Raw genomic sequence first — 72,089 nt, forward strand, 5'->3', positions numbered from 1 at the left:
GTATTTCCCCTTTTTAAAATTATTTTATATCATTGATTATTAGAAAACCAAATATGCATTAAAAATAAATTATAAGTAAATCATCTATATTTTTAATTGATATTTATCTTTTTTTAATCTAATTCAAATTCAAATAAAAATTGACTTGAATAATATTTTTTAAAATAACATTAATATTAAATTAAATTATGATTGAATCACTAAATGTATAATCTCCGTGCCTATCAAAAAAGATAACTAAAACATGACCTTGTAATTTTGCATTTAATGGAGTACTTAAAATCACATGTAAAATATAATAATAATAAATTTAAAATAATAATAATAATAATCATACTAAATAATATAAAAAATATTTCTATAAATTATAAAATGTTAATTTAATATTTGTACAAGACACAAGAGATTAAACTAGTTGAATTATAAACAATAACGTAGCAAGTTATTCACGGGTCTTAGGGATAAATATTCAAATTTTAATTCTACATCTTTTATGTCCGAACCGACCTTGCTTTTTGTGAGCATAGGGATGGAAGAGTCAAACCCGTCCCCATCCCGTCCCATTGTCATCCCTAAGAGAAAGTGAGAGTCTAACTTTTTTTTTTTTAGAAGGGATAAAGTTGTATCATTTCATTCATAGCATGTGAAACAATACAAAATGGATGTAATAAAAAACATGAGAGCTAACATAAAATCTTGATACTCTTGCTAAGTTATGAGCTATAAGATTAGTTTGCCTCTTTACAAAACTCACCCTTGAATTTGAGGTTGGTGGAATAAGATCATTACATTTATTTATAATTACATGAAAATAAGTTGAACCTTTGGTGCACTTTGAGAAGCAATATGTGGCTACCTTGCAATCTGTTTCATAAATGATTCTTGTAAAACCAAGGCTTTGAGTCCAGAGAATAGGTCCTTGCCTTGATGAAATTTCCTTCACTGTCTCTCAAACACATGCCCAAGCCAAAAGTTTTAGTATCTTCAAAGAAAGCTACATCTAAATTACATTTTATAAAGCCTTGTTGTGGGGGATTCCATGTGACATTCTTCATGCTCATGTTGATCTCAGGAGATTGTTTGGATGAGAGTTTGATATTTTTTCCATTCACATTAGTGCTGCCATGCCATGTTAAAAACAATTGCTAGAGATGTTGCTTTTTTCTCCCAAAGCTTTGTGTTATGAGACTTCCATATGGAACACAACATTACACCAATTTTCATTCTTAAGACCAACAACAAATTAAACAGAAACTCACGAAAATTGTCAACATCATTCCTAGAGCTCTCAATGATGTGTCACAAATTCGCAGCTAGCCATATATGTCTTGCATGCTGATAGGCTAAGAACAAATGCTAATCATTCTCAACGTTTGATTCACAACACACACATTGCAAAGGACAAAGGACATGCTTGGTTGAAGGTTTGCACAAGTTGGGAGACACCCTCAAAGAAGCCTCCAAAGAAAATGCTTGATGTTTTGCGGGGCTTATAACTTCCAAATTATCATCCAATCTCTTTCCAATTTCAAGTGTGATTGATCAAGCATATTTTCCATGATATTATGGTAAGAGCTATGAGCAATAGTCTCCATTTGTTGAGAATTTCTAGAATTGTTGATCATTGTCCTCAACATTTACTAGTGGTATTCTACGAATTTGTTGGGCATTAGAAACATTATAATTCCAAGCACACAAGTCATGATCAATGAGGTCACCAACATGTAAATCAAAATCCCCATTATCAGGGGTGGAGCCAATAATTTATTTTAAGGGGGGTCAACTTTAAAAAAATCATGACTTAGAAAAGAACAACTAAATTTTCACATGGATGATATATATAAGAAATTTAATATATTTTTTATGAGAAAAAGAAATATATAATTGTATTGAGTATAAGAGATACTAACCAACAAGTGTGATAAGTACACAGACAACAATTGATCAATAGAAAAAAGTAGGAGAAAGTAGAAAAATAATAGCAACATCTTTCTCAAGAAAAAAGTAGCAAAAAATAACATCATTTATCTTCAAAAAAAGAGATTAAACTTGTCAAATACAAGACCAACAATAAGTCATTTATCTCCTTATCATCAAAATATGAACTTTCAATAATGTCCATAAAAACTTAACCAACATGCAAAGAATTTGAAAAACGTCAGGATAATATATAACTAAAGTTAATATTATAAAAGATATAAAAAGATTGAACATAAACTTTCATTTTTGAAGTTGTGCTTGTCTTTTTTTTCATAGATCAGAAATAATCAATTATCATATTCGTGATAAACTTTTCAACAATCTCCTTTTCAAAGTAAACAATCATGTAATCAGTGAAAAATTCATCTTCCATCTTGTTGTGTAACATTGTTTTTATAATTTTCATAACTGAAAAAGCACATTCTATGGTTGTTGTTGTCTTGTTGACATTGGAAGAGTCAAAATAAGTCATAGTAGTCTGTCCACTAAAGGATAACAAATTGATTTCCCAGCCTCAACTAATTTTTGACATAATTCACCAACAATGGACAAACTTTGGAAGTTGACGTCTTTTGGCACATCAAATTCATAATGTCGTAATTTATATTCCAATTGAATCTTTCAACTAATAATTTATGACATTATTGAATATGTCTACACGATAATGATGCTCAATTGTCAAAGAATCCTTTTGACAACGAGACCAAATTATGTCAGAAAAAGAAGCACTCATATCAACAATTTGAATATCTTCTTTATTGCAAAAAGATGTGACTTTTTCTAAAAGTGCACCCAACCAAAATCTATTAGCTCTTGAATTAAAGATTTTGTGCTAAAAACCAAACAAATAGCATTCAAAATGTCTTGAGATTTTTGCTACAAAGCTTGGTAAAGTTTATCAGTAAATCCCATGGTTTCTTTCATCGCATGTAGAGTAAAAACAAAATCAAATGAAATCAATTCTTTCGAGGCATAGTAGCATCACCTTATTGAGCAAAAGTAGATCCTTTAACAGCTAAATCTTCAAGAACTGAAATAGTTATACATGCGTAAAAGACTACAAATTGAATAGAAATAAGAACTTCATCTACTATCTCTAGGTCTCTATAGTGTGCCAATTTGATTAGCTCTCCTTCTAGTCTCAATATCCACATTTGCAACCAAATGAGCAATTTTAGTTACATAAGAAACTTGTAACTCATCATTGCGTTTACAAGAACACATAACATTTACAATCATATTCAAGTTTTGAAAAAAAAAATGTACATCAACTACTTTAGCAGAAGCAACAAGAGCAAGTTGTAATTGATGAGCAAAACAATGTGTATAATATAAATAAGGACATTCTTGAAGAATCAAAGCTTGCAAACCATTCCATTCTCCACACATATTACTAGCTCCATCATATCCTTGACCTCATATATTTTGAATGTTGAGATTATGATGAGACAATATTGAACATATCCCATGCTTAAGAATGGATGATGTAGTATCTTGCATATGTATCATATCCAAAAAATGCTCCTTAACATATCCATTCTTATCAACAAATCTAAGAACTAGAGTTGTTTGTTCTCTTTTAGATTCATCATGGGCTTCATCAACAATGAAACAAAATTTTGCATTACCAATCTCTTCTTGAATTTCATCTTGCACCTTTCTAGCAAAGACATATAGAATATCTTTTTGGATAGTGAGTGAAATGTATCTTACATTTTGAGGGACGTTTTCCGAGATAATTTCATCTATTTCCTTATTATAAGAAGCTAAGAGCTTTATCATTTCAAGAAAGTTACCACGGTTTCCAGATCCCACACTTTCATCATGTCCCCTAAAAGTGCAAGCTTGAAATGTCAACCATTTAACATCTATAGAGGCTTTAAGATGCAACTGATTACTTAAAATTTGTTGTGAACTTTTGTTTAGATAACACATTATCACTATGGTAAGATTGCTTTTTAAAATCTTCACAACATCTAAGAGCAACATTATGAGGTGAATTAGGATTATTTCCCACATGAGATAAAAATGCACAATCTTTTCCACTATTCACCTTTTTCCAATTTCTAAATCCTTTCAAAGTAAATAGACTTGATTTTTTAGAAAATAGATAACATGGAAAGCAAAAGGTAGCATATTCTTCTGGTGAATACTCTAATCAAGGAAAAGTTCTAAATCAACTAGCTTAAAATTGACAAGGATGATCTTTTTGACAAAAAGTTGATACACGTCCATCAAAAAATGATATGGTCCAAACTTTATATACACTCTACGAATTTCATCTTGTTAATTAGCATGATAATTTCAAATTGGTGGGCATTTTCTAGAATCATGTATCAAAGTATCAATATTAATTATTTTTTCTTTTGCAATCCTCAATCTAGCTGTAGGTGGTTGGACAAGTTGTTCAATCGTTGACACTCTGGATTGTTCTTCTTCAATAGTACTTTGAGCATTAGTATCTAAATTGGAAGCAAATGCATTAGACACCGGTTGTGGCTCTTCATTATCTCTTATAAAATGAGTACAAAGTTTTCTTCTTAAACATCTTTCAACCTAAAAATACATAGAAATTAACCATGACAGATTTCAATTAAATTTAATACAATTAGATGAGCAATTTCATTATTTGAAAGAATTACAAAAAAAAAATCTGACAAAAATAAAATTAATAAAATTATTGTTGAAAAAGAAAAAAAAAGTGTAGTGAAGGCAAAAAAAACGCTATCATGTTATGCACAAAGGGATTGAAAGCATTAAAAAAATTGTGATAAAAATTATTCGATGTTTTAAACTACTCATTGTTAAAATGCCAATAATAAGTTAAGGCACAAGAGACAACAATATAACAGATGCATAGTAGTCGAGGGGGAGCAAAATCATCTCAATTGAAAAAAGGAAACTAGAATAATGTCTACCCAATAGTTAAATACAAAGAAAAATTGCAACTTGACATTTGAGTATTTGACAAATAAAAGCACACACAATACAAATAATAATAAATAAATGATAAATGGGAGAAAAGAGAAGTTGGAGACAAACAAAGTGTGGTAAAGGCAACAAGTGGTCCTGTTCCTTGAGTTGAATGATTGCAAGTAATAAGAAGAACTAGCATTGGGTGGCACCTTGTCCATGCTACGGTGCAACAATATTGGTAGAGACAATAAAAATGAGAGAAGAAAGAAGAGGAAAATACTGGATGTTGACCAAAACAAAAAAAACATAAGTTAAAAAATTAGGGGGAGGGGGCATATTATATTTATGCATAGTACTGTAAAAGAAATCCAAAACGTGGGGGTGGCCATGAGCCCCTTAGGCCACCCCACTCCCTCTGCCCCCTGCCCATCATGATAGTTAGATGACACCCAAGAATTCTCACCATACTTTAGCCAAGGTTGGGTCCAAGCAATAATAGAATTATCATCTCCAATCCTCCATTGCAACCCCTCTTCCACCACTACCCATGAAGCATGGATACTACGCCATATAAAGCTTGGATTGTGCCCAAGTTGAGCCTCCAAGAAATCCACCGTTGGGAAATATTTGACTTTGAAAACTTTAGCTACTATTATATCTTGGTTGGTCATATTCTCTAGCCTTGCTTCCCTAGCACGACAAGGTTAAAAGCATGCAGTTGTCTAAACCACATACCTTCATGTTCCTTTTTCATTATCATCTTGTCCCAACTAAGCCAATTGATTCCTTCTCTTTGTGGATTAGAGTCCCACCAAAAAGAATTCATCATCTGCTACAATTCATCTTCAAGAGTGGAAGGAAACAAATAGACACTCATGTAATAAGTGGGTATAGATTGAGCAACAGATTTTACAAGAATTTATATACTTGCTTTTGAGAGTTGTTTTGTTGTCCAATGGCTAACGTGATTCTAGATTTTGTCCTTTATAAAATAGAAGACCATTTTTTTCTTTTTTCCAATGATTGATGGAAGCCCCAAGTATTTGGTGGAGCCAATTGTTTGCATGACCCCAAGGAAGGAAGGAATATTGTCTCTCTGTTGTTGATGAGTGTTGAAGTTGAAGAAATTTTCAGATTTTTGAAAATTAATAATTTGACCTGAAACTTCTCCATATTTGTCAATAATCTCCTTTAGGATGATGATTTTCTTATCATCTGTCCTGCAAAACAAGAAACAGTTGTTGACAAATAAAAGATGTAAGACTAGAGGAGCCCCTTTCCACACCTTCACACCCATGAATCTCCACCATTCACCTCCTTATATGAGAAGAGTTGAAAGTCCCTATTTTCACAAAATGAAAAGGTAGGGGGCAGTGAGTCCCTCTGTCTACGATCTCTGTGTAGAAAAATTTCCCCAACATGATTACTGTTAATCACAACTGAGGATTGAACAGATTGAAGGCATAGTTTCATCTAAGAAACCCATTTGCTTCAAGACACTAAAAAGATAAGTCCACTTAATTCGGTCAAAAGCTTTACTAATGCCAATTTTAAGGGTAATCTCTCTAACCTTACCCTTGAATTTACATCTCATATGGTTGATTACTTCAGAGACTAAGAGAACGTTGTCAAGAATAGAACGATTTTCAACAAAAGTTTATTGTTATTGGGAAATGCATTTGGTAAGGATGTGTTTAAGCCCATTGGCTAGGACCTTGAAAATGATTTTATAGATAACATTGCAAAGGAATAAGAGCCCAAAGTTTTTCATAGTAGTGGGATTAATTTTTTTGGGGATAAGGACAATGGATGTTTTGCCAGGAGATTTTCATTTTCCAGCCAAGAAACCCCAGAGTGAAACAGTTCAGGGCCACAAAGGTGGCAATTTTTTTAAGAAAGCAAGGTTAAGACCATCTAGTCCTTGTGGATTTGTCAGAATCCATTGGGAAGAGAGCAGATTTGAATTCCTTCATGGTAAAAAGAGGTAGCAAGAAGTCATTGTCATAGTGGGAAACACAAGGGGACATTTTATTAATAACCGAAAAGAAATTATTATAATTATTCTGAGGTTGAAACAAATCATTAAAATAAGAAATAACAACATCACAAATTCCCTTATGATCATGAACTGCTGTGCCATCACCACGAGACAATGAAGAAATGGAATTTATTTTTTTCCTTGCATTTGCTGAAGCATGGAAGAATTTTGAGTTGGTGTCCTCATCCTTCATCCAGAAAATTTTAGCTCGTTGTCTCCAATAGGAATCTTCTTGGGCAATCAAAAGACCGAGCTTGTTAGAGTTCTTGATATTGATTAGTATCATCAACAATATGGCCTTGATGTATTTGATCAAGGTCTCTACGGCAAGCTTCGATTTGATCCGTGAAATTGCGTCTACCCCAAGCATTCATTTCGGCAGTACAATTTATTTTGGATAAGCAATCTCCTAAGAGTGCTTTGTCCCATATTGTTCGAACAACATCATTAAGATCAGGCTCCAATAACCAAGTATTTTTGAATCTGACAAGTCTATGAAAAAAATGTGTTTCGAACTGCATCAAGCAGTAAATCATTGAAATCACCAAAGATACAACAAGGAAGGGTAGTATCTGCTGCCAGAGAATGAAAAAGACTTTAGGACTCTCTTCTTTTATTTCTATCAGATTAGGTGTAGAAACCAGTTAATCTCCAGGGTGGGTGGTCAGGATGAAGAACCTAGACATTAATGAAATTGGAAGAGAAGTTAAGAATATGGAAATTAAAAGGCTTTCTCCTGAGAAGTGCCAAGCCACCACTTCTGTCATTAACATCAACTGAAAAGCAAGAATCATAGCGAAGATGAGATTTTATTTCTTCCGTACGTCTAGTATGAACAAGTGTTTAACACAAAAAGATCACATCAACGTGATATGACTGGACAATATCCCGTAGGATAGCAACTACACTCGGGTAGCCCAAACCCCAGCAGTTTCAGCTGAGGAGAGTCATTGTCCCTAGCGAGCCTTGTTGCCAAGACTCACCATTAAAAAAGGAGCATCAGAATTAGGGTTAGTGTCCAAGAGAGTAGGGTTGTGCATGGTCTCATCAATGGGTCGCCATGTTTTTTTTTTGGAGTGTTTGGAGGAGAAGAAATGATAGAACATGGCATAATAAAGTTTATTTAGATATTTCAGCTTTGCATTTGGCTGATTCATATTTTCAGAATTGATCTCGGGCTAATGAGATTCTTTTTAACATTGATACTGATCCTGATGTGAATGACATTGTTTGTTGGACTCCTCCTCAGGCTGACTCCTACAAATGCAATGTGGATGCTGTTTTTTTTTTTTTTCAAGACACAATTTGCACAGGCTTTATACTATGTATTAGAGATGATCGTGGTGCTGTTATTATAGGTAGAACATTTAGTTGTAACACTTGTATGAGTGTGCTCGAAGGTGAGGCCTCTTAATTCAGAGAATCCCTATATCTTTAAGAACATTATATATATTTTCAATATTTTTAAGCCATATTATTGCAAACTGCTAGGATCAAGACTCAATTCAAATACTTGATATAATAACTTCTCAAGGATATAGATGATCGTTATTATGGTATTCAATTCAGAGAGGCTTTCCGATACATAGATCCCATTAAAGGACAAGTGTAAACAATACTTGCATCTTTAGAGCAAAGACTATGATAAAAACATTATACTAGAATTGGCTCCATGAATCATATATGTGGACTCTACCATAAAAAATAAAATAAAAATTTAATTTTTTATGCTTGAAAAAATTTAATTTATGATATTAGTAAAATAATTTAAAATAACTTTGTAATAAAAATATATTTAGATAAACTTTACGCGTGTGGTGCTTCTCCCTTTTTAGATGTGATTTAAAAACATGTTTAATAATGAAAAGTTATTATCGATATAACAGAAGAAAAAGAAAAGTAAACTTGCAAGAAAAATTATACTCTTGAAAGGGGAAACAAAGTCAATAACCATAGATGATTAAAAGAAAAGAAGAAAAAACTGGCCTCGTCTAAACAAGAACATCATCATTTTGTACAGTCATGTCGTCAACTTATAGACTACCTCACCATTTTATAATCTTTACACCATAAAAAGGCTTGTATAGTACTTTATCTCCTCTGCAGCAGGGGGCATCAGGTGCATTAAAACAACTGATGAGAGCCTCATCTCGCTTAGCTTAAACTCTTTGTATAAACTTAAAAGCTACAAAATGTACAGTTCTGCAATACAACCGACAACTTTATTTCCAATTGGCTACAACCCATCTTGAGAGATAGGCAAACATAACCTCTTGATCTGGGAGACAAAGAAAGAAGCTCACACTAGCCTCAGTTAGCTGTACAAGATTATTTTTCTAAGCCACCTAAGCAGGTTGAGGAGGAGCCTGAGCAGCTATTCTCCTTTCTGCAACAAATTACATGTGCATATTAGAAGCAGGAGAATGGCTTGGTCTTCAAGTGTGTATGTCGTGTTGTGCACATGCACGGATGCTGAAATATAAGATCGTGTGAGAATGCAAATGAAGAGATGATATATAGAAGGAGTAAGTACCTCCAGCAGCAACAAGTTTTTCTACACGCGTGACGATGTGTTTTCCATAGGTGTACTTTTTCAATGCATTCAAATGAACCTTAATTCGGGAAAGAATCAGCTCACGTTGTTGATCATCACAAGTTTCCAGCACCTTTTGTACAACGTAATTTGCAAATTGATCTTTCATCATCGCCTGCATATAAAAGGAATCTGATTTATCATTTTGTGACAAGCCAAGATCTATTTTACAGGTTGTGGTTCTGGGAGTTAACTAAAGCATTCGCCACACTGACAAATAACAATTCTATTAAACTAAATTCAAGACAGGATATGCCAAACTTTTTCTGTTCAATCATGTAAAGAGGGATAAAAGAAGTCCTACAGATTTTGTAAGTTGAGTTCATGCAATTGCATTGGAAATCATGAAGAAGACCATTACTGATCATTTATGATGGTATTCTAATTTGCTCCAATAAAGAAAGGGAAAGGCATATATTAGGAAGAGAAAGTTTAACAAACCTGAAGAGGCTCATTTTCATCGGTGGTCCCAAGCATCTCACTCACTAGTAATTGGCGCTCAGAAGGACCTCCAAAGGTCAAACATTTCTCTACAACATTGGAGGCAAACTTCTGTTGACTCATTTGAACTATCTTGCCTGCTAATTCCTTTATTATACAAGAACGCTCATGAGGCTTCCCATGTTCCAGCACATGCTGTTATCAAGGAGAGAAGAAACCAAAAGCAAGAGATCAACCCACATGTATAGCAAACAGTATAACATTTAGGGGGTAAAGGAATATTAAGGAAGTAGTGAGTAGGGTCCAGAAGCCTGTATCACACGTGAGAGAACCAACCTAGGATGGCATGTTAAAAGCATAAAGCAAATAGTCCGGGAAGCTATAATAACACATTTTTAAAAATAATTATAAATAGTAGCAAGCATTACATGTGTTGCAAAGACATCCGCAATAAATTCGGTTGAAAATCATAAACAAGAAAATTAAGTTTCTAGTTGAAAGGTATCATGATATCATTTATTGATAAGGACAACACTATGTAAAGATTAGAAGCCAGCCAAAGGAAAAGACATTCATATTGTATAGTCAATTAACAGATTTGCAGTAAAAAAGGCTTCAATATAAAGGAGAGTAATTTCAAAACACATTGTAACTTGAGAATTGTGGGTGCACATCCAGAATTGTGGGTGCACGATTATCAAAACTATTTCTAAAGAAAAGCTTGATAGAAGGCTTGGAGCCAAGAGTGCACATCCAGAAAATCATGCTCAAGTAAACCAAACAAACGTGAGAATAATAAAAACATGCTTCAACAGTTCCACTACAATGGGAATAAAGAAAGAAGCCCAAACAATCTAGTCAGAAAAAATTGTAAACCTGAACAACGTAGTTGCCATACTGATCCTGAGCTAACATGCTAACTGCACCTAAAATTTCATCCATAACTTTCTGCTGTGTTGTAGGGTCTTTGCAATGTTCCAGCACTCTCTGTCATGTAGAAGGTATTCTTATATGACAAACAATCTTAGTTATACATGATAAGTGTAACATAAGCAGTGAAGGGAAATTACCTGTATCACCCGGCAACCATACGGATGTGTTGATAGGGTCACAACTTGATCAAAAAATGTTGAGACAATAAAGTGGATAGCATCTTCAGGGACACATTCAATACACTTCTGAATGACATGATTACCATTCTGATCGCGTACACAGCGCATGACATTACCATCAAGCTCTTGAACCATCTCTATCTTCTGATCCAGATCAACAACTTCAATGGCCTAAAGTGGGATACATAATTCAAAGAACAAAAGAAAAATGATAAGAAATCAGAAAATTATAGAGTCAAACATATACATATCAACTAATGCAACCATATATTGTCCATACCTTCTGGATGACACGGCAACCATACATTTGAAGGCTAAGTGTCAGAACATGACCAAGAAGTTTGTTGGCTAATTCTCTTCTCTGGGATGCAAGTCCATGCTCAAAAAACTGCAATATACCATTACGGCATTACCAACTATTGCTGATGCAAGATTCATGAAAGAAAATAATAAATTGAAAGAGTAATAATTACCTTTTGAACCACATAATTACCAAAGACATCAGTCATCAAAGCAAGGGAATGTGGCATGATTTCCTGATAAACCATGTTTTTTTCTTCTGTAGTAGCTGTTTCAAGCTTTTGTTGAATAAATCGACTCCCATATTGATCCGCACTACCAATGATAATAAAATAATCAAATTTAATTCTTCAGGGTGACAGCATAAAATGACCAATAGCAAAAAATATACCTGAATTCAACAACATGACCCGCAATTTCAGAGAGCTCAAAACACTTTGTTTTATTGGTTTTAAACTCTTCCAACAGAGAAGAAGCAAAACTTTCATCAATGTTCCCAGTATCTGCATGCCAAGGTCCCATGACCCCGGCCAAATTCCTCATTCCAGAAGCAAAACGCATATTCAGTTCATTGTGCCTAACAGGACTTGCAGATCCAACTGGGGAAGTGGATACAACAGAGTTTGCCATTGGACTTCCTGGGTAAGACATCCCGACACCATATGCAGGATTTCCATAATAACCATGAGGAGTGGAGCTGCCTGATTTACCACCCAGCGGTACATTGTATTGGGATTTTTGAGGCGAGAGGATAGACCCAAGATAAGCTTTCTGAAGCTCAAGTAAATTCATGTATGAATTGCCTAAGTAGTTCCTGTCCACAGAGGGGTCATTGAGAGCAGCAAGTTGTGCCGCAGCAAACTCAGACGTCCTCAGGTACTGAAGATACATTGGATCGACAAAAGGAGCCTGAAGAGCACTGCCTGGAATTTGATTTCCCATCCTACCAAGATTATGCACATCAGATGGAGCAGCAGCTCCAGAAGCCAAACCACCTCCAAGAATTCTCAAGTCCATTCCAGGGGATGCCATTGCTGATGCTGCAGCAACATTTTCAAACAAGGGTGGCAGATTACCAGTGCCAAGTTGGTTAGTCATCAAGGATGCCAATGCTGGATTTCCAGCATAGCCACTCAGACCATAGTTACCAAATGAGGAATTTGTACTATCTAAAGGCTGGTACTGGGGTGGCATACTTCCTCCTCTACTAAAATGGGAGGTAGGTGATCCTTTGAAATATGAGTTATTGGAAGGAACAGTAGACTTTTGTAGCTCAACCTGCCTATCCAAGGATGGATTGTTGAGATCTGACCCACTCCTGCTGCTTGCTCTTGAATTTTGCAGGTGTGCTGATTCAGATTTCTTTAAATAGGCATGTTGCTTCCCATGTTCTTGACCACCTTGCCTACCAAAAAGATATCTCTGGTGATTATCAACATCTGATTCAACCTGTGATGGCAAATGGTTTTCACCATCAAGCACATCATCAGCTGACAAGTTCATTACTGACAATGCAGCCACAAGATCCGCTGACTCATTAATGCCAGATGAAACACCATTAAATGCATCTTGACTGGCAATAGCTCTCTTGTCAGAAGCAATGGCTCTGCCACCACCAATTGGCGTGATGCAGGGACTGGGAGCCCTAGCAACAAGTTGTGGATCAGGAGTAGTGCTTCTCGACAAGGAAGATCCAACTGCAGCAGCATAGGAATATGAAGCTGGTGGGCCAACATTTTGGGCCGCAGATGATCCTGACCTGAGCACATCAGCGGGTGTGGACTCACGGTGTACATGAGCCAACTCTGCATCAGCAGAACTACTGATATCATTTTCATCAAATGCATTACGACTGGATGGACGAGAAGGAAGGCGTGCAATAGAGGTATTATGCCCCAAATCATCCTGCACAATTGCTCGTTGTAAATGATGGGCAGAAGGAAAATGATAGGAAAATAAATAAACCTAAGAAAAAATATCAAAGCAAATATATGCAAAATTCAGTACAGAAATGTTAAGAATTAATAGTGGCAAGAAAAATATATGTTGCTACAAGAAAACTTTTAAAATGCAAAGGCAAACAAATAATAATCTGGATATACCATATATTCAGAGATATATCAAAATCAACATTTACTCCGCTTCAAGACTGAGGTATATAAAATTCTTCAAAACTACTGAGTGTAAAGCCAATTCAATCTACACGTGTTCATGTTTGATGGAAATTGAGTGAGAAAATGTAACTGGTGTAGAAGCATGAACTCCTGGAATGAATTTCTTTGACAAACCATGAACCAAAACTGTAAGTAAGAGAAAAGAAGGGACGCTTAGAGAAAATTTAGCGAAGAAGTGCTTCTGCAAAATGCAAATTCTGTTTTTTTAAGATATAAAATGAAAGGCACACTGTATTCTGACTACAACTTCAAATATATAGTGAGCTGTGTAGAAGAGACTGTTGTAACTGAATTACTTCGGTTGAACAGATTCTGTAATAATTCATCTATAACGGAAACAGAAAGTAGTTACATAATATGTTAGCTGAAATCACAGACTGATGGCCATGAATCCTTTGCAGTGGAAAAATTCACTGCAGCAGATACAGTGAAAAATGTAACCGTCTCTTCTATTAAAATGCTATATTTATAATATTTTATAGGATAAATTAAATATTTTAATGACTATGATGTTATCCAGTGATTAATTAACTGGAGAATGGGGAGTATCTCAACCCAAAAGTCCAGACTGACACATGCTACAGTTGACAAGATAGTACTACAGAATACAGTAAAGGATACACTATGTATGCACTACATTATGAATATAGTATACAAATGTACTGTATGTATACTCTAATATTAGTATATTACAAAACTAAACAAAATGTGGTTTGAAATGCTATAATGTGCCTGAAAGATTTTATGGTGAATGCAACAAATCAACTAGATGTAGCTAAACAATCAGTACAAATATTTAGAGCCAATATGAAACTAGAAGGATAGCTTCTACAGGACAATCATAAAGAAATAAAGGATTGTCAGAATAATAAAAAATTCTGATGAATTCACAAAATGCTATGCTGCCATCTTCCATCACAATAAGCACCATAAATAACGAAGAAGAAGCCAAAAGTCAAGGCACAGATGCATGCCATCATTTAGCATAATCAAAACCTCCCTCAAGATGAATTACAATCATTAATCAAAACTTAGGAACAATACCACACATCCGAACATAAAAATCAATACTTTTAGCATAAAATAAAACAACCAAAGATCATACACAACCTCACAACATATGCATCAATTAGTCATATATCGCAGATGAAATGAAAATACAAAATGCTATAACACACAATCCAGGAAAAATATAAACAGTTGCAGCATTGAGTCAATTAGCCAATCAATGGCAGAAGAAGCAAGCAACCTGAAAAATTTCGGCAAAACTCTTCTGTTTGCTTAGCCCTAGTCCAGGCAAACCAATCAGTCCATCACCACCCCACTCGGCCGAACCTCTTGTTTTTTCATTATCTACCTCACTCTCTTGTTTCCTCATGTTAAAACCTGGCGGGGTAGGAAAAAGCAATCTTCCACCATTATCATCAGTTCTGTTCACTTTCCTCCTATCTCCAATTCCACCCAGAGCTGAAGCTCCACCTTTAAGTCTTTGTTGAAACCTCCAATCCTCCTTTGACAGCAAAGGAGGTGGCAGCCTAGGGTTCAAATTCACATTGGAGTAGTAGTATGAAAGATACGCTGGATCAGACCTAAGCTCTTCCTCAGAAGTAATCCCATTCACATCCTTAGTCCCTTGAAATTCCGAAAAGGCGACAGGAGCACCAGTGGCAGGAGCACCAGCAGCACCACCAAACAACCCTCCAACAGCACTCAAAGAACCCTCCACAGTTGGAGGCGCTGATCCACTCCTATAAATATTAAGCTCTCGTTCACGATCATCAGCCTCTTGTCTGCGTTGCTCACGAAGCAACATCCCGATCTCCTTCTCCAATTCATCACCAAAAGAACCCTCGTTACTCCCAAGCATAGGTCTTCTTCCCAATTCAGACAACATTTTGCAAAATCTCAATTTGATCACCACCCACCAATCATCAACCACATATAGCAAAAACTGATCACTACCCACCACCAGAAATCAAACCCTAACCCAGAAAACAACCCAAAGACTCAAACTTTTCCCATCCCAGAGCGTAAACCGCCACACCCCAAATTAGCAACTTCACAAATTCTAACTAGCAGTTACTGCAAAAAAAAAAAAAAAAAAAGCTTTCCTCGTAAAAACTGCACCGAAGGCACTTCTGAAGCTGAAACAAAAATCAGCCAAAGAATCAAACAAAAAACAAGATTGTAAAATTCACTCTAAGTTCCCTAGAATTGGTTGCCATAATTATAGACAAGAAATTCCTACCCACAGAATAATATATACACCAGAATAAAATTAAGGTCGGAAAGAACAGGAATGAAGAAGAAACAGTGAGTGAGAAATGGTGCACTGAGATCAAAAAGAAAAATAGTAAGATAGAGAGATTAATCCGGCGGCGATTGATTCTTACAAGAACCCTTAGGGTTTTGTTCCATTTAGAGGAAGATTATATACAGATGGTAGGAAACAAAGCCAAATTAAATTTATTTGGTTCCTATTTCTATTTTTTTGTTTTTTTTTAAGTTAGCAAAGTTTCCATTTTACTATTTACGAATTTCGGAAATATCTAGAATAATTTATGTATTTCCTAAACATTAGGAGTAATTGACCAAATGATAACCGACTGATGCCAAAGAAAGAAGAAAAAATGAACTTTTTTTTTCTCTCGTGTTCCAAAACAAGAAGCTGTCACCGACTGACACGTCGGTGTATTAGATTCGTTGGAAGAGTAAAATAGGCCAAAAGTACAGTAAATTCCGCACCAGTTACCCCTCTTTCTCCAGTTCAGTTAAGCTCTTCTCTTCTGCTGTGTTATTATCAGTATGGTGATTTTTAATTTTCACATTTTATTATTTTGTAACTTTTGTTACTTTCCTCTTTTTTACTATATGGCTACATATTTTACTTGTAACACTAGGCATACCAAATTTGTACCTTTTCTTTCTTAGTACGTTACATGGAATGGAACTAGGTTAGTAATTGTTCGTCCAATTATCGTTAGTTTGTTAGAGGCTTTTATTATTCAGTTTTATTTTCCAACAACACTCAATTGATGTATAAATGCCGTGTCTGTAACTGAGAGTACATAAAAAAACAGAAGTTACTAAGAGTAGCTAGCCTTTACTTTATTTACTTAATTTGATTTGATGTTATTTTTTAGTTTTACGTATGTTATTACACACTGATTGATTTAGAGTTTTTGTATTTTCTTGTTTTTGAATTTGAAAAAAAGAAATTTTTTAGAATTAAATTAAGAATGAAATTTTAGAGATGAAAAAAAGTAAAATAATTTGTTTGGTAAATTTATTTGGAGAATATATATATATATATATATATATATATATATATATATATATATATATATATATATATGTTTTAAAAATATATAAAAATAGAAAATTCAATTGATTGTATTTTAACATTTTTTATAATTTTAAGAAACCAAAGAAAATAAATTAGATGTATTATTTTTTGAAATAGTAAGAATAAACCTAAACTCATTCATATTAAAAATTTGTTGTAAATAAATTGTTTAAAAATAAATACAAGATAATAATTTTTTTTGTCTTTTGATTTTTAAATCAAATGTTTTCAAACAATTATCGAACGGGACTACAATCCCCAAAGTGAAAGTCCTCTTTTCATTAAGTTTCTCTCTTAGTGTTCAACTCTTTGTTTCTGTTCACAGGCAATGCCATGTTAGCATCAATGGTGTTACTGTTTGAAAAGTCAATTGGAGAGATTTGCCATGACAACGTGATTCACAAACAAAAGACATTTTACTTAAAAATGTAAATCAACTAATCAGAGTTCACATTGTTACATAATTTACAATCATTTTTATGCACGAATCAATCTTGAATGCAACGAAATAAAAGAAGAATAGTAACAAACACATTTACAAACTTGGTGTGTGACAAAACACGGAGAGATAGACAAAAGGTTGTCAAATACATAAAATCCATCTCTAAAAGCTTGTGTTGCAAAAGGATCTCTTAGGTAGCTTAACATTTGAGAAGGGGAATGGTAAGCATAAAGCTAGACATCAATTTTTACAGAAATGGTAAATGCTTAATAGATTTTTACACAGACCAGGAACATGTAGAGATTATTCAACACTAAAGGGAATGAAGATTAGGGTTAGAATTTTTGAAGTGCCAACATGTTTGACAAGAATACCAGAGCTGTTAACAAATAGAACAAATTCTTCACTATTGTACTGAAACTTTGTGTGAAGGTTAACTAATTCTGAAGTCACATGATTGGAGAAGCCATAGAATTGGGTTACCAAGCAAGATCAACAACTGTTGATGGAGTAGCCATTAAAAGGCTTGCAGATTGGTTGAATCGAGGCTTGCCAGTTGCTGCTGAGAACTAGGTTGGTTGCTTTGATCAACAAAGGGAAGATTATTGATGAACCTACTATGATAGCAGTCCCAAGCAATGTGACAATTTATAATTTTTCGATAAACCTGCAATACGCCACAAATTTGTTATGCAACCGTAAAAGGAGAAACTGATTACAGTTAGGGAATCCAAGATTTTCTTGATCCATAGCAGAAATTCTGATGTTGATACTTGATTCTTTACACCTTTCAATTTAGTTTTTCAACTGATTAACTTTTGCTTTGGTGTGAGAAATAAATAACTTTTCAGGCTTGGTCCAAACTAGATGAGAGAACTCACATAATGATCCTTTTGTGGCAAAGGACTTTTATGTTGAAAGGGAAAGGAAGATTCATCAAACGTGATATTCCTAGAAATTGAGTAATTTACCATTTGGTGTCAGGCAGAGGAAACCTTTGTCCTGTAAGCTATAAACCAAGGAATGTACATTTTTGTGATTTAAATTCTAGCTTGTGGGAGTTGTGTGTAACTCTGTAAGGGTAACAAGGAATGCAAGCTATAAACCAAGGAAAGTACATTTTTGTCATCTAAATTCTAGCTTGTGGGAGGTGTGTAACTGTGTAAGGGTAACAAGTACAGCCAAAGCATTTGAGACTGGAAAAGTCAAGTTTTTTGGTGAAACAAAACTTCAAGCGGAAATTTAAGATGCTACAAGTATATATAGAAGTTGATTGATTATGAAGGTTGCTGAATCAAATGCTTTAGCTCTATCAATTTTTTAAAGGCAAGTGAGCATTGGCTAGAAGGGAAAGACTTTCTGTTACGTGCCTATGTTTCCTTTTAGCATATCCATTTTTTTGGTGAGCATATCAGCAAGATAGCCTATGAATTATGCCATTGGAAGTGAGATAAGACCTAAGGAGAGATATTCTGTAGCATTATCAGTTTGAAGTGCTTTAACTTGGCACCAATTGGAGTTCAAACATGGTGTTAAATTGCAAAAAAGGCAGTAAGTAAAGGCTCATGACTTGTGTAATAAATAAATAAAACCAAGTGAATCTTGAATATGTGTCAATAAACACAATGTAATCTGGCCCAGGAGAAGGATGACATGGGGGATGGCCCCTCAAAATTGATGTGATTTTAATTTTTACATTATATTCTAAGATTACTGGGCATGCCAGATTTGTACCTCTTCCTTTTATGTTATAGATTTCCCAAGATTTATATACCTCTCTTTGATTTTTTTTCTCTCTATTTTGGTATTGATGTGCAATATATAGTTCAATTTCTATTTAAAATTCACAAATTCAAGGCTAGCATGAGGAATCAATTCATTGACTTGCAAGGATCTACTTTAGTTAAATAGTAGGTAGTGACTATTAACTGCAACCTGCTGACCATTTACTAACGTAGTTAAATGGTCATAAATGAGGTCATGTGGAAAGAAGGAAAAAAAATGTCATGCATCAATTTGGAACACAATATAGAACCATATTTGAATTGGATATTAATCTTCTGAGCTATATTTTTAACAAAAATTAATAAATTAATATTTATCGATAATAAAAAACATCTACCATTAATCATCTTTTGTTCTGGTTTAGCAGTACGGAAGCAGTGTGTAATTAATTACACCCTGCTAACATATGCACGTTACTGTGTTAGCATATGAAATTGGAGAAGGGGAAGCTTTCTTTTACAATATCTAAACAAAACAATGAAAAATAACAAAAAAGATAAACTCGACGAATTACAATCTCCTTTACTTTATAAATTAAATTTATGCAATTATATATGTGATACAAATAATTTTCAATTTTAAATTTATAACTTTTCATATTTTCACGTGTATATGTTTTTAAGATAATCATATTCAAAACATTATTAGACCCTAAATATAAATTATTTTTCAGGAGATATTCAATCTTTAGTTTACAACTTTATGGAGAGCCAATCTCCTCTAATAGATCAAATACAGTTAATTCTACCTATTATATAATTAATTATACAGTACACAATCATATAAAATTTGTCATTTTATCAAATATATAAGAATTGAAACTGTGATAAATTTAAATTAATTTCATAAAAAAACATTTTTGTATAACACTAATAATAGAGTGCTAACAACATATTTCTTGTAAGTTATAACACACTCTAACTTTATTATTGGATTAACATTTATTATTGGTTTAACATTTCAATTGCATGTAATCAAAATTCAAAATAAAAAATATAAACAACACTTGGATATATCCATACGTGGGATAGTAGAGCACACCACACATTTTTTTTAAGGTTTATCATGTCATAAAATAAAACTAGAAATAGAAACAACATCCCTAAGCATAATCAACTTAACAATAGGTGAGACTTAAAGTAATTTTTAAGAAAAATATTTTACTTTAAATGAGATAATTACGTAGTTATTTTTTGTCAACATTTGTGTATTTTTGGTCAAAAATATGAGATTCTTTTGCTTTATAAAAACTAACAAGAATAATTTTTTTTTTCATAGACTCAAAGCTTTAATTTGTTTTATCTTTATACCGTCCTTCAAGGAAGAAATAACATCTCTAAAAAATAGCTTTCAATATGTAGGATGGAGAAGTTTGAGTGTATAAATAAGATAGTCATAACCATGAACTGAGCCACTAGCCGTTAAATTAACTCAGAAGCTCCTGATATTAGAAAAGTCGTAAGAAAACAATGTTGTTGCTATTCTAGATTTTGTCGATCGTTCTATACTGTTCAAAAATACAATTCTTCCACTATATATCAGCATTGATTTTCCGAAGCAAAAGCTAATTCAATACTCATAAGGTTCCTATCAAAAGTATTGGGCACCATTCGTTTGCCGTCACATGGTGACTTAACTAACATTCATGCATAAGACTTCAAACAACTTACAGCGTGTTTGGTTAGGCATTATCAAGGAGTAGAAGCGCGAAAGGCTGAAGCAGAAAGAAGCAGTAGCTTCTGCGTATATATTTGATGTGAAATTGTGAATTACCACGTGTTACGTGTAAGGCAGAAGCAAGTCAAAGACATTTGTCAAAGTTAATTATATAAGAGAGAAAGGTTTTCTAGATATTCAAAATGATTCAAGCATGGTCATTGTTGCACCAAATTGTATTCACTGAACAAATTCACAAAAGTAAACATCACGCATTCAAAAACTAACTTCAAGTTCATTCCTATACAAGTCCAATTCTTATGCATTGTTCAAATCTGAAAGCACAAAGGTTAGGTCGATGTAATAAATACTCCGCAGAGCTTGACCCGTGCTAGTTAAATCCTTTTTGTTAAGAAAATGGAATTTGATAATTTTCATTGATATAAAACAGTATGATTCTCTCTACCATCTTTTTATGATTATTGAGGACAAAATATCAAAGCAGAATCACAAATAAAAAAAGAGAAAATATATAAGGATTTGGATTAATTACAATTTAAATTCAAATCATATCTAATTTCTATGATTAATGGATTCTAATACCCCCTCTCAAGTTGGTGCATCAATGTCACACATTCCCAACTTGTTAAGAGAATTACTAAGGTGCATGAATGTTACACATTTCCAACTTGTTAAGAGAATTATTAATGGCCTTTAAATCTCCATTGAAGAAGTGACCAATCTTGATTTGCTGCTAATGATAATAACACTTTCACTATATTGAGCTTTGCAACTGGTGCAAAGGTTTCTTGGTAATCAACCCCAAAGGATTGAGTCTAATCCCTTGCAATTGGTGCAAATGTTTCTTGGTAATCAATCCCAAAGGATTGAGTGTAACCTCAACGCTTATAACCTCTTATCTTGTTCTCTGCATTTAGGGCCCATTCAGTATAATTTGTACCATCAAGACGCTCAAGTGTAAGGATTGGAAACAAGTCTTGCATATGTGGAACAAAATCTGATTTATTTGACCTATCCTCCATTTTCATACTAAGAAGCTAATCTCCAATTCCTAAAAAAGAAAAGTATTTAGAGTTGGCTCTGATATCATGTTAAAAAAATGGTATCAGAATAATTACATTAATTATACTTAAATAGAGGATATTTTGTTTCCACTAAATCAAAGATAATATCCCTATAAATTGTAATTAATACTAGAATCAAAATATTAATTCTAATTTTCAACACTCCCCTTCAAGTTGAAGCTTACTAAGCAATCAACTTGTTATAAGAAAATTTATTCCCATTAATAAAAAAAAATAACAGAAATGGAGTTCCACAAAAAAACATTTGAAGGACAACTCAGGGATGTTGACGAAGTTGGGAAATATTGCTTGAAAAGGAGAGAGCTGGAAAACACATCAACCTCAGAAGGTTCAAAGCAAGTTTCGACTTTCTTAAAACCAAGAGTTGAAAGCTTCAGAACCAATGGTGGAGACTCAACAGGGGGATAGAGAAAAAAGAATAGCAAAAATGGAATCGGAGGAAGACAAGCATCATGGTGGTAGTGGGTGCACCTAGATTGCACCAGAGAGAAGTAGATCTGACAAAACGTGAAAAGATTAAAAAAGATGGCTAGAGAAGGTGGTGGCACGTGACAGCTTCAATGGCGTCGGAGAAAGATGGGTTTGACTGGCGATGAAGAGACGAGTCTGATGGTACTAGCAGTGACAGCTTCTGCACAACGAAATATGGTTCATCGGATAAGAACACTTACTGAAAAAAGTTGCTGAAAAACAGAAACAGTTCACCGGAAGAAAGGTAACGAGTTGAATGGTCCACCAGAAACTGAAAAAAGAATAAGAATGATAGAAGAAAGACAACGAGCAAAAGGGCTTACCAAGGATAGGCAGTCCCCAATAAATAAATACATGATTCTCTTTATCATCTTTCCATGATTATTGAAGACAAAATATTAAAATAGAATCACAAATAAAATATATATATATATATATATATATATATATATATATATATATATATATAAGAATTTGAATTAATTATAATTTAAATTCAAATCATATCTAGGCGTACGATTAATGGATTCTAACACTTTCCACGGTATCTATACCAAAAGTTGGCTACTATTTGTAGCAAAAAAAAAAAAAGTTGGCGACTATTTTCCATTTATTTTTACATGTTTGTATTCACAAATAGAATTTCGTTATATATCAGCTTGTTCATCCAGACTAAGTTGTCATCAGGATAAAGATCCAATATACGTCCACCGATCCTAATTGCAATCTCAGATAATTAGTAAACTGTTAGGTCATCGGGCTTGAGAATGGGCAAGGGAAAGGAGAAGAAGAGCAAAATAAAGGTAAGTTGACTGTTCTCTGTGTATATTTCATTGCGTTGATGGCTATTTATAGCTGAATTACATGCCTAGAAACTTCTGCTACCCTAGGCTAGATACACTACGTGCGCTATTAGTAGGGAACATATAACAGGATGGTTGATATTTTGGTATAACAGAATTATATTCTGTTACTAACAGCTAGGATAATGGAGTGGTGGAACGCGTTGTTGCTTCTGCTGGACAGGAACTAAGCATAATCCTCGAGGTAGGCCGGCCTCTTGGTGCTACGCTTGGGTCTACTCTCTTGTTGGTTGCAGTCATGATTAACATAAACAGTTCATTTGAAAGACCAAGTGTGGAAATTCTAACTGTCCAAGTGGCAATCGTTTGATTAGGGGTGTTCGTAAACTCATAGTCCAAATAGTTTGATTTCGTGGATATATCCTAACCATTTCATGGAAGTAATGAGATTTTTTTTTTTGTGGAAGCCCCCGCCTATATAAATCGGGTAAAATTCAATTATCATGATTTAGTAGAAAAACACTATGGGAATGTTGCAGGTGTTGGAGTTTTGCGTGACCAATAAAGAAAGATTCTTATGACGTTTTCCATCCATTTGGGTTGTTGTTCAACCATGCAGACAAAATTTTTGGCAGTTAGGCATTGAAAATCTCGGACTGTGAGTTTAGATTTATCCAAATTAAATTTGATTCATTCTCTTATATAAAGTTTCTTAATGAAGGGTGCATGTCATCATAGTCAAGTTATTGCTTCTCCGATTAATCACTTTAGACAAATATGCTCAGAAGATAGTTAGGTCTAATGGTGTGACACATTAAGAGAAGCTAATCAAGTAGCAATTTTTCTTGCTAAGTATAGTAAATATAGAGAGACATTCTTTTAGAATTTTTTATTTTCGTTGACTTTATTCATCGAGATTTATTATTAGGAGATACCTCCCTGATTGTATTCCGCTGTGCATTTTGACTATACTCAATCCATCCTCTCACCAAAAAAGTTTGTTCATTAAAAATGTACTCCCATATTTTAAATTAAAGAGTGAGATTTTTATATTTCTCACCCTATCAATTAGACATTACAATATTTTATCTCTTATTCTTTAGATGTGAATTTCACGCAATTGGAAAAAAAAAAAAAAAACTTTCTCAACCATATAAAATTATCCTTGTTTATCTATATTTGTATGTATGCCCTTCTTAACCATGTATCTCTGTGAACTATAATATTTTATATCAATTTGGAAAATGAATTTCAATAATTTCCTTTTAAAAACTTGTCAAAAATTTAAAAACCTTATAAACCATCTATTATAAATTAAAATAAAATTTATATATTTAAAAATATTTATTTATTATAAATTTTAATTATATAAAAAATAAATATTTATTGACAAAACATATTTGTTCTAGACTATCATATATGTAGTTCAAAGTAACTCAAGCCACTAGAATAAATCGATCCGATAACTCATTATAAGTCTACACATGCAAAATCCCGGTATATCATTTCTATACGTAATTGTGAGAATCTCTCATAACTACTACTACTAGCACACTACAAGAAAAATGACATATACCTACGCATAAAAACTGTCACTATAAATAAAAAATCCGTAAGTAAATGTATGATAGACTTTGTCCTACGGACGTTTTCTCTGTCAACTTTGAGGGGGGGGTATAGTGACGGCTAATTGTCTGTCACTATAGGTTTTACCTACTATGTATAATGTGTAGGTAAAAGTCATTAACTTCTACTTACATTTCCTAACTGTAGGTAAAAAGTTTTTAATATGTATCTATCATTTTCAATTGTAGGTAAAAGTCATTAACTTCTACTTACATTTCCTAACTGTAGGTAAAAGTCTTTAATATGAACATCACTGGAGACCGTAAGAACCTTCTTTCCCATTAACCGATGCCACAAAACTGCACTGTTTAGAAACAAGGCCATAACCTAGGATTAGATATGTTCAAACATGATGTAATAATCACTAGAAATTTTCAAGTAATCTTCAAGGAAAAAAAACATCATAACCCATCCTTTAGAAATTAAAAAAGAACAAAAACTGATGGAAGGAATGGACAACCAATTTTACCCACCAAAAGCTGTTTAGAAATCTGTTAGAAACATGATTGCCACCACTGTTGTATGCCCCTCCAGCTTCTCCTACCCATGCAGAAGACCAAGGACCATATATTTTAATGGTTTCTGAAAGATTGCCGAAAATTGATTCCACCCTGCTCAAGCGCTCAGGATCTAGAATCTTCCTTTCAAGATGCTCATCACTATCTGAAAGAGAAATCAACTTAGAAACACTGATCAGGAATGACAGACAATAGTATTTTTCAAGCAAGTGAACAAAGTATATCACCCTTGGTACAAGATAAGCTGATAAGGTTAAATATTGAAATGAATATATTATATATCAGTTGCCAGTGCATATCTTTCAATGCAAGGAAAAAGTAAGCACTTATGAGAAAAACAAATTAAACAGAAATGATCAGTATTATAAAATTACCACTCATTCCCACAAAATATATTATGCGTGCAATTGTACATATCTAATAAGATAAACCCTTGTCTGACCTTAGGGAATCATGAACATTTAAAATTTGTACATTGACCTGAATCAATCAACATAATTACTTACAAAGATATGTTATAACTCAGTAACTCACCGTAGAGCGTTCAACGTTATAGGGAAAAAGAATCTGCTGCCAAACGATGCCACGAAACATTTATGCAGTTATCTTCAACGACACAAAAACAAATATATGAGGCACCAGCTAGGCAAGCAAACAGGCCGATGCCGAAACCGTGCAAGTGCTAATAGATCTATTGATTTTGCAAAGACATTAGCAGTGGGATCTAAGAAAGCTCTTCCGCATTGAACTTGGTGTAAGCTTCCTGTTTTTAAGGTCAGAAGAATAAATATAAGTGTAGTAGTTTAACCTTCATATAGTATAAAACCATTTACACTGTCAAGCAATTAAAGATCACATTGAAATGACTTAAAGTAATTATTACAAAGTTAACAATAATTTTTTATTGGATGACAATGATGATGTCTATACTCTATACATTCTAATTAAATTCTATAAATAATTAGTGTCAACAAATTTGGTTGGAGATGTATTAAAAAATTATGGATATGTTAATGTTTTCAGCATTTCTTGTTGGGCGTGGGAATTTTCCAAAATAAATATCTATTATCCGGCACTTGAATTCTATAGAGAAGTAAAAGGGAAGATATATATGTTCAGCTTAATGGTGTGATTAAAGCAAATCCAGCTAGCAGTAGCTCAATAAAATTAAGTAGACTTATATCTGGTAAAAGTAAAATATAATCGTGACAATTAACCAAAGGGATAAAAATGGGTTTATACTTTTATGTAAAGTAGTATATTATTTCTACATGACTATTAATAAGGTACCTTAAGAATGTCAAAAACCTTCTCCGCTGTGTATTTCTGTTCAAGAGTAGCACCTTTCTGTTGAACTTTATCTGGGTGAATACATAAATTTGCTTTTCTATACACTTTTTTAACTGCAGAAGAGGTAATCATATCTGTCAGAGACACTGGCTGCCAACCACATTCTGGCCAAAGAACCTGCATATAAACTCAATGGTAAGACAGAGTCATGGAATAAAACAAATTGTTGTAAGATGGGATAAAAGGTAAAAGCTTAATTTATTAACTATCATATTATTTTACCACCAAAAGGAAATAAAAGACACGAGAAAAGTCCATCATCTTCCTGTTAAATAAGATCCTGGAGATGGCTGAGGAGAGTTTTGGCAGAGCCTTCACTTAACCAAAGGCATATATACTACACAAATAGTGAAATAGCCCAATCAATGGTACCTTTAATTTCAAATAGTTATTTATATATATCGTGTGTCTGAGTTTAATTTCAAATAGACTAAGTTTCTATCCTCCTTACCAAAAGAAACTTACATAATGTTTGGTAAACAGGCTAGAATGAAAAAGAACACAAGTTCTGCTATGTTAGTTCATTTTTAAAAATACAAAAGAATTGAAAATGAGGTTAGAAAATAAGTACAATTTTGTTCCACCAATGGAATACTTTGAGCAATTCTATTTTATCTGCAATTCTGCAAGCCAAATGCTACTTTATAGGCAAATCTTAACCTTTATGTATGAACTTTCAGTCAACAACTCAAAATATTCCATTTGGACCACCATGTTGTCATGTTGGTTTACGCAAAATTACAAACAATTTAAACACACAAAAAAAGGCAGAACATTTGATATGACAAGAGTTAACAATAGCAGAATGTATTAAGAATTGAACTAGCAGTTAGAGAAATAAAGTTATTAGTTACTTTTGTTTGTTTGCTCAAGTTAGCTAGTCAGTTGCCAAATTGGCCACTGATGACTGATATATAAACAATGTATCTCTCTCGATATATATTTCCATCAATTTAAGCTCAGAATCCCAAATTCAGGCACTCTCAGAATCCTACATATCAAAAGAAGAAGCAATGTCCGTTAATAACCTTCCTTCTTGGGTCTCCAGAATTTTTCCAAGCAGGTACAAATGCATTTGGAGTAGCAAATGAACCTTCTTGAAGTTGTTCTCTACCTCAATATGCGAAAACTGTTGCACCAATAGCTGTGAGATTCGTGAAGCTTTTTAAGAGTTGAAAATATCTACACCCATTTTCCTTTTACCTAATTAATTAATATCATAGAAATCACACAATCTTAATATATATGGATACTTATTTTTCATTGAAAGTCTTTTAATAAGTTTACACTGAAGAATTAATGCATAAAATCCGTACGTACTCTAGAGTTAAAAAACAGAGAAAAATAGAAATTAATAAAAAAATATTATAATCAAATTGAAGTAAAAGAATACATTAGTCCTCTAACAACTTGTGAATATAAAAAGGAGCACTTATAAAAGGAGCACTTATAAAAGATATTGAAAATATATTTATGTACTGAAATGAATATAAAATCAGTTCATATAATAATAAAGAAAATAACTGAAGAAAAATAATATACAACATATGTTCATCCTATAAGCTAATAGAAATAAGAAATTTAAAAGACTTGCCATGTTTTAAAACCAACTTAACACATTTCAGAATGTCCTAATTCTTTTTTCTCACCATATAATAATATTTTACGTTAAAATGAAACATTTTAAAGTTCGCTAAATAATAGTAATAGACATGATTATACTTTGATTTCATGGTTGTTCTCTTTCAATTTTTTTCAAGATAATTAAGTTCACATATTTCTCAAATTCAGTAAATTTAGTTTTGTCGACAATTTTTGTTACTTGAAAATTTTATGTCCTTATTTTCTACACAAAATAAACATATTTAAACATCTTAATTATAGTATTATACTAAGATTTATCTCTCCAAACCCTTATTACTTGTCTTTATAAAATCCTTTAAAATTTATCATTTTTTTGTTTACTTTTTTGCCAATAACTTTTAGAAGTATTCTAAGGTTCACATTAAGAATGTTGGGACAAGTATGCAACGAAGGAAGCCAACACATAATCCAATTCAATTTAATGTGAAAGGTGATAGGTATTGTGGCAGGTGCATAAAGACAGTCTTTGACTTGCTCTAAACTTCGTAGGAGGAATCTAAAAGGTTTTCGAAAACAACAAAAATATAAAATAGAGTAAAAGAAACCTTTGTGCCAGGAACATCAGCTTCTTGGTAAGATTATAAAGTCCAGGAACATCAGCTTCTTGGTAAGCCTTTGTGCCCTTCAAATCATTGTTTGCAGAAGCATATGTGGCTTGCTCATTCTCAGCCAGCTGAGCTTCTGGAGAAACATCTTGAGTAATTTCTGTGCTATTAAGATCTTCAGAACTTGAACCATCATCTTTACCCCCATTAGGAACCTGACTTTCTCCATGAACTGGAATGGAATCTTTATCAGAAGAACTTTGCAAAGAGCTGGAGCTCCAAGATTTTGAATTAGCATCCACAAGTTTCTTTGACAGCTTCTCAAGGTCAGCATCAATAGCAAAACTAAAGAATATATTGTTGTGCACATACCTATCACATAAATTACAGCAATGAGCGAAAAGGCATTCCAAGTACAAAGGAAAACTCGTGGGTAAAGAGGCAATATCAAAGATACCAACAAAGTATATGAACATGCTTTTCACTAGTAATATTTCTGGGCCAATGAATGATTGTATTCAGTTCCTCTAGACATGCCAGTTCCTCTAGACATGCCACTTCCTCTAGACATTACTTTTCAACATTTTAAAATAATATACTAGTAAAATGCAGGAATAACTATTTAGAATTTCAAGAAAAAAGTTTCAGGTTTAAAAGACACTAACATGTGAAAGCATTCAGGGTCAGTCAGGTTTATCGGAGGAATGCAACCACTGATCACTCCAATAGCACCATTAATAGCTGCATCAACAAAGTCTGATGTCACTTTATAAAGTGCCCTATCCCGCAAAATCCTACAACAATAAATAAATCACACAAGAAACAAAGATAATCAATAATAATAAGTTATTGCTGACCAACCAAACTAAAGAACAGGCCTAGTTCCAAATCCATTTATACGAATGAGAGAAAATAAAGGCACCTCCTGAGGAGATGTACGAGGAAATTCTCTACAAGACTGCAGCTCTTCATTCCAGTCTCTTTGCATGCCGATTGGCTCATTGCCATAAAGAAGAGTCAAAGCATTCTCAGCCCTGGCTGCATCATGTCTGTAGTCTGCTAACACATGAAACCAAATTAAGAATACATCAAGCCATTAAACCATAAACAAGTACGAGAAATCAGATACTTGAAATGTATCTGCAATAAGTCAATAATCACGAACTATAATCAATATACAACTTTATACAATTTCGGCAATGAAACGCGATCGTATTCCTCGATGAGGTTTTGTGAGATCCTCGTCGGAGGTGATGGAGACAAGAGCGTCGAGGTCTTCAGAAGGTAATTGGCAGCGGAGGTGCCTCACAGAGGCACCGCAGAGCTCCTCTAGCTTCAGCAATAGCTCTGTAGTGAACGACACACACGCGATTAGGGTTTATGATTATAAAACGAAAAACACAAAACACAAACGAGATCGTCGGTTAAACTACGAGAAATTGAAAATTCAGTTAGTGAGCGAGTGAGTGTGCGAGAGAGAGAACTGACCGGAGAATGGAATGGAGCGATCGACGGCGAGGACGCAGGTATGGCCGCCGAGGTAACGGAGCTTGCCATCGGGGTAACGAAGGAGAATTTTGCCGCCGTAGCTACAGAGGAATTTGAGAGTGGATTTCGGAGGTTTGGAAGCGGTTCGGGTTGAAGAGAGTGAAGGTGCCTTGAAGTTTGGACTTGCGCCTTCAAGCCTATGAGTGGTGGCATTTGTCCCCTAGTTTTTCTTAATTTGTTTAATTAAAAAATAGATCTTGAAAATTAATCCTTTTTTTAGCCTGAACATTAATCCTTAGTCAAATATATAAATATAAATTTCACTAAAATATTTTAAAATTATAATATTGTTAATTTACTTTAAAACAGATGTCAGCATAGACCATGGTGCACAACTTTTAATTAGCATTAGATTAGATTCAGGATAATTTTTTTGGGATAATTTTCAAGCCTCCACAATCCCCCACAATATTTTATAGGTATAAGTTTTTTTTATAAGGTTTTACCTTATACTAAAAACTGTAAGTATAAGTCTTTAAATTTAACTACATTGAATAATGGTAGGTAATAAAGTATTTTTAAATTTTACCTACACTAATTTATGTGTGTAGGTAAAGGTGTTTGTAGGTATAAGATAATTTTCTTTTAAATTTTTGTTTTTGTTTAAATGGTGTGTATCTTTTATTAAATGTAATCTAATTTGAATTAAATAGAATTATTATAAATAGAATTGTTGTACGGGCAAGAAACTTTTATTTTATATTTTGAATATTTCGTATTAAATAATTTAGAAATCTATATATTTTCTCACTATTTTATTTTTATCTTCATTTTTTTAAAAGCTTCTCTCTTTCTATTTTTTAAATCAAACAAATACTAATATTGCCACATCATTTAAATGTCTTTCACGATTTTTTTTGCCTATACCGTGCTTTTGTCTACATCAAATAATAATTGGTACAAATGGTTGAGTTTTACCTACATTAGTCAGTTGTAGGTAAAAGTATTTTTGAGATTTACCTATACTAATTCATGTCTATAGGAAAAGAGCGTTTGTAAGCATAGATTATTTTTCTTGTAGTGACACCAATGGACTGTAGGTACAAGTTTCATAGGATTTTACCAACATCAAGTAATTGTAGGTATAAATTTTTTGAAATTTTACCAACACTAAGCATTTGTAAGTAGAAGTTATTTTGACTTTTACCTACACCAAATAATAATAAGTACATATTTTTGAATTTTACCTATGACAAACAACTGTAGGTATACGTATTTTTTGACTTTTACTTACACTAATTTATGTATGTAGGCAAAAACCTCCGTAGGCATATGTCATTTTTCTTGTAGTGGCAAATATCACCCCCTTCATTCAAAAAACATCTTATGATGCGTATTCTTAAACTTGCGAAGAACAATATTATAATAAGTATACTACAAAATGCTCATTATTGTTGTTATGCCCATTCATAAGATATAGGTGAGCTGAAAAAGGGCGAAGTCACCATCATCCATCAAATGAAAGCGGTGAAAATGGCGGTTTTGTGCAATCCATATTCCATGGTTTCGTTCAACTGATTAGTCGTGCCTACATTTGACTTTTCTTATTCTCCAAAATAATTCATTTACGTCAGAACGCGACATTATTAAACGATCTAGAATGAAAGGTTACGGTGACATGGTCAACCGGCCGTATTCAACACGTGTATGTAAAATCCAAATCAAAACAAAAAGATATATGGAAGTGTTAACAAGGTTAAATTGTTTCGGTACGTGTCATATCTTTGAACAAAATAAGTATATATTGATAATTTGAAACTAGAATTTGTCTCTCATAATTTTAAGAATTATTTTTAGCTAGACTTTCAATATATCTTACACTTTAGTGTTATAATATTTATTTGACATTCAGTAAATATATAAAGACATATAGGATAATTAAATTAACAAATAAGAGTAAATCACTATTATAGTGTCTGAAAGAGTATAACATAACATATTAATCACTGAAACTATTTTTTGAAAATAATTCTTATAAATTACAATCCGTTAATCACATTAATTAGTCTAAATGTTTTTATAAAAAAATATGTGATTTAAGTTATAATAATATTAATATATATTTATTGTTTAAGAACAAAATATAATAAACAGATTAGTTAGCAATATTTTATATGAAACAATTTAAATTTTTATAATATATATATATATATATATATATATATATATATATATATATATATGTGTGTGTGTGTATGTGACACATTACACTATCATATAGTATGGGAAAGGAAGAGTATAAGGTGTAAGAGACTGATTGGTAGGGGACATAAATGAAATGAAAAAAAAAAAAGTGAAGTAGTAAGAAGAAGGAAGAAATTAGAAAAAAGAAAAAGAAAAGGGAGCGTGGAAGTGGGGAACAAGGAAAATGGAATTTTGAGTGGGGCCTAAATGGTCAAGAACAGAACACAGTTGTGAAACGGAAAAAGTGTAGACACCACATGAGATGAGATGAGAATGGCGATGAAGGATTGAAGAACCATACCACACACACAACCTAATCTTATTTATCATCGCCGGTGACGCCAACACAACAGTAACAGCAGCATTTCCTATAAACATTTTTAAACGAAAATTCACGTTCAAATCAAAATCGGCGTTCTCTTCTTCTCTGGCGGTCAACGGTCAACACTCGTATGGCTTCCTCCTCTTGCCCTTGCTTGGGGGATCGTTTGGTCACGCCCTCGTCACACATCACCCCTTACGCCCTCAATCCAATTAATTAATTAATTACTCAGTCAATGTCAAATTCAAAACTCAAAACCATTCTTTTTTTTCTTAATCTTCCTCCTCAAGTCACCAATAATAACAACGCCCCCCATCTTTTCTATTTTTAGTAAACTATTCTTCTCTCTAATTCTGATAAATATTTGACTTATACTCAATTCTATTTTAATTTTAAAATACATTTTGTTTTCTTGATATATGTTTTTTAAAAAAATACGTTTTGAGTCTTTTTTTGTAATTTTTGTAATTGTTTGACTTTGCTCTATCAAATTCCAATTACAGTAATTGTGTCTCTCACATTTTCTCTCATCTATAATTAGGTTCTTTCATCATATATAGTTTCATCTAATATTGAAAAATTAGCCAAAGTGATAAATTAAACATGATGCAAGTATAATATATCAGTTAAAAATGCAATTTTTTTTAATTGCAATGACTTAAAAGATTATGTCATTGTATTGACTTAATTGTCACGTTGATGATGCTTGTGAATAAAATTATTATTTGTATGGTAACAATAAATAATAAAAAGAATATTGTATCTTTATTGCGAAAAAATCAATAGCTTATTTTTATTCTGAAAAAATCAATATCTAAAATTGGTGTTTAGAAAAAAGTGAGTGTGATCTTATTTACTTTCCAATTCGAACAAGAAATAATGAAAATGAAATAATAAATGAAAAATTAACAAGTGAGAAGTTGCCATGTATGTTCGATTAGGTTTTTAACGCGTGGGGAAACAAACACGCAAACGTTCCTCATTTCCTTGGCAGTTCACATTCACACACGCTCTCTCTCTCTCTTCACTCCCTTTTAAATTCACGCTCCCCCCTCTTACCCTTCTCACACACACTCTCTCCCTTGTTTCTCTCTCTTCGGTCAGAAACATGAATTTGGAAACGCAACCAGGAACGGCGTCGTATTGGTGCTACAGCTGCACCCGTTTCGTGCACCTCTCTGTCCAAAGCACCATCGCCTGCCCCCACTGTCAAAGCGGTTTCGTCGAAGAGATCCGTGCCGGCGCCGGAGCCGAAGCCTCGCCACGCCATCGACTAAGTCCTTTCCCCGATGATCCTCTTTTGCTCCGGCGACAGGGCTTCCGCCGCCGTAGGAGAGAAGCTTCCGGCAACCGCTCCCCGTTCAACCCCGTTATCGTCCTCCGCGGCCCCGGCGACGACTCCGCCGCCGCCGACCACGACGGCGTCAGCACGTTCGAGCTCTTCTACGACGACGGCGACGGCACCGGCCTCCGCCCTCTTCCTCCCACCATGTCGGAGTTGCTCCTCGGCTCTGGCTTTGACAGACTTCTCGAACAGTTCGCGCAGATCGAGATGAACGGATTCGGGCGGCCGGAGAATCCGCCGGCGTCAAAGGCGGCGATCGAGTCCATGCCGACGGTCGAGATCGGAGAAACGCACGTGGAAACCGAAGCGCACTGCGCCGTGTGCAAAGAAGCGTTTGAGCTGCACGCGGAGGCGCGTGAGTTACCGTGCAAGCACATCTACCACTCCGATTGCATCCTCCCGTGGCTCTCGATGCGGAATTCGTGCCCGGTGTGCCGCCACGAGCTTCCTTCCGATTTGGAAACTAGGGTTCCCAGCCAGATCGACGAGGAGACGATAGGGTTAACGATTTGGAGGCTTCCCGGCGGCGGATTCGCCGTGGGGAGATTCTCCGGCGGCCGGAGAACAGGCGAGAGTCATTTCCCGGTGGTGTACACGGAGATGGACGGTGGACTGAACACGAACGGTGGTGCTCCTAGGAGAATTTCTCGTTCTGTTAGAAGCAATAGGGTTAGGGAAAGTCGAGGGTTTGGTAGAGTTATTAGCAATTTCTTTTCATTCTTTGGAAGAATTGGTTCTAGAAACTCTTCTTCTGGACATGGGTCTGTAAGTAGAAGCCGTAGTCACGTGAGTTCAATCTTCAATAGAAGCTCGCGGAGACATAGCAGGACTTGGGTTATGGATGATTAATTGGTGAATGGTGATGGCAATTTTGCAAAGAATAGTAATACTTTCTTTTTTTTCAGCTTTGGGTTATGAGATTCATTTCATACTGTAAATAGCATGTAACTAGCAACTATAGAAGCAAGTTTTTTAGTTTTCCCTCTCTGGGAATCTTTAATATGGTTTGATTCAACATCAATGGAAGGAAGAGTGCTATTTTTTAGCTTTGTGGATCAAACATTGTGCGTTGGCACCAGTAACTGTAGCAGTGGACCGGGCATGCATTGGGAAACAAGAATGATGCTTTGTTCCCCGTGAACTGAATTATTTGATTTGTTTATATTATATCTTTCATGTTAGTCTTATTCTTTTATTGGTGAGTATCCTTTCGGGATTATGTTTTTTGAGATGCCTCTTTCAACTTGCAGCACCATAATGTTTTGACCAATATGCTTGATAATGATGATAAGTATAAGTCACTTTTTCCTGTGTGATCCACCTTTGAACTGATTGGGAATGGGAATAGGATGCTGCATACTGCATAGGAAATGCAATTTGAATGAACAGCAGCTGCTAAATTATTGCTGTGGCTTGGTAATCATAATTCATCTGAACTCTGATTCACAAATTGATTTGTGCCATTGTGCAGGACTTTTATTCTATTATTGAGCTAGTTGTTGGTTAATGGTTGCATGATGAATTCCCAAGTTTCATGAGTTCCTTTTTCACCTTTTCTCATATATTCTTTTACTCTCACCTCATCTATTCTTTCTCTTTTGGTTGTGATGGTTGTGCTCAATTCATGTAGCTCTGAATTTACCTTGACGGTGCCGTGGATTCCATAAAGGTTTTCCTTTATTTGATTTATGTGCGTTGTTTTATCAATTGTACCAAAATGTCTAGTTTGGTACTCTGATTAATAGTGCTAGAAGATTCTCATTCGATCCAACACTTTGTCTGACTCCGAAAACTTTCTAGCTCTTTCCAAATAGGTATTGCAATTTTGAATTTTGGCCGGTCCTGTTTGAGTTTGAAGTTTTCGCTACCCGTTAGTTTGCCAATAAAGGCTAGGTGGGGGACTTAAGTATGTGTCATACTGCGGGTAAGAGTTTTTAAACCATTAGATTTCCTCATTTTTTAATTGATGGCTGGGATTTTTGTTTTTTGTCTTTCCTGTTTTATCCTTTCTTTCCAATGCCACTCCTTTCTACAGGCAACCACAGCGATGGCATCGCACTTCCCTCACACTGTGGTCGTGGTGTCGTCACTGTGATGGTCGTTTAGGGCTCATTTTTTTTCTTCTCATTCATTGCTTATCTATCGTTTCTGAACCATCAGAACTGTCAAAATGAGGCATTTTTTTTTTCCTGACCCAGAGGAGCTAGAAAGAGAGAGAGAGAGAGAGAGTCAACTTGACCACTTAGGTTGGTCCCCCAAATATTGATAAAAAGTGAGTTAATCTGACTCGACTTACTTTTTTGGCGAGTTAAAAAAACAGTTAATCCAACTCAACCCATCAAAGGTTGATAGGTTATACAAGTTGACTTACCTAATTTTTTTAAAAAACAATATAATTAAGGTGATACAAATTTTAAGGCACTAAATGAAAATCAAAGTTTTAATAGGTTTCATACATTGTGTCTCACGTTTGGAAAGTCATTCAAATTCCAACTTTATATTTATCTATATATAAAAAGATAAGCTAATGTATTATTATCCTTTATTATGATTAGATTATAATTTAAATAATTGGGTTTACATGTTACTTACCTTAATTGTTTATTGAATTATTGTAATTGTTTTTATATTGGCAAGAGTATCAATTGCGAAATACAGTAGTATTCAATGAGTAATTGGGAATGTTTTCCAAGAGACTCCCTTAATATTAGACAAATTTGACACAATTGGTTAATTATGACTATTGAAACTGATAATTCAATTGAAGGATACTAAGCAAATAAGTTGACTGAACTCAAACATTAATTTTAAAAGATTGAATTACTAAAGATTTTATTTTGGGAAATTTTGTTAAACACTTAGAATGCAATAAAAATGGATTATCAATTGATTAATAAAAATGCCGAGGTTGAACTTCATAAAACTCCACTATCATATAAATCAAAAGCATCAATATAATTTATACTCAACAATCAACTACAAACTATAAATTTCACTCAAACCCTAATCCTTTAGTGGTAAGAGACTAAATTTCATGGTTAAACTTAATTTATTAGTTAGCTTAACAATAAGATTTGCATTAAGAAAAATGTTTTAAGATGACTAAGAGACCAAACAGTATCTTTGGCATAAGGTTCTTAGTTCTTCCACTTTAGTCAAGGTTAAAATGATATTTTTCAATGACAACTTAACCAAAATGTCACACATAATATATATTATGTGAGACATTTTTCAATGACAATTTAACCAACTTCTCATAAGGTTGTAACTTGGTTGTACTACAAACAAAATTTGGTTTTTTAGTATAAGCAAAAGGACACAAGAGGATTAGGAGAGCAACAACTTCAAGTTTGACATTTAAATGACCAATCCTTCTTTTCATTAGAAATTTAACCAACAAAAGCAACCCAAGTAATCCAAACTTACATTGAAGCATAAACTGAAAATGGAAAATTTTGCAAAAAAGTGACAATTATTTTTTGGCAATTTTCACCACTTTTTATTCTTTCTTTTATCTCTCTCTCAAAAAGGAAACAAGAATTTAGTCACTTAAAACATCAGAATATGCTTTGCATTACATAGCCACAATATTTGAAAAACATTTTCCCAATCTATCCATGTGGTATGACAATCATACCAAACTTATGACAAACCTTCATCTTGAAAAAGAACAATTGCTCTCTTATATATGGGAATGAAGGTGACACACATGTACGAGACAAATCAATTGATACCAAGTGTTAAAGTTTTATAGCTATACAACTTATAACTTTATATAGAGTATAAAAGTAGCCAATTCATCTATTGAATTGAAAATTCTTGTAAAATAAATAATGAAGTTTATAAAATTTTACGCAAATTTAAAATAGATTTTAAATATATTTTAATCCTTATAATTAAGTCTTCTGAACAATGAATATATAGTATTAATTGATTGTGTCCACAATTCCAAGATGTTGATTGAATAGAGCAGGATAGGATTTTGCATTTGACAGGCCGTAGGTTAGATCACTCATTTGTTTCCTTAAAGTGAGATAAATATAAGTATCTCTATAAGTGTTTTTTTTTAACTTATAAACTTTTTCTGTCTTAAACCGGGATCTATCCCTTTTCCCTAAATTTCTCTAAAAAAACAATTGATTTTGTCCACATCCACAAACTATAAATGGGTTAACTATGTTTTTTAGTCTCAATCTTTTCATCCCTCAACGATTTTAGTCCTCATCGCCAAATCTCTTTGTTAAATAGTGATGTGGCTTACATTTTTTGGCAACTTGAAAATCGTTAGCAAATGTTTGGCTATCAAAGATTAAATAATTTGGCAGCTAACATCCCCCATAAATTGTTTCAATAGCCTCTTAAGATTCATACTTTTGATTCACTTCCCATGAGAATATCCCAGATCTAAGCATGGCTCCAGGAATGAGATTCCAATGAAACCCCTTCATTGCACATCTTAATCATTGCGATTATTGCGTTGTTCAACATGCCCTTAATCACCAAGTTGAACTCCGTCTTCTCCTCTTATGGAGTCAGTTGCTTCAGGGGCGGCCACCGCGAAGACCTTCACCGTTGGATTAGGAGGCACAAGATCGTCCTTCACCTTGCACAAGAACGAACGAGGCACCTTTGACAATTTCACCTCGCATGACTTGATTTGGAAGTGTTTGCTACCATCGAAGAACTTGCTAGTGAGCAACTCGAAGAGCCATAGGTGCAGCCGCTCTAACAATCTCGACATCATGAGAAGTAGTACATGAACTTTCATGCCAATGCAACCACTTCGACAACCACCACATCAGATTTTTTAGTATTTTAGTTAATAAGTATTGAACCCTAAACATGAAATTAATTTTATTTTGCTGAAATTGGTACCACGTTATTGTCTAAGCTCCAACGGTTAAAGAGATTGCCATCGATTTGGGTGAGATCTAGATTCTAGAACAACCCTAGCTTCATGAGGATGTCAACCATGGTTACATAAACAATTGAAAAAAATATAATTATTAATTAGATAAAGTTAGAGAAAAAAAGAAGAGAACAATGTAAAAAGCTCGATGTTGAAACGCTTACATGATTAAGTTTAAGGAAACAATTTATGGAAAAATCTCTATTGTGAAGCGGAGTGTACAATTTACAAAATACAAAATTTATTTAATATTTGATAATCAAATATTTTTTGATAATTTTTAAACCGTCAAATAGTTAACCGCTAAAAAATATATATCACATTACTACTTAACAACAAGATTTGTGGACGAGGACTGAAATTTTTCTTGATAAAAATATCATAGACTAACATTGATCAATTTTTTATTCAGAGACTAAAATTGTAAACACAAAAAAAAAATTAAAAATTAAAAACATAATTAATTCCAACTAAATTGATTGATGGCACCCTGTACAAGAATTTATCTAAAAGTACAAGTGCAAAGTATAATATCAATTGATCGCACAAATTTATTAAAAAGTATGTATTTTTAACACACACATATTGTGTAACATGTATCTATTTTTTTTAGACAAACATGTATCTATCAATTGATCGCACAAATTTATTAAAAAGTATGTATTTTTAACACACACATATTGTGTAACATGTATCTATTTTTTTTAGACAAACATGTATCTATTATTATTTTGGAAAGAATGTTTTAGTTATCTATTTTAAAGAAATTTTAATTATGTCTTACTAAAATGCTTTTTTAAAAAAATATAAATGATTATTCGTTAGCAAACCACTAATTTTTTTAGAAATATTTTAATAAGTTACATTTTAGATATTTTTTTAAAAAGTTATAACTGCCTAAATTATTCCTTCTTAATCAAAACTAAGAATACGTTAATTATTTACTAATTTACCGGTACGAAATTTATATTAAGGGCATGTAGGGCCGTAATTTTTTTTAAAAGCACTTTTAAGAGAAAAAATAAAAAGAGAAAAAAATTAAGTTTTTTTATAAGATAAAATGAATTTTCTATTATTTATAGAAACTTTCTCATATAATTCTTTAGAAAATGAGAGTATATCTACTAATGAAAAATTTATTTTAATTTATGAAAAAAAATATTTTTTATTTTCCTAAAAATATCTAGTGAAGCTTACCAAACTAATTTGTTTTAAATACTAGTAATAGGTTATATTATGGACTTTTCAGTTGTAGCAAATGGCAATGTCGGTGTTGGTTGTGAGCTTCCGTCGGCGTGGGTTGCACCTTTCTGCATGCGAACAAAGGCGTGGCAGTAGCATCGCAGCGGCTCCATAATTACCAAGTCGACGTGGCATCTCCCAAACTCCAGACTTTTCCTGAATTCACTACCTACCTACCATATCCAAAAATAATTATATTGTGTGTACTACGTTTAGTCCTCTTATTTTTTCTTTTTCTACCAATAATTAATCACATATTTCCTTTTGTGTATCAAACCAGAAAGTAATTTCAATATAAAAAATTGTAAATTTTAGTCTACATACATTTATAAAAATTTAGTTTTGATTTCTATTATTAGTTTAGAGACCATTTTTAGACAATATAAGACCGTTCTAAAATTTTTAACGCCATCAAAAACTATAAAAATTAAAACATACAATTTTTTTTATATAGAAACTAAGACTTAAAATAAAAATAATTATAACATCAAATGAATAATTTTTGAGGGAGAATTTCATCACTCACAATAATCTTATTTTATTTAAATATGATTGTGTTGGATTTTTTTTTCATTCACAATTTGAGATCTTTTTTAATAATTAAAATGACTTTTTTCTATTGATAATATGATATCTTTCTTAAAAAAACCAACAAATCCAATACGACTAAGCCAATTTGTAAAAAAAAAAACAAAACTGATAAAAAATATTTACGTTTGTTGCGGACTACCCGGAAAAACCATAATAAATTAGTAAGGTTTAATTTTTTTTTATAATTTAATGTTTTTTTTTGTTTTTTTATGTAAAAAGAAAAAATTATTTCAATCTTTACAAAATATATTTTTTTATTTTTCGTTTTAAAGTATTTAGATAATATTTTTTTATTATTTAAAGTATTTTAAAAACGAAAAAATAAATCAAACACATTTTATAACAATTAAAATATTTCTTTTTAGAAATGAAAAAAAAAACGTTAAAATGGATGAAAAATATATCTACCCCAATTAGTAATTATTAAGAAAAAGTAATCATAACAAACTATAGATTAATATAAAACGTATATAGTATAATGTTTCTTCAAATAGCATTTCCAATTCTTATATTGCAGCACAGCAGTGAGTGAACCCACCGTCACCACACCACACCACACCACACCAACAAAGTAGAAATACTTGTAACATTTGCTGCAATTACAACTCCATTTGTGGACAATTTGATTTGGGTAAGTATGTTCATACTCTGATTTTTGTTTTTGTAGAATACGATGTATTTGGATGCAGGGAAAACTAGAACTGCCGAGACCTTATGTTCTATGCAAATGTAGAGTCTTTAATTAGTTTCTATAATTTGATGATCTCTCATCTCAATAATTGAAATGTGAGTTTCGTAGCTGTTATTTTTTCCCCTATTTCTATAAACATTTCAGGCATTCTTGATATCAAGGGTTGATTTTTTTCTTCTTCTTATTTTTTCCCTGCACTTTTGATGATTTTGTTTTGTCACATCTCCTGTTTTTACGCGCCGATCGAATTTGTGTGCCTTGTTCCTCAAATTAGCAAGAGCATCTGAATTCTGCACCAAAATGTTATTCACTAAAATGTGAAAACACACCCTACTTCCTCAGAAATTTCCAATAGTAAATTGCAAAATACATGGGATGAGAGAGTTTCTAACTCTTTTTATATACCTACACTTTTTAATGTTGGACTGGGAATGATGTACAATCCATGATACCATATACTGATCCTCAAATCAGTGCTCTGAATCTCTACCACTCTCCCCAGCGTTCACTTTTTGTTTACACAAGAGAAAAGAAATTGTCTACCCCGCCATCTTCAAAAGTGGATCTGGTTAGCTTCAAATTGTAGTTTTGCAAGCAATGCACCTTGATGGAACTAATCATTTATTTTTATTTTGTAGAAATTTTAGTCAATATGAGGTAAGGGAATGTGAGATGTGAATTATGATCCAATCTTCAAAAAATAAAATTGATACCTGTTGCATTTAATCACCAATCTATAAAAAATGATTTTTGCTGCGAATAATCATTCAGTCTTCACTCTTCAGAAATTCGTGTGTGGAATTTTGTTTATGTGCTTTATTTGATTCTTGAATGGATTAGTACTTGTTTATTCTTTCATAATTAGTATCCAAATTAATGTAAATTGGTGTAATAAATCAAAGGCACAAACAATACTTCCAGGTGGTGCCTTTGCGAATAGTTGGTTGAACGAGCTCCTTTGCAACCATGAGTTTTGTCTTCCGAGGGAGTAGGGGAGATATTGAAAGTGGCTTTTCAGAATATGTTCCTGAAAGAACCTTGATGGTATGCTTAGTCCGTGTGAATGTCAGTTTGTGTGTTCATAATTGGACTGTAATTCTCATGCTCTTTTTCTCCTTCCTATCAGCGGGTTCATCCAGCTCGACCAGTTAATGGCAATTCTCTAGCTTTTCTTATCACAGGTAATGTAATCACTACTGTATCTAATGCTTTGCTGCTTCATATGAGCAGATTCTTAATCTGTATCTGACATGCTTATTTGGCAGTTATTTTGATATTCATGATATTAAACTCCCCTCAGATGTTACATCATTTTTTGGTAAGTAATTGCTTATTTTGATGTTGCCACTAGTTTGCATATTAATTCTCATCGGCATTAAATTAAGAAAATTATTGTTGTTGGCACATATCATTTCAGCTCTGGGTTGTACTGGCTATCTTTGTGATGGCTACAAGTCTGAGGATGTATGCAACTTGTCAACAGCTTCAAGCACAGGCCAGGGCTCATGCTGCAGCAGCCTCTGGGTTGCTTGGCCATACTGAACTTCGTCTTCACATGCCATCATCTATTGCGATTGCAACCAGAGGAAGATTGCAGGGACTTAGACTTCAGCTTGCACTTCTTGACCGTGAATTTGATGAGCTAGGTATTGTATTTTGATATATTTTCTAAGTTGAAAACCCCTAAAACAGGTGCTAAAAGCAAATAAAGGCTTACATAGCTTTATTTTGTGGCAGATTATGACACTTTGAGAGCTCTGGATTCTGATACTGCTTCTAGTACTCGTTCAATGACCGAGGAAGAGATAAATGCCTTGCCTATTCACACTTATAAAGTTCCAGTCCCACCAAAGTGAGTTGTCAGTTGTGATGGCTTCATAAAAAAAAATAGTTATAATAATGAATCAGAAGAAAGGCTTGCTGCACATGCTTGCATTTTTTGTATCTATTTTTCTTTTCCTGCAGGTCAGTGTTTGGAGGGTCACTCCACCCTATTCTGCTTGTTCTATAGAAGGCAGAAGGCACTAACTGCTGAATTGTTGTTAGTGATGGGTAATTTTGAAGTCCATAGTATTTTGTTTTAGAAAACCATTGAATATGCAGAGACCAGCAGTTGTGACTCAAACAAGAAAACCAAATAAAATTGTTGCTAATTCACATCCTAAATTTGTGGTAAATTAAAGTTCATGACCAAGAAACATAATCAATGGGGTAATAGAACGATGATTTTGAATGGCTGATTGGCACTCATTGCATACTAGTTGACTGTTTGTGAGAAAGAAGCTTCGCTGTTATGGCATTGCTCAGGAAACACTATCTAATAAAAGCTTATTGAGAAAAATGCATCTAGTAGTCTGTTTCTTTTTTTTTTATATATTTTTGGGGTTCTCAAGGCACGTTAAGTGGTTAACAGGGTTAATTTTCTCCTTTGTGTGCATCTACATTTTATGTTAAGAAGTGGTAAGCCACAATAAATAAGTTGATACAATTTGTTCTGTTAACAGAGATGGCTCAGCTGGTTTGGCGTCCTCTTCAGGTGCAGCTGAGGTAAATATTCATTATCTGTGTGTGCTTTTGGTTTGTTTAGTCTCACTAGCCTAGGTTATGTGAGCTATGGTGTTAATAATGATGTAAATGTATCGCTTGGTTGTTATCTTTATGCACTACTGTTGGTCTATGATATTACAGCCTCTCATAAGTATTTTAGGCAATCCCCCTGATATAAGTTGCAAAATATCTGGTAATTAGCCCTGATATGATCATGATGTCCTCTTCATTGATATGCTTTTGAAGAAAACAAATATATATGATTCTTTTAACGCATGATGATAATGGTGTCTTTGTGTGATTAAATAAAGTGACTATTTTTAAATTTTTTTACAAAAATCTGGGGAGAAATTGCCCCCACTTGATGGCTTCCTTACTTTCTTATTCCTGGAATGGGAACGGTTTTTAGTTTCTTTATTTAATTTTCGAACAGATTAAACAAGCCTCTGGAGGAACAGAGGCAGGTGCCAAAGGTTCAGAAGATGAGCTGACATGTACTATATGCTTGGACCAAGTTAAGAGGGGAGAGCTTGTTCGTAGCTTACCATGCTTGCATCAGGTTTGATGAATGCCTATCTTTTTCTTTCTTCATTTTTTTTTAAAATTATTTTCAACTAATGGAGATTAGTACTTATCTCTCAAATTATGAGGTTTATTTTGTGATAATGATTAGTCAGTACCATATTCAGATATAGAGTTATCAGTTTCTTAGTTTTCTCGTCATATCATATTCTAGTCAAATCCATTAGAACTAAAGCATACAGGGGCTGCCAATTTCTATTCTTTTAATAATATTGGGGGAATAGTTCTTCATATCTCTTGAGTAATGCTGTCAATATTGTTCATTGTTGTTTTTCTGTTCTGGTCAGGCTTCGGCTAGTTCATAATTTATGTGCATATTATATTATCATTATCTCAATAGTTGATTTTCCTATCAACAATTGTCAGTCTGCACTTTACCTCTAAATTGCATACCCCACGTTGGAGCCAAATCCTGAATAATGCAGTCAGTATTGCTCATTTTTGTCTCATTTGTATACTAACTAATTCACAATTATTCTAACTCTTCTAATAAGGGCATTTCAATCAAAGAAGATTATTTTGTGGTAGTAATTAGTTTAATTAATACATTTCTTAAGATGTTTCATTACCTTAAATGATAGAGAATTTGCAATGGAGGGAGTAACAATCAATATCTTGTCCATACCAATGTTGTTTACTAAACTTGATTCATTTTGTTATTATTTTGTTTTAGAACAAATCTTTAGATTAATATTCTAGATGTTTTTAATATTGCTTTCCTATTAAAATTTGAGTTTTGCATTGGTAACCTAATGCCAAATTTTATTCTAGATATTATTGAGATGAAACTCTAATTTTAGTTGAAACATAACACCAAAAGTATTAGATACGCTGCACCTAAATCTTATCGTTTGTTTAATTAAAGCATGATTGCTGCCACTTAACTTGGTTTGCAACTTATTCCCCCTTTCACTTAACTGGTTAACAACTTAATACAGTACTTACTAAAGCAGTAAATGGTGGTGATTATATTACCTCGTATAAATCATAAATGACTAATTCACTTCTTTCTTTTTATCCAGTTTCATGCAAACTGCATTGATCCATGGCTCCGACAACAAGGAACATGTCCTGTGTGCAAATTAAGGATAGGGTCGGTAAGTGGGGGAAACAGGGAAAGCGAGTCCGATGGTTCAGATATTGCCTAGTTTATGGTTCAGATATGGCTGTAAACTGCATGATGTGAGGCCTTGAGTTATGTACAAGTATATATGTATGTGTATTATTCGGTATTGGCGTATATAATGAGATTGGCATGAGCATAAGATTGTAGTCCATGTTTAGTCCCTTCTCTTCAAAAAGTATAGCTAGTCTCCATATCCCAAAACTATGTGTACCGCTTGATATATAAATAGCATTAAAAATGTTATTAAAGTGGAAGTTGATAATGGTGTGATTGTGATACATCTTATTTTGTATACACTTCACCAAAAAGAAATCTTATATCTCAGAGTAACAATTTTCTTTTTTGAGGAACACTCAAAGTTAAATTTGCAGGATTAGCTGATTGAGTTAGCAACTCCTAGATCTAGCTTAATTGTGTACAGGATATCATTCAAGTTAAGTTTTATTCATTTGTGTGATGTATTACTGGCTCAATCTATATATGTTAGGTAGGCGTTATTTAGTTGGTGCCACAACTTTACCCTTTAACAAAATTTTAAATTTTAAATAAGGTTTGAATAAATTATATACTTAGTTAGGCCCACTTATCCAGTGTGATTAGTAGGACTGTATATATAATAATGCGTAAAATACTTGGTCTCTTGCAAAGTTTGCAAAGTGTTTATTTGTTTATTATTTATTTATTTTACTTTTGCCTTTGTTTTGCGTTCCAAACAAGAAAAATGTCTTTTACCTGGCGGAACCAAACCCAAGTTTCTAATAGTGATAGTCACAGCCAGTAGCTATTCATGAAGACCTCTAACTCCAATCCTGCCAAGTAAATGCATGAAAACAGTTTATAGAATATAGATTCTGTGAATCCATAACGACAGTAAAGCAAGTTTAATGGCTAGTATTATGATGGCAAGTAGGATTTCTTTTTAAGTGATGGATATGCATTACAATATATTCATTCGTGAAAAAGAATTAGTCAGCAAAAGCTGTAAAAGCCGAAAACAAATTGGATTGTCTACATTGGAGAGGGTAAAATTGGGGAATTTTTATATGGGTGCTATACCAGTCAAATTTTAAAATTGGGGAATTGATTTGCTATACCAGTCAAATTTTAAAATTGGGGAATTTTTATATGGGTGCTAATTGATTGTTGTAATTGACCGAAAATGTTTTATTAAGCGTATTTTTTTATCCGTAGAAATTTATAATAATATAATGCACTACACTCAATCAACTAAATTAGTCTCTTGATTGTTTTATTATGCATTATTGTTTAGTTATTTAACTAATAATCTCCTGATTGTTTTATTATGCATTATATATTGTTTAGTTATTTAACTAATAATCTCCGGATTGTTTTATTATGCATTATTGTTTAGTTATTTAACTTATATAAATTATTGGGTATATGAAACGAAGTTTGTCGGCCACTGCCTGTTAAAACGTGGAATTTAATACCAACACGCCTAACACATTATAGTATTTAATTTAGTAATGTATGATTCCAAAATAAAATGATATAGAAGTACTGTAGTAGTCGATATAACATTATTTTAAAATATTTTATTAACTCCTTAAAAAAACATATTTGATAAACATTGGCCAGATTCAATGTGCTGCATGTGATGAAGTGTTGTATTTTGCCTTTAAATTATAAGACAAAAAGCATCACGTTTTTTCTTGATCAGACACAGAAGTAAAATCAAATCCATGCTGTTTGAGATAAATGAAATCGGTAGCGTAGCGACAAAGTCAAAGTATAGAGATATTAGCTGAGTTTTTCTATATTTAGTTCCTTTGTTATTGTTCTGAATTAAAAATTACGTATATTTAACTTCCCTTGTTTTAGTAAGTTTGGAACATTAGAAGATAATAAATTCATTTGATTCATTAATGAAGATGATTATATGCTTTGCTTAGAACCATATCAGATATGCACTCAATCCTGTCAGTACGAAAAATTTGACAGAGATTTGGTGATTTGTTGATGAATAAACTCGTCTATAATCTACGTTTCTGCTTATGGAAGGGAATTTTTGGTAGCTAAAATGGTGTAGAGAATAAGATAAGGCTATCTTCTACATATGGTATGTCTTAAAAAAATTAATTAAGGTGAGAAAGGAAATTTTGGACAACAGTCAAATGGAGAGAATTGCACGTAAGGCATCTTATAGTTGGCCTTTCTTTTTCTCTAATGCCTTGTTTTTAATGCTGTAATCTTGTAATAAGCTGTACAAATTCCATATTTGGAATCATCTTAAAGGAAAAAAAATGAAGTGCCTAATTTCATTGACTCGTTAGAATTAGATTACATACTGGTGGAGAACTTTCATAGCATACTTCAATTTCTAATTTGCATGCCTTTCTGGATGGAACCTATAAATATTGTATAGTAGTGCTTGCGTGTGAGATAGAGAATACTATGACCCTTTGCATTATAGAGAGTCAAACTCATTGCTAATTGGATTGACTTCTTTCTTTTTAACCACCGTGGTAACTAAATAGACATTGCAACAAGGTATGTTTAAGGTAAATTTAAATTCATTCATTTATATGCTAAACTGCTAATAAAGGCTGAGTTAGGTGAGTCCTCAGAAAGATGTGTATTTCAAAAAGCCCAATTTATATCAAAGTTCGTAGATTGTTGTCAATGTTGGTTTGATTATTTTGGCTTTGTAATTAATCTTTCTATCTTTAGTAATTAACCCTACGATAGAAACGTTGATCCTATACTTAATTAACCGGGAATGCTTGATTGATTATTGATCCTTTGTTTTCCTCGCTATATAGAAGTGGTGGATCAAATGTCCTTCTCATTCTTTTTGGCTCTTGACTCACTTACTTACGATACTGTTTAGTTGAGAAGTGTGTCATCACCAACCAGGTACACACAATTAAGCCTTAGGTGAAAACGAGATGATTAATGTGACTTGAGCTTAGCTGATCTTTAGAGAAGGATTTGGAAATTGTGAGCGTGGCTTTGTTAGCAAAGCCTTAACGGTTGATTTGAAACTGCCCTTCTCTTATTACTTTTCTTCCTAAACGAATTTAACGACGTGGAAATGCTTGGGCCTCCAAATTGTAATTTTATCAAATTATAAATTTATTAGGAAAATACCTCCGCACTAAGTTTTCATTTTTCACTGATATGTAATTCCCACCAATTCCGCCGATTAACAATGTAAAGCTTGAAATACATTCTGATTTAATTTTAGTACTCTCAAATTAAACTCGCTAGCTTTCTAGTGTGTTTGAATTGCAATTTGGAATCCCAAAACTGTGATTCGATCAAAAGCTCTAATCATGGTTTAAGACTTTTTAGGGTAAATCATGCTTCTGTAAAGAAAAAAGAGCATGCTTTGTACTTAATCACGTTTACTTTTTTAACGTGATTTTAGGTTGCCTAAGCACAAGTCGAAACACATTAATATGGGAGCAGTGCTATTTTGCATGAAATGCACGAATTCGTATCTGAACGGTTATAATTTTTAAAAAATAAATATTAAATAAAAACAAAAAAATGAATGAAATATCTTTTGATAAGATATTCGTTAACCTACACTTGTTAACGACTTGTTTCCGTTTTCACTTTTCAATTATATACATTTTGTTCCAAATTTCTACGAGACCATTTTTGTACAACAAATTTCTGAATAGTAGACGTCGGGTGCACATGGAAAAGAAACTTGTAATTAGGGAGTACGAAATGGGGCACGTAATTGAGACAAAACATGTAAAATAAAAATTAACGTTAGTGACACTCCAAAGTATAAGAAAAATGGGACCATACAGAGTAGGTAAAAGTCAATCCTCTTCTGGTATGCTTCGTTCTGAAACGTGGTCACACTGATCGGATAAACCTATTCGACCAAACATTAATTTTTAGTTTGTACGTATCTCTGTCTCTATATATACAACTAAGTTTAGCATGCAGTTCATTGTGTCTTATCCTCTCTTATCATCCAAACTCACTCACTGCGTCCTGAAACACAATATAACAAAATGATCAAACCTATTCCTTCATCACCTTCACTTTTTGTGGCATTCCTCTTTGCCACCAGCTTCCTTTGGTCTTTTCCCGAATTTGTTCTCGCTACTTCAAAGCATGGAAGTGCTACAAGGCACTACAAGTTTGATGTAAGCATTATACACATATATACATTTATACCATGTACACATATGAGATTATGAGGTCTAGAGTGAAAAAATGAGTTATGGGAAATGTTACTAATACATTCTTTGACACTCTTTTGAATACACTTTCTTATTAATGACTAAAATTTATATATGGGTTTCACTTCTTATTTAATTCAGTCACTCTTATGATTTGTAGTTTAATTACAATAGATTTTAACTAACAGTAAAAGTGAAAGAAGTTAACCTTAACCACTTAATGCAGTATAAACTAGCCTAAATGCTGACCAACTTGTAAACCTTTTAGCACAAAAAGAGTGCTATATACAAATCAATATTTTATTAACTGCGCAGATAAGGTTGAGAAACGTTACGAGGCTGTGCCACACGAAGAGCATGGTTACCGTGAACGGAAAGTTCCCTGGGCCTAGAGTTGTTGCAAGAGAAGGTGACAGAATAGTGGTAAAGGTGGTTAATCATGTTCCCAACAATGTCAGCATACACTGGTATGAATGATCTTAATTTTCTTAACTAATGATTTTTGCATTAGTTATTCTTTTTGCCCCTAAGAGACAAGCCTACATTACAAATTAACGATCCTATTAACATTCCTATGGTATTTATTCAGTGACTGCGGATCTAGAATCCTTAGTCAAGAAACAATTTATTTAAAAAATAAAAATAAATGATTATTATCATGAAAGGAGGGAAAAATTAAAGATAGAGGATTCAAATATTAAAAATTAAGAAGGATAAAATATATACATTTAAAATGTTTATATGTAACTTTTTAAAAGTGAGGCGATGCATCAAGTAGTAGATTCGCCATTGTATATATATATATATATATATATATATATATATATATATTATGCATCTTCTAGCTAGGAATGTCCATGCACATGCAATGGATTATTATGTGGCTAGCAACTAACGTATATATCTTATTGACAATAATGGTTTTGGATGACAACAAAAAAACAGGCATGGAGTGAGACAGCTTCAAAGTGGATGGGCAGATGGTCCATCTTACATAACTCAATGCCCGATTCAAACTGGCCAGAATTATGTGTACAACTTCACCATTGTTGGACAAAGAGGAACCTTATTCTGGCATGCTCACTTTTCATGGTTAAGAGCCACTCTCTATGGACCCCTAATCCTCCTACCTAGGCGCAACGAATCTTACCCATTTGAGAAACCCTACAAGGAAGTTCCCATCATCTTTGGTACATGCCTCAAACCATCATCAACATAATAGAATACACATTTTTTCTAATTTAATTTAATACAAGCATTTATATTTTTAAGAATAAAATATATTTGTGATTCCTAATAAATATTTGAATTTTATATTTATTTCTAATAAATTTTTTCTTTATTTTTGCTTCCTGATAAAATAAAAATTATTTATAGTCCTTGACACTTTTTTTAGTTCCTAATATTTTAAAGGGAATAATAAGAAATAAAAAAATATTAAAAAATAAACATAAAATTTATTAATTTACAAAAGACTAAAAAAATTCAGATCAAAAAAATTATTATTTTCTTAAGAATTTAATGCAAATATTTTTTTAATCAATAAATAAATATAAAATTTAAATATTTATTAGAAATAAAAATATATTTTAGTCTATTTTTAAAAGAAAATGATAGTGAATGAAAAAATAAATAAAGAAAAAGTTTTCTTGATCCGTGTTGCTTTAATGATTGAAACATATATAGGTGAGTGGTGGAACGCTGATCCAGAGGCTGTTATTGCACAAGCCCTTCAGACAGGGGCTGGCCCAAATGTCTCTGATGCCTACACTTTTAACGGACTTCCTGGACCCTTTTACAATTGCTCCAATAACGGTAACAGTTTTATTTTTTTTAATCAACAAATATTAATTTATTAGTTGGTTAAATTAGTTTTTTAATTTTTTAATTTATTATTTAAATTCAATTTAATTTTTTAATTTTTTTATTTAATTTCATCTTCTAATTTTTAAAATCAACTCAATTTGATCCTTTTAATTTTATTTATTTAATTTAGTTCTCTAATTTTTAAAACTGATTTTTTTTAGAAATACGTATTTTTTTATGAGTTAGAATCACTAGGTGATGATTTTGAATGTTACAAAGTATGATTTTTTATAATTTAGTCTAAATGAACAAATTGAATTAATTCAAAAAATTAGATGAATTGAACCTAAAAAAAAACTAAATTGAATCTACAAAATAAGTTAAAAAACTAATTTAACCTTATTAATTTTTGTTAAAAATATTATTAGAAAAAATCTGTACCCGCCGCCACTTCTTCTAGCTTTCACTCTTAAGCCCCTCTTTCCAGTACAAAAGAAATTGACTAGTGGTACCTAAAAAGAGAATGTGTTCTAAATTGTTCTTTATTAGATTGCTAATTACTTACTGAGAATTAACAAATGGTTTTGATGTGCATGGTGGACAGAGACAGACACGGACACTTTCAGGTTAAAGGTGAAACCAGGGAAGACATATCTTCTTCGTTTGATCAATGCTGCACTCAATGATGAACTCTTTTTCAGCATTGCAAACCACACCTTGGTAACTGTTGAAGCTGATGCTACTTACGTTAAACCTTTCGAGTCAGACATCATAGTCCTGGGGCCAGGACAAACCTCAAACGTTCTGTTAAAGACAAAAGCTGAGTACCCAAATGCCAATTTCTTGATGCTAGCAAGACCATATTTCACTGGCATGGGAACTTTCGACAATTCCACAGTTGCTGGCTTTCTAGAGTATAAGAATAAACCACTTGCTGCTCCCAAAAATATTAATATTCCCACTTTGAAACCATTTCTTCCAGCCATCAATGACACTTCCTTCGTTGCCAACTTTAGTAACAAATTCTTCAGTTTGAACCCTGCAAAGGTGCCTCAAATAGTTGACAAGAGCTTCTTCTTCACAATTGGACTTGGAACAAGTCCTTGTCCCAAAAACCAAACATGCCAAGGACCGAACAACAGTTCAAAGTTTGCAGCCTCAATGAACAACATATCTTTCACTCTTCCTTCCATAGCACTTCTTGAGCAACATTTCTTTGGGCAAGCTAATAATGGCATTTACACCACTGATTTCCCTGCCATGCCACTCATGCCATTCAACTACACGGGGACTCCACCGAACAACACTTTGGTCGGTAATGGAACAAAGACTGTGGTGATACCCTTTAACACAAGCGTGCAAGTGGTGCTTCAGGACACTAGCATTTTGGGAGCTGAGAGCCACCCCTTGCACCTTCATGGCTTTAATTTCTATGTTGTGGGTCAAGGCTTTGGGAACTTTAATCCTAACACTGACCCTCAAATATTCAATCTTTTTGACCCCGTTGAAAGGAACACTGTTGGTGTGCCCTCTGGTGGTTGGGTTGCAATCCGATTCCTTGCTGACAATCCAGGTGACATTCAATTATCACATAACATATCATTCCTTAGTTACCCCACAATTGTTGCTCTCCTTTATTTATTTTTCATCACTTCATACACCACAACATAACTTTTGGTTGCACCATTTACAAAACTTTAGGCCTGAGTACTTCTTTTTATCTTCTGTTTTCATTTTTAATTATAAAATTACTAATTTATTTTTAATTTTTTTCAAATATTTCTATATAAAACTATAAAAATCAACAAAAAAAAGTATTTTCCACTGTTTTTCGTTTTCTGTAGAAATCTTTGAAAATAAAGAAACAAATTTAAAATTAAATAACAGTTTTGCAAAGTCACAGTTTTATAATTAAAAGTGAAAAAAAAATCAAAGTAAAAGGATTCTTAGTTTTCTAAATATTCTTAGAGTTATTTTTTAATCAAATTTGAAATATTACTTCGACAATTTATGTTGATAATATATTAACCTGTATTACATGGATTATCAAATAGAAACTCAATTTCTGATTGAAAATTCACACTAAACACAATTAAGAAAATACATCTAAGTTTGGTGCATTTTTTTGGATGATATGCACATTATTTTTTAACCTAAATGTGTATGACTGAAACAGGTGTTTGGCTGATGCATTGCCACTTTGATGTCCACCTTAGTTGGGGGTTGAGGATGGCTTGGATTGTTGAGGATGGGAAGCTACCTAATCAGAAGTTGCCTCCTCCACCAGCTGATCTCCCCAAGTGTTGATGATTTTCTGGCCTACTGGCATCTGCAAATTTTTTCCTTCATTTCCACACCATTTGATTTTCCAATTCCAAGTTAATTTCCGGAATTTTGGTTTGCCTACTATGAAAGAGTACATGAAGAGTAATCACCAACATTGGCGTTTCAGTTTTTCTTTCTTTGTATCAATCTGACACGTTCTGGATGACTTTTCAATACCTCCACCTAATTTTCTAGTGCCAATAAAGTAGGGGTGGCTGGAGTTATACCATCCAGAATATCAATGTGTACTTCCCTAGCTTTCAAAGTTTAATAAAAACTTACCTTGGTTGAAATAATATATACTTCTCATTTTCTAACGTTGCAATTTAATTTGTCCGCTTTGTCCAATGCATATCCTGACGTATGTTTGTATCATCCGATCCAAAATGGCTAGGCAGCTAACTCCATGATGTTGACAATCGTTCATTTTCCTTTTCACTCGTAACAGAACTGAGGATATGCATTTTTGATAGTAACATTCTACAATTTAGCTGATGATAATATTTGAATTACTAAGTATAATATAACTCAAATTTAGGAAACATTATTACATTCTCTAAGATTAAATGTCTCAATCAATCTGTATGCGACATGATATTAACTTCTTTTTTAAAAAAACTTAAAAATGTGATTACATATCACATAGAGATTGATCAAACCACATGGTTTCTCTCTCTTTACTTAATCTCAAATCATGTAATAATTTATTCTTATTTAGATCCTCTCTAACAGATTTTTTTATTAGGCTCTAACATGAACAAATTTCTTTTTAGCTTCTTTTGCTATAAAATTAATCTATTGAAATAAATTGATCAATCTTGTAACAATTGATTAATCTTGTTGTGACTGATGTGGACCCGAGGAATAGAATTATGGTCAATGACATAATGGAAGGTGCAACAAATCCTAGTGATTCTTAAACAGTTCCAATGGTGACACCTACAGAGATTTTGACGCTCAAGTTAAAAAGCGTTTTAGGAATGTGAGTTAATCATACCCGAGGGAAGTTTTAATATTATAGATGTGTCTGGCGAAAAAGTTTGTTAGATTGGTTTGTGTTTAGTATAAGAAGATATTTGGTCAAATGCTTAAGCATTTATTACTTCAACACATGTGTCTCTTTTACTCGGCATATCTGGGTTATGCATGATGCTAGGCCGGGTTTATCGACTCTTATATCCTATTAAGGCAATTATGTCATTTGTTTTGATCGGGATTAAGGTGGACTGAGATAAACTCCATAACAAATCTTATTGAATTTTTTCCAAACTCAGTCTCATTAATCAATTTTGCATTTGTGGTCGACTAATCTCACAATTATACTGACCAATACAAAAAACAAATTGACCATTTATTACTTTATTAGCTTGATCTACATGGAAAATTAATTCATTATAGTAAATTGATCAATCTCCAACAATTGATTAATTTTATTGAATATTTTTCAAATTATGTTGGAGAAATTAATAGATGATTCAAGACCACTACGTTATTTGTGATTCCAAGGTCTGACCAATAACCATGTGATATGAACTATCAAATCTATACTCATTAACAACCTAAAAAATATTAATGGTATTATCCCTTAATTTAATCCTCCTTAGTTTTTTTAAGATAATACTGCTTAATTTATTATCTTGAACTATCTAAGAACTTCTTCTCACATTAATCAATTTTACATTCGTGATTCACTAATCTCACAAATTATATTGTTATTTTAATAAATCTCGCAATTATATTGACAAATACAAAAACCAGATTCATCATTTATTACTTTATTAGCTCGATTTACTGGACCATTGGATTGTTAATGTATGATTAGGATTTTAACTGACCTGATGGTTGCTGTAGAGGATTTAATTTGTACCAAATACCTTTTACATTTTGGCAAGTCTTTGGTGGCGTAAAGTTGGAATTTATGATCTAATGCTTGCTTTAGCTTGAGCATAATGAAATTCAAATTTCATTTGGAGTCCTGTTTTTTGTGTGTGTTAACGTAATCTCAAATTAACAAAGCATAAGAATGTTCATTGATGTTGATGTTCTTTACAACAGGGATAACTCCTCCATTAATGCTTGTCTCACATAACCATAATAGAAACAGGTTGGCCATAAGCAAAAATTGTGTCTCAAGGTTAACCGGCAATAATTTATGCTTACTTGTCTTACTTCTATCTCTCCAAAGGTTAGTGTCCTCTAGCTAATTCAAGATGCAACATTCATGGAAAATGACAAATGATTACGTCCCATTAATTTTGTCTTTGAATAAATATAGAGTAATAAAGATTTGTAAAGATTTCATGTTGTAAATAGAAGAGAATTGCACACCAACTTAAAAGCTTTATATTGAAGCTAAATATGTAAATGCATCACACTTCACATTTAATTAAAGTGATTAGTTGATTAATTTCCCCATATACTCACTACATATTGGTGACTTCCTACGAAGTAGGGGTGGGTAAACGGGCCCAAGTCCATGGACTGGTCGGCAGGATCCGCGGTCCGCGCGGGTTACGGATCAATTTTTTTAAACGATCCATGGTTATGTCATATTTTGGGCCTGCCCCGCTTAACCCGCGGACTATGCGGGTTTGGCTTGCGGGGTCCGCGGGTTGTCCGCAGCCCGTATTAGGTTTGATTTGTGTGACCCTGACCCAATTATATTAGATTTGATTTTCTCTTTTTTACTTCTTTTCTTTTAAAATAATAGATAAAAAAATATATATTAGATAAAAATAAAAGATTTAAATTAAAAGATGATACAGATAAAAAAGATAAGATAAGAAAAATAAAAGATTAATATAAAAAAAAGTGATAAATAATAAAAATCTTCCTTTTTAATATTTTTTCGATCTTTCTCTTTTAATCTATCCTTTTCATATATGCAAGTCATAAATAATAAAAATATCAATTCTTATCATTTAAGTCAAAAATATTTGTTAAATAAATATTTTTAAAAATATTTCAATATATTTTTATTATAAAAAAGATAAGTGATAAAAATCTTCTTTTTTGATATTTTTTCGATCTTTTTCTCTTTTAATCTATCATTTTCATATCTCCAAGTCATAAATAATAAAAATATTAATTTTTATCATTTAAGCCAAAAATAATTGTTAAATAAATATTTTTAAATATATTTCAATATATTTTTATTATAAAAAATAGTTCATATCATATTTAGTAGTTATCATTGTAGCATACTAAGAACACTTTTTTTCCTCACGGGTTTTCTCCACCACGTAGTCACGCACACTCGCATATCATACGACTTTTTCCCTTACAAAGAAGATAAAACGCGACTAATACTCACGCAGTCACGCGACACACCACAGCGGCACAGCCTCGGCCCACCACTGCGCCACCACACAAAGTACATCTCTTCTTTCTCTAGAATTTGATTTTATCCTATTTTTGTTGGGGTTGATTCATTATTGTTGAACTCTTAAATTTTATGCCTCTTTTCTCAATTCTGTCGCAGAGATACTTTTGTTTTCACAAACTTACTACACCCATCACACTTCACTTGTCTATTATTATATGATAAAATCATGGGATAAGGGAATGAACCACGAAACTCTTGATCTACAAGTTATAAACATGATGAATTGAGTTTTTGTATGATTTATTTATTTTATTGATGTAATTGACTAATTATTGAAATTTTATTTACATTTGTATTGAACTTAATTTGATTATATTATATTTTTATTAAAATTAAAATTCTTTTAAAGTTAGGCCTGCGGACCAGCCCGTTTGACCCACGGGGTCTGCGGGGCGGGGGCGGACCAATTTATTTGGTCCGTGTAAGAAGCGGGGGCGGATTGGCCCAGTCCGCTTCCAATGCGGACTTATGTGGGCGGGCCTTACGCGAGGCGGACCGGCCCGCTTACCCACCCCTACTACAAAGTAAAGTCTAATAAATTATTGATGTACGTACTAATTACAATTTTTCCCAATTTAGACAAATACTTTTTCGAATTCACACCCCCGCTTTCCCATTTAGTCAAGTAATACTATTTTTTTAATAATTTTAAATAGCTTAATAAAATAGTTTTATTTGTTAAAATTAAATAATAATGCATAATATTATACATAATTATTCCTAACCAATGTTTGTTACCTATTATATAAGCAAGGTTCATAATATTATATATATTGTGTACTCTGAAGTTTGCTATCAATATGGTTTTTCATTCATTCAATTGTGTGTTTTATTTTTGAATGCATTTGAGTGACTTTAACAATAGTAATGTTAATTTTAAATATTTCTAAAGTATATATCTACAATTTTTAATTTATTCTATTTAAATATTAATGCATTTAAGTATTTTTAAAGAATATATGTAATAATATTATTTAAAAATATTTAAAATTAAAATTATCCTAATAAAATATAATAGGTGGTGATGTTTTATTTACATTTTATTTATTGAATTTTCAATTTTCATGATAAATTAAATTGGTAGAAAAATTTATTTCATTTATTATTGGTGGAATAATAAAAAATAGTGTAAGGTTAAATTACCAAATGATGATTTTTATATACAAAGTGTTTGTGAAAGATTGTTATTGAAATTTCATTGTATTTTTTTTATTGAAAAGTTGTTGTGAATTTGGTTTACTGAATATGATTTCAGTGTAACTTTTGTGCTCAATTAATAGGAACAACTTTGGATTTCTGCAATATCAACCGTTAACGCGAATTGGCGAATTAATTGTTGGTCACTCCTTTGTCTGGCCAGAAAAGACTATTTTGCAAATTTGACACATGAACAATAACAAATTTTGAATTCGCAAAATCTCGAACATCAACATGAATCGGTGAAATCCTAACCACACTCTTTTCTCTGTCGCAAAAAGACTTTTGTGCTCCATGAACAATGACATTTGGGATTCCCGTAATCTCGACCATTGATGTGGTGATGTTATGCATGTTGTTTGATGATAATATGTTATTTAATGCATATAAAAATGGTTATATGTTTCAAATATTTATGAATAAAAAAATGTTCTGGTTTAATTTTTATATATAAGAACAGATAGTATTATTTAATTGTTTTTATGATAATTTTAATAAATAAAATTAATTTATTAGGTTATTTAAAAGTATTAAAAATGTAGCATTAGACTAACAAAAATAAATAAAAAAATGAAAAAAAAAAACAAGGTCAAAATTCGGGTTTGCTAAACCCGAATTCCTAACTTGTCTCAAAAAAACAAGGAGGGGGGAATTCGGAAGTGGGAAACCCGAATTCACCATGTATAGGAAACTTGGCTACTTACGTGAATAGTGTGGGAAGGTTGCTAGTCTGGGGAATTAAAAAAATTATTTGTCTAAATGGGGAAAAAAGTCCTATAATCACACTATCGTCAAGTTATGATGAGTTGCACCTAAGCCCTTTATAGCGATCTAATTTGAGATTGCAAATTTCCCCTTTCGAAAGTGTCCACAAGGAAGAAGAAGAAGAAGCTACTTCAAAACTCAGGTCTGGTACTTTTGTTTTTTTATGGGAAAAACGAAGAAGGAATGTGGCTTTCATTTCCAATGCAGATCTAAATACTTTTATATAATGATGATAAGTTGAAGCAGTTGAACTAAATATCCCTATGCTTTGCCATAAAGTAAACAAAACCTTTCCTTCTCACTGACTACTGATTCCTTGTACAGGACTATGTCACAATTCCAAGCCATTTCTATCATCGGTGGAGGCACGAGCTGGAGCAACAAGTTTACGTTAAAGGAGATGATAAGGTGCATTTAGTTGTTCAATAGAATCTGATGGTGAAACTGCACGCTTGACTATTGGTGTTGAACATATAAAGCGTTTTTAAAACATTCAGACAACTGTTTTGTTCAAGTTCCCCTATATTCGTAACAACTATTTCAAGATTGTCATCAAGAAAGAGTTGGATGACTCAGATGAGGATGACAACAACCTCCAAGACCAGCTACTTTGGCAAACAATTGTCTTTAAAGCAATGACAAACTCAAGAGACTTACTTGTAAGGATCATTCTTTTATTATAATTTTAATGTTTATTTCAAAAGATCTTTTTAAATGACAATCAAAAGACAGATTAAAAAAAAGTTATGACATTTATTTTCAACAATTTAAATCTCCTACAATTAAACAATCAGTTACATCTTTTATTAATGCGAATGAAAATGAGAATTAAGAGGAGGACAATAACAATTATAGATTTATAATTGTTGATAAAAAAGAAGATTGACAGAGAAAACAATTGAATCAACATATTCTCCCCAATATTTACTAATGTTGTTGAAGTGTCAATTATTTTGTTCGTCTTCTTTACTTCTATTAATCTTTCTTTTTATTTCTGGGTTTGCTTTATCTTTGCTCCATGAGGATGTTCTTATTATATTCTTGAGAGATTTACATGAGACATCACATGTAAACTTTTTAAATGAGTGATTAATTCGTGATTTTTAACTTAATAATAATATCTTTTACCACAATTCATGCCTAGTTTAAACATGCAAATACACTAAATAATGCTCCCTTGCAAGTTATTCCACAGCACGTGATAATGGGATGATTTGGAATACTACCATAGCCCATCACTGCCAAATTGGACAATAGTGGGATGACTTCATAAGATATTATTGTATTAAATTTTTTAAAAAACTATAAGGTTAATTTTATGAAAATCCCTGATTCTAAAGCAATAAGGGTTGTAATTATGGAAATTTGGAATTTGAGCTATTCATTAACTCACATATCTGTCTTTTAAACATTCTTCGTTTCTTTATTTTATACATTTTAATTTGAAATACATAGTTATTTGAAGTCTAAATTGTTAACACAATGACAATGACAAGGTTTTTATATCCAGATCCAACCAATTTAACAACGCAAAACAGACTCACACTAAATTTCCATTTTTAGTCAATCACATATATAGTCCATGGCCACTTTTAAAATCACCGGCGTAATAAATAAATAAAAATGACAATAAATGACAGTAATAATTGTAAATGTGCTTAATTTTTTTTCTTACTCAATAAATTTAAGGTATATTATATGTCATTTAGATTTTTTGACATACTAATAAAATCTCACCATCGTACGTGTTTTGTTAATTTTAATGTGCGTTATAACAAATTCTTCTACTCACAATTAAAAATGTAAACGACATGTATAATGTCTGATATTAACAAATGAAGCATAAAAATAAATTCATACAAAATTAACAATGAGCTATATTCTGTTGGGCCTTTTCCTTTGCAGCTTGGGAAGTGTCTCAAGTCTTGTCCTTTGAAGCTGGGCCATTTCCTAGGTATTCATTCTCCTTTAAAGCTTGGGCCTTCTCCCCAATATTGCCCACCATCTGCTTCGTCTTTTCCTAACACACAAGAAAAGTTAATCATTTTCTTTATCAAAATATTAAAAAATTGGAACTGTATTTACCAACGCCCAACTCTTTCGGCACATTTACAGGCACACCCAACTAATATGAATATATTATTTGATTTGTAATTTAAATTCAACAACAAAATTCTAACTACCGAACATGGAATTAATAGGGAAAGTTGCTAATGGATTCCAGCATATGCGATGTTGCTCACAAAGACCCCATCAAAGCTAAATCTATTGTATATAATTGGAGATTCTCAATGGAAAACAAACACACATTTAATCCTTAAAGCATTAATAAATTGAACTTCATGAGTAACAATGATTGAATAGATCATTAGTTATCTTATTTGACTATGCTTAAATAGTTCAATATAGGTAGTTCAATATAGGTGCATTATCACTTCATGATGGAACAATATACTGAAATTGAGCTAATCCCACAAAATATATAAATTGTAGTCCTAAGTATACTAAATTGGAAAGGCACATTATTAATCTTATTCAACTTCCATAATAACAACTTATTTTCTATAGCAAATGCTGCCCTCCTAACTCTTGCTCATCTGTACCATCTTTCCTTTGACAAGAATTGAGAAGTTCCTACAATTTCAACAAAATCAATACTCAATGCTCATGGATACCAATGATACAGAAACATTCAAATTAAGCTGGAAAAACAACCAACATTGTTGCACAAAATCATAATATGATACCTTACTCATTCGTCCATATTCCCCAATATCAAAGAAGATCTTACAAACTTTAACATTTGTCTTAAACCATAATCTCTGTAAAAGAAGTGACATAAAAAATAAACATAAGATTGCATTAATTACAAATACCAAGAGCCAAAGATAATGTCTAAATGTAGTAACCTCATTCTTTGCTTCTTCAAGGCCTTTCAGACTAAATGTAAGTCAAGGATACTGCTCCTCTTGAATTGTAATGTTGATTCTCAATATCAAAATACTGCTCCTCTTGCTCCTCAAGTGAGTACTCAAATCCATAGTCCTCCATATCAGCATCTATATATACAATAAAAGAGAGGCAAAAACTTAGTGTCTTATAAGCCCAACCAACTGGAATAGAGTTTTTTAGTTGTTTCTTATAGCACACATGTTGAGTAATTAAGCACAACAATAATCAATTGCATACTTTCCTAACACAATCCAAAATAACAATGACACATTCCAAACATCAGAAAATCCTGTTTAACTCAAAATTCCACTATTTTTTTGGGGGATTCTTATAGATTGCCCTCAACATTGGTTCGTGGTGCCAGCCTCATACAAATCGACAAACTGAATAACATGAATAAATAAAGGAACCAATTTACTACTGTTGGGGGAAAGAGGAGAAAAATAACATGTAACAGAACCCATGTTGTATGAAATTGATTGACTTTGAGGATCCTAGTTACGGTTTTGAATCTGAAACTTTGACGTCGTATAGGCAGAAGGAAGAGGTCGTCGTGGCAAGGACGGATTAGGGTTACGACTGTGAAGTGAGAAGTGGCAAAATGGGACTGTCATGACGCCAAACAAAGCTTAAACAATCAAAAGAGAAGAGGTTCGTTGTCGCCGCTGCCGTGGTGGTGGAGGAGGCAGAGGTCGACATTATCATACTCCAAAAGGAGCAGGTCCTCATTAACCCACCATCCACACAAAATAAATGAGAACAAGGTCCTCACCGAACATCATAGTATCATACTCTAGAATGCTTTATCCTATATGCATGCATGCCCAACCAAAGATGGAAAAAATGCTTTATGTACTTTTTGTGTTTGTTTTTCAAAGGAAAAATCACTTCTAAGGTGAAATCTTTTATATATATATATATATATATATATTCGTTAAGATTTAAGAGGATTCAGATCATAGAGTGATGTTTAAAAATTCTCTACTCTTTATTAGGAGTTTGAAAGACACAGGAAATGAAAGAGAAAAAAAATAATATTATAATATTAAATTCCTTATATTTTTATTTTAAAATAGCTGTCTCAATCAAATAAATAGCTAGCTGCATTTCGTATCCTTTTTTTTTCTTATTAATTTGACAATCGTGACACATTTATAGCTGCATTCTGTCACCGCAGAGCCAAGTTCGGCAAATTCTACTATGATATTACTACAAAAATGAGAAAAAACACAAATCAATTCCTTCACGTGTTAAGTTCAGCAGGACTCACTGGTTGAAAATATAAAATTCAGTCAATATTTTAAGGTTGAAAATTTTGAAATCTGATAACTACTGTTCTTGCTACGTAATTGCCATGTGCCTATGAATCCATACCTGATATCTCCAATAAATAAATTAACCAATTCAACAATAAGGGGTGTTATTAAATCCTAAAATATACTTTGCAGTGCTTGTGTTTGTCACGAAATTATTGGCTGTATCGACTTGTAGGTTCTGCAAAGTGATGCATATTTTCTTTAGAGTGGAAAATTTTGGAACCTATATCTATCTCTACATCAAAGGTAGAAGGGAGAAAAAAGACGCTTTAGCAACCAATCGGGAAGCAGATTAAAGGCTTATGTTATTGCCGTGATCATAAATTGATTGACCATATCAGCCACTTGGCAATAATATTACAAATTATTATTATTTTTGGGTGAACTTGGGTTAAAGACTATTTCATTAAAATATTGATATTCATTTAAGAATTTGACACTCTAATTTCTTCCGACAAATATTTTTTCACAAGCACTTATCAGAAATCAAATCATTTTTAATCACATACTTAAAGAATAATAATATTTATGAAACATGTCATACTAGTTAAATAATATTACAAATTAAAAAAAACTGTGAAAATGAAAATATTGTTTGAGAAGTTTGTTGTCTTCATTTGCATCGTATCATATATATGTAGCGAATTTCGAAACCGTTTTCATCAATGACAATAATTGACAAACAATAGTCACGTTCAAACCAATAAGACATGGATCATGAACAACAATAGTGCTCTTAAGATACTCTCCTTATGTCTTCGACTATAATATGGGTATTGCTCATCAGTGTCAAGGTTGAATGTTCATCCATCCATGTGCACATTTTCTGCAGAAAGAAGAAGAGCATCTTGAGCAAATTGGGCACTCACTAGTTTTGTGAAGTGATACAGATTTGGAAGGTCCAGCATTGGTAATATTGGTGTACAAACTACAATGGACTATTATAATAAATAATTCTCATTTTGGAACCGTACAAGAGGTTGTCTCCTAGAGAAAAGAAAAAATGAGAGCTTATAAGGGACAGGGTTTCCTTATTAGTCCGAAAGCTACTGTATCAATCAAAAGCACAAATTTTCCATTTCCAAATTCTTGCCCAGCTAACACAGTCTAACACCACAGGTGAAAAGTATATAGGAACGGAGAAAGTGGAGAAAAAAGCATAAGACATGTCTTTGTTTAAAGTGATTAATAAAACTAATGTTTATAATATGATGAGTAAGTATATATAGGTAGGTATCTGATGTGTATACATAATATTTAATTAGCTCATTATAACATCGAATCTCATCAAGCATTTTTTATGATCACTCTATGAACCTTTTTTTTATAGACTACACAGTCCCACTGCAACCAACTTTCTTTCTTCTCTCCTATCGGCATTCACCTTTTCCATTCTCTCTCTCTCTTTCACACACAAACACATACTGTCCCATAGCTAATTCTAGATATTACAGTTCCTTTGTTTTTCATGGATGAAAAGGGGAAGGTGTGGAAGAAGGAAGCAGGTTCAAGCAAATCATCATTGTTCTCAAGGAGTTGCTCAACAAGAGGCTCTTCTTCTAATTCTTCTTCAAACTCCCCTCTCTTGATCAGGAGCTTATCCCAAAAGAGTTCCTCCACTAGCTCCAAAACCACTAATATTCCTAGGAGCTTCTCACAGAAGAACCCCTCCATTGGTAAGAAATGCACCAGCATAGCAAAGGAACACAGAGCCAGATTTTACATCATGAGGAGGTGTGTGGCCATGTTAGTTTGCTGGCACAAGCATGGGGATTCTTGAAGGAATCTCCTCAGATCCCCTTTTCATTATAGTAGCAAAATGCTGAAGGGATCTGTTTTGTTTTTTTTTTTTTCTTTTTGAAATATATTAGTTTTGTAATTACCAATTACATAAGGTGAGTCATAACTTAATTATAAGATTGATTTACTCATTGCTTAAAATATATGTGTTGTCTATATATATACACAAACAAACACACTCCACGTAAGTATTATTAGTCAATCTTCACTCTCCGCACTTCTAATCTTGAATTTATCTTTTTTGTTTGTTTGAGATTATTGTTAAACAACGACAACTAAACTAAAACCATGCTTCCCTGTCACCTCTCTCTCTCTCTCTCTCTCTATATATATATATATATATATATATATATATATATTTATATATATTTCTCTTTCACTATATTTGTGTCTCAAGGTCAGCTAGCCAACATATTTATTCAAATATGACAATATTTCCTTCTCGCACAAATCACTCCTCGCATTCCGCATCAAATGTGAGACACATAACCATGGTGAGCATTGGGAAAAACTCAATTAATAGCATTTTTCATTGCAATATCATCATTGGTAATAACCAAAGAAGGAGCTTTATCTTTCTTTGCCTCCACCCTGCTCCAATAACCATACGTATGTTTCTTCAGTTTTATTAGTTACAAGAGCAGTTACAAACACTATGGTATTGTTATGATAGTTGACACCGGAGAAAATCACAAATGGACAAAGATATTTGTTCTTCTTGCATGTAGCATCAAATGCAAGGACATCCCCAAAAATCTTATAACTCATTTGACTCTTCCCATCAAACCAAAATAGATGTTGCAACCAATTACAACCATCCATGTGTACGATACATGCAACAAGTGGTCTTTCAAACCCATCACACGAAAATATTTCGTCGCTCCATTAACGTCAGATGAGTATTGATGTCTTTGCCTTGAAGACTAATTATATATATCCTTGATTAATTAATTATTAAATTAAATATAATTAATTAATTAATTTTAATGAAACATTAAAAAAATTAATAATATTAAGAAATAGGAAAATAAGTATATATTTAATTTTTATTTATGATTAAATATTAAAGAAATAAAAAATTCATAAATTAGATATTAAAAAAATTGAAAAACATTAATGTCAAAGAAAAATTAAATTTCATTATTGTTGTGACTATAACGTTTTCAATTATACTCTACTAAATCGATTTGAAGTTGTTGATAAATTTCTTTTGTATGAATAACGCGTCTTCTTTGCAAGTATGTAGCAAAGTCAGGAAGAGAACCTTGAATTTTTGCATGCCCAGATTATTTTTTGACATCGTGATTTTAATTGATTAACTGTTCTTTCGTAGAGTTCACCTCGAAATTTGTTATAATTTTTCATAACTCTAAACCAAAACGCTTCTTTTCCTTGATCAACACCAACAATTGGATCAATTGAGATGTTGAGTCATGAACTAATGAGGCATGTATATTCTTCAACTGCAGAGGCGACTCAAGGCTTCCTTTTTGTCGAAGACCCTCCTATTTCGTCAAGAGGGATCTCATCTAGTCCAATTTGGGTAGAAAATTATGGAAATCGCGAACCAACGTCATCATTTGAAACCATTGTAGGATTGTTTGCTGGGACTGAAGAAAATATTTGCAAACTTTGAGAATTAACGGTAGAAGAGGTTTGAGTGTTTGACATAAAATAATTTGGTGGTGGTGGTAAAAAAAGGAGGGGGAAAAAAGAGGACGATTTTGTGAATTTTAGGTCGAAGGAGACATGTTATAATTTTGTAAAAACTTTATATAATTTTGTCAATCAAATTGATTTGGATCCATTTAAAAAAAAATTAACTGGCCTTGAATTTGGGAAAAAAAAATAAAATGAGATTGAATATGGAAAAGAAATTAACTCAGATTGAATATGAAAAAAAAACTAACTGAGATTGAATTTGGAAAAAAAAATTAGCTAAGCTTGAATTTGGATACTAGAGGTTCACAAATGAAAAATGAGAATGTCAATTGGGTGTACAAATTGTTACTGTTTGAACCAATTTATACTATGCAAACCAATTTTTGACTGTTCATATTTTTTTTTCCGGTCATTGTACTATGTAAAGCATTTTTTCCAACCACTGTACTATGTCATTCGCGTTTTCTTCTCCAAATTTTTGAATGTTACTGTGTACACAGGAACGGTCATTGTGTACCATTTTCAATCCTATGGCTTTCCCTTAATGCCCACTTTTCTTTCTTTTTCTTTTTTTCTCACTTTTTCCTCCTCCCTCTGTTCCGTCTCTTCATCTCCCATGCTCCATCTCCTTCCCCACTCATATTTTTCCCGTTTTTCCTCCTCCTCTCTCAACATCTTCATCTCCCACGATCATTGTGTTTACAACTCATTTTTCCTTTGAAAGCTTCAAGAAACGAAAACTGAAGTTTTGAGTTATAAAAGATTGTTTAAAGCTCATTGTTCAAAGTGAGAACACAAGGTGGGTATATATAGAGAAAATAGTTATAACCGCCTGTAATTAATTAAATTGGCAATGTAATTGATTATCGAGAGAGAGTAATCAATTAGATTCTTTTTTTAATCGATTAAAGTGTTATTCTCCAAACCTGGAAAGCATTCAAGAACAATGTCATTGATTGCAATCTAGGTTTAGTCGATAAAAGTGTTCTTGATTACTTTTAGGAACACTTTTAAGAACGATGCAATTGATTACTATATCCTCGTAATAGATTAAACCAAAGATTCAAGAAAAAGGAACATGGTCTAAAGAAGAATTGTGTAACCAATTACAGATATATGATAATTGATTAAACCAAAACTATGATCTCTTTACATGTTTCTAAAAGACTTGTGTAATCAATTATAAATAGTGGTAATCGATTAAAACAAAGAGTTATGTAACACTGAAGATGTTTCTTGCCTTAGATACTATCTTCCTACTTCTATATGATGATGCATGATGTACACACACACAAACTAAGAATAAAAGCATGTACACATAGATAAACTAAGACTAAAAACAATAATTAATACACATGTCACTCAACAAAGAGTTGGGCATATAAAAAATCAAAACTCTTCAGAGCTTGATCTTCATGTTGCTCCCCCTATCTTTAACAAGTACTAAAGTGAAACATAAAAAAATATCGGGTACTTAGATAAAAAAATGAATATTAGGTAGTAAAATGAAAATGGTATATTTTTCAGGTATGAAAAACATATTTAAGTCTATTTTAAATCATTCTAGAAAATAAATAAATATTTTCTTATAAATTTTAATGTTTATATATTTATTTGATTTTGGCCCCTGCAACCATTGAATCCTGGGTCTGCCCCTGAATACAAAAAAACAAAATAATTCAAGAAAGAAAAAAAAGATAAATGTAAGTAATGATATGATGGAAAATGAAGAAAGATATAAAAAGAAAAAAAATAGTGGAAGATGAAAAAAATAGATATATGTTAAATATTTTCCTTTTATCTATTTTTCCCTTTTCCTTCTTATACATCTTTCCTATCTTCGAGTTCGAGGTGTATATACCATGTGAAAGAAAAAAAATTATATGACAAATATATTGTGTCTATGTCTTCTTGTCTAGGTCTCATGTTTGTTTTTGGCAATTTACCTCCTAAAGCCTCATTCTTCCTATATCTTCTATGCCACCAAAATGTGTTGCATTATTCCTGTTCCACTCAAGATGGATATTTCCCTCTAACATGATTTATTCCATATTCAAGGATAAACCATAATTCGAATCCTGAACCACTTGATTAAGAAATACAAATTGTTACTATTTGCATCAACTGTTGTTACTTGTTAGTCATTCCACTACATTATTCCAATTAAAAATGAGAAAGTATTAAACAAATTCACTATTATGAGAAGATTACGAAGTCTATTAAACTTTTCACTATTGAGGATGACAATTATAATTTAAAATTAATTTTTTTATCTTTTTTAATAAATATCTATACCTATCCACGAATACCCATGCATGTATAAGGTGAATATTTATCTGGAAGGCCAAGTATTGCATAACTATTATCCATGTTTGTCCCACCTCGTTCTTATCCCTACTAATAAACAATAGGCCCAAGTTAAGTTAGGCTACAAATTAAAACTTTTGAAATCTTATTTAATTAAAAAAAATAGATTTAGGTCATTTAAAAAAATCTTTAGCTTATCGAAAATGTCAAGAAAACGAGCAAAATATCGCTCATTGTCTTTCTTGGATAACACCAAGGGATATGGAACTTTCTTTGTTGGAACTGATGATATCTCCTTCTTAACCTCTCGAGCTAACTGACTCTTGGTCTTGGTCTTAGTGGTTGAGACCTCATCACTATTCTCCTTAATCTCATTTTTTTCTTTTTCACTCTCTTCTCTATTTTTCTCCTCTCATTCCTCATCACTCACACCCTCCTCAATTCTCTTTCTGTTCTCGGCACTTTCCCTCCTAGTGAAAATTACCTTGCACTCCTTCTTGGGATTCTTTTTTGTGTTGGTCAAAACACTGCCGGTGGATGTTTCAGCCAATTTCTAATTAGCCTACTTGTACCTCCAAATTCCTAATGATGAACTCAGTGCTTTTGTGATTTGATAGAGAAACTTGCATGAACTGAGTCAGCGTGTCTTCCAGCTTAGTGGTTCTCTTATACAAATCAAGTCCTTGATTGAGAGACCGATTAGATGGAACTCCTTGATTGAAGTTATTCCCGGGGTAGGATCTCCAATATTAAGTACAAGTAGGCCCTCCTTGATTGTATCCTAGAGGCCCTCCTTGATAGAATCCTTGACAACTCGGACTGACCATGTAGTTGACTTCTTTGGATTTATCATCTTGTGCCATGCACATGCCAAACTTATGGGCCCTACCACAAATGTTGCATCCCCCAATTTGCATGACTAGAGATGGAGGAGGATGCATTGCATGCAACTATTAAGGGAGCTTACTCAGAGTTTATGTGAGGGTCTCTAATGGCCAGAAGCTTGTTTTGAGCTAACATAGCATCTTGAGAAATAAGCTCAATAAGGCTCTTCTTTGTGGGTGTGTAGGCTCGACCATGAAGGATGGCGTGATCACTGGCTGCTATAGTCTCTATCAGCTCCATGGCCTGAAGTCTTCAATTTAATCTTCCCACTGTCGGAGGCATCGAGGAGCTGCTTGGAATGAGGTCACAAGCTATAATTGAATATGTTGAGTTGAACTAGCTCACTAAACTCATGTGTAGAAGTCTTCTGGAGCAACCCATGAAAGCGGTCAAGTGCTTCACTCAGTGATTCATTAGGGAATTGGTGGAAATATGAGATTTCCACTTTTCTCTCAGCAGTCTTGGACTCTAGAAAGTACTTCTTTAGGAATTTCTCCACTACCTCTTCCCATGTCCGCAGGTTATACACCTTGAACAAATGAAACCATCTTTTTGCTTCATCGGCCAAGGAGAAAAAGAATAGATTACGGCGGATGACATCTTCTGGAACTCCCGCTATCTTTACCTATAGCATATCTCAATGTATATGGTAAGGTGCGCGTACGAGTCTTCATTCGGTAAGCCATGGAATAAATTCCCTTGGATCAATTGGATGAAAGAATGTGGGTAAGTAATGTTGGCCGCCTGGATTAAAATTTTGTACGAGTTTCTTACAAGTGACATGACATTATGAATATTGCAAAAAGAATTATGAGGATCACAATAAGATGATTAAGAAACTCATATAAAAAATTCGTACTAAAGATACTCTAAGCATGATCCATCACTAATAATTGAAACTAACTTTTAGTTATTCCTTATGGTCTCAAATAAAAAAAATATGATACACTAATTTTTAAAAAATTAATTATATATTTAATTGTATCAATTTTAATTAAACATTGTTTTTTTTTTCAACTTATTCTTTATTAAAATTTGATATCAAGAACAAAAAATAATAATTAAAACTACCACCTTAATTAAATAAAAAATATGTTAGAAATACTAACATTAAATAAGGTAAATTGAATTAGCATTTTATTATATTTGAGAAAAAAAGTATTTTTTTATATATTTGAGACGAGCGAAAGTTTTATTATTGCGTCAAGCACTGAATTTTGTTAATGCTGACTTAGAGCAGAGATGTTGGCCTATTTTACTGGTTAAGTAGCATAATATTACACAGCTCTTTTGTCAAAAAAATTAGAATTAAAATTAAGATTCATTAGAATTACAATAATCTTTAATTTTAATTTATTTTATAAAATTTATTTTAAAATTGATATAGTAAATTAAGATTCAAAATCTAAAATTTAAATGAAAATTATATCCATTTAATAATATTTGAAAGAAATAAAAATCTGTAAAAATATATGCTCAATGTAAGAGAGATCGATAATATAATTTTTTTTATTATGTTATTGGTATAAAGTATTTATTAATTTTATTGATAATTATTTTCCGTCAAAGAACATAGTTATATTTATCTTT

The 72,089-nt window shown here is 32.7% G+C and overlaps 5 protein-coding genes across 11 annotated transcripts; 3 read left to right on the top strand and 2 right to left on the bottom strand.

Moving 5' to 3' along the window:
• Positions 1 to 8,859: 8,859 nt before the first annotated feature.
• Positions 8,860 to 16,063, bottom strand: LOC100803806 (pumilio homolog 2). 3 transcript variants are annotated; one of them, XM_006590912.3, is made up of 10 exons: positions 15,803 to 16,063; positions 14,804 to 15,636; positions 11,772 to 13,285; positions 11,554 to 11,695; positions 11,361 to 11,468; positions 11,039 to 11,251; positions 10,845 to 10,955; positions 9,969 to 10,163; positions 9,468 to 9,642; positions 8,860 to 9,320 (listed from the first exon to the last, which is right to left on the bottom strand). In XM_006590912.3, the coding sequence occupies exons 2-10, from the start codon at positions 15,446 to 15,448 to the stop codon at positions 9,280 to 9,282; spliced, it is 3,144 nt and encodes a 1,047-aa protein (XP_006590975.1). In that variant the 5' UTR covers positions 15,449 to 15,636; positions 15,803 to 16,063; the 3' UTR covers positions 8,860 to 9,279. The 3 variants fall into 3 exon arrangements, with proteins under 3 accessions (XP_006590975.1, XP_006590974.1, XP_025980190.1); XM_006590911.3 differs by having other exon boundaries at positions 14,804 to 15,698; XM_026124405.2 differs by lacking the exon at positions 15,803 to 16,063 and adding an exon at positions 13,483 to 13,680 and having other exon boundaries at positions 14,804 to 14,940.
• An 8,585-nt stretch (positions 16,064 to 24,648) lies between these two features.
• On the bottom strand, positions 24,649 to 30,554 carry LOC100792153 (clustered mitochondria protein). 3 transcript variants are annotated; one of them, XM_041006724.1, is made up of 9 exons: positions 30,335 to 30,554; positions 30,036 to 30,193; positions 29,769 to 29,902; positions 29,512 to 29,640; positions 28,847 to 29,218; positions 26,598 to 26,774; positions 25,842 to 26,070; positions 25,263 to 25,452; positions 24,649 to 25,088 (listed from the first exon to the last, which is right to left on the bottom strand). In XM_041006724.1, exons 3-6 carry the CDS (start codon positions 29,852 to 29,854, stop codon positions 26,735 to 26,737), a joined length of 627 nt encoding a protein of 208 aa, XP_040862658.1. In that variant the 5' UTR covers positions 29,855 to 29,902; positions 30,036 to 30,193; positions 30,335 to 30,554; the 3' UTR covers positions 24,649 to 25,088; positions 25,263 to 25,452; positions 25,842 to 26,070; positions 26,598 to 26,734. The 3 variants fall into 3 exon arrangements, with proteins under 3 accessions (XP_040862658.1, XP_006590980.1, XP_014619522.1); XM_006590917.3 differs by having other exon boundaries at positions 24,649 to 25,093; XM_014764036.3 differs by having other exon boundaries at positions 24,649 to 25,093; positions 30,029 to 30,193.
• Positions 30,555 to 33,879: 3,325 nt separating this feature from the next.
• LOC100804867 (E3 ubiquitin-protein ligase RDUF2) lies at positions 33,880 to 35,305 on the top strand. Its single transcript, XM_003537934.5, has one exon. It carries the CDS (start codon positions 34,009 to 34,011, stop codon positions 35,092 to 35,094), a length of 1,086 nt encoding a protein of 361 aa, XP_003537982.1. The 5' UTR covers positions 33,880 to 34,008; the 3' UTR covers positions 35,095 to 35,305.
• Positions 35,306 to 41,466: 6,161 nt separating this feature from the next.
• Positions 41,467 to 46,279, top strand: LOC100805406 (E3 ubiquitin-protein ligase SDIR1-like). Of its 3 annotated transcripts, none has more exons than XM_006590267.4 (9): positions 41,467 to 41,618; positions 42,600 to 42,722; positions 42,805 to 42,859; positions 42,944 to 42,996; positions 43,096 to 43,324; positions 43,416 to 43,530; positions 44,183 to 44,225; positions 44,659 to 44,784; positions 45,830 to 46,187. In XM_006590267.4, the coding sequence occupies exons 2-9, from the start codon at positions 42,645 to 42,647 to the stop codon at positions 45,953 to 45,955; spliced, it is 825 nt and encodes a 274-aa protein (XP_006590330.1). In that variant the 5' UTR covers positions 41,467 to 41,618; positions 42,600 to 42,644; the 3' UTR covers positions 45,956 to 46,187.
• Positions 46,280 to 49,857: 3,578 nt separating this feature from the next.
• Positions 49,858 to 54,526, top strand: LOC100792688 (laccase-2). The gene is made up of 6 exons (XM_006590918.4): positions 49,858 to 50,063; positions 50,415 to 50,566; positions 51,045 to 51,289; positions 51,786 to 51,914; positions 52,510 to 53,478; positions 54,082 to 54,526. The coding sequence occupies exons 1-6, from the start codon at positions 49,929 to 49,931 to the stop codon at positions 54,210 to 54,212; spliced, it is 1,761 nt and encodes a 586-aa protein (XP_006590981.1). The 5' UTR covers positions 49,858 to 49,928; the 3' UTR covers positions 54,213 to 54,526.
• The last annotated feature ends 17,563 nt before the right edge of the window (positions 54,527 to 72,089 follow it).

The sequence above is a fragment of the Glycine max genome, chromosome 11 (assembly GCF_000004515.6).
Source record: "Glycine max cultivar Williams 82 chromosome 11, Glycine_max_v4.0, whole genome shotgun sequence".
Classification (NCBI taxonomy): Eukaryota; Viridiplantae; Streptophyta; class Magnoliopsida; order Fabales; family Fabaceae; genus Glycine; species Glycine max.

What these genes read in the sequence shown, in the direction of transcription:
- LOC100803806 (XM_006590912.3), bottom strand. Translation starts at nt 15,448, where the DNA reads ATGTTGTCTGAATTGGGAAGAAGACCTATGCTTGGGAGTAACGAGGGT. An exon ending in GTTTTGCCGAAATTTTTCAG is followed by an intron (nt 13,286 to 14,803) that starts GTTGCTTGCTTC and finishes GCAATTGTGCAG; the next exon opens with GATGATTTGGGGCATAATAC. An exon ending in GTAATTATGTGGTTCAAAAG is followed by an intron (nt 11,469 to 11,553) that starts GTAATTATTACT and finishes GGTATATTGCAG; the next exon opens with TTTTTTGAGCATGGACTTGC.
- LOC100792153 (XM_041006724.1), bottom strand. Translation starts at nt 29,854, where the DNA reads ATGGCAATGAGCCAATCGGCATGCAAAGAGACTGGAATGAAGAGCTGC. An exon ending in CTCGTACATCTCCTCAGGAG is followed by an intron (nt 29,641 to 29,768) that starts GTGCCTTTATTT and finishes TTATTGTTGTAG; the next exon opens with GATTTTGCGGGATAGGGCAC. An exon ending in GACCCTGAATGCTTTCACAT is followed by an intron (nt 29,219 to 29,511) that starts GTTAGTGTCTTT and finishes TTTATGTGATAG; the next exon opens with GTATGTGCACAACAATATAT.
- LOC100804867 (XM_003537934.5), top strand. Translation starts at nt 34,009, where the DNA reads ATGAATTTGGAAACGCAACCAGGAACGGCGTCGTATTGGTGCTACAGC.
- LOC100805406 (XM_006590267.4), top strand. Translation starts at nt 42,645, where the DNA reads ATGAGTTTTGTCTTCCGAGGGAGTAGGGGAGATATTGAAAGTGGCTTT. An exon ending in TTCCTGAAAGAACCTTGATG is followed by an intron (nt 42,723 to 42,804) that starts GTATGCTTAGTC and finishes CCTTCCTATCAG; the next exon opens with CGGGTTCATCCAGCTCGACC. An exon ending in TCTAGCTTTTCTTATCACAG is followed by an intron (nt 42,860 to 42,943) that starts GTAATGTAATCA and finishes CTTATTTGGCAG; the next exon opens with TTATTTTGATATTCATGATA.
- LOC100792688 (XM_006590918.4), top strand. Translation starts at nt 49,929, where the DNA reads ATGATCAAACCTATTCCTTCATCACCTTCACTTTTTGTGGCATTCCTC. An exon ending in CAAGGCACTACAAGTTTGAT is followed by an intron (nt 50,064 to 50,414) that starts GTAAGCATTATA and finishes TTAACTGCGCAG; the next exon opens with ATAAGGTTGAGAAACGTTAC. An exon ending in ATTCCTTGCTGACAATCCAG is followed by an intron (nt 53,479 to 54,081) that starts GTGACATTCAAT and finishes TGACTGAAACAG; the next exon opens with GTGTTTGGCTGATGCATTGC.